This window comes from Zingiber officinale, chromosome 7A, assembly GCF_018446385.1.
Source record: "Zingiber officinale cultivar Zhangliang chromosome 7A, Zo_v1.1, whole genome shotgun sequence".
In the NCBI taxonomy this organism is placed as follows: Eukaryota; Viridiplantae; Streptophyta; class Magnoliopsida; order Zingiberales; family Zingiberaceae; genus Zingiber; species Zingiber officinale.
Genome location: NC_055998.1, coordinates 99,938,428 through 100,010,516, shown reverse-complemented (window position 1 = coordinate 100,010,516; position 72,089 = coordinate 99,938,428). Strand labels below are relative to the sequence as shown.

The 72,089-nt window shown below is 40.5% G+C and overlaps 1 protein-coding gene and 1 non-coding gene across 2 annotated transcripts; one reads left to right on the top strand and one right to left on the bottom strand.

Moving 5' to 3' along the window:
• Positions 1–16,450: 16,450 nt before the first annotated feature.
• Positions 16,451–21,050, bottom strand: LOC122001904 (coatomer subunit zeta-2-like). Its single transcript, XM_042556887.1, has 6 exons — positions 20,938–21,050; positions 20,367–20,526; positions 18,681–18,828; positions 18,499–18,576; positions 16,943–17,027; positions 16,451–16,870 (listed from the first exon to the last, which is right to left on the bottom strand). Exons 1-6 carry the CDS (start codon positions 20,938–20,940, stop codon positions 16,811–16,813), a joined length of 534 nt encoding a protein of 177 aa, XP_042412821.1. The 5' UTR covers positions 20,941–21,050; the 3' UTR covers positions 16,451–16,810.
• An 18,186-nt stretch (positions 21,051–39,236) lies between these two features.
• LOC122003133 lies at positions 39,237–39,342 on the top strand. Its single transcript, XR_006117805.1, has one exon. It is a non-coding gene; the product is annotated as a small nucleolar RNA R71 (small nucleolar RNA).
• The last annotated feature ends 32,747 nt before the right edge of the window (positions 39,343–72,089 follow it).

The following is a 72,089-nucleotide window of genomic DNA, read 5'->3' as shown; positions in this document are numbered from 1 at the left end:
CTGCTTTTCTTATTATTAACTGCAGTATAGAGTATTTGTTTTTGAATGCTTAAGTAAGATAGAAGTTTGTTTCTCTTTTATTCATATTTAAGTATGATTAGAAGGGTTAAAGTAAGATATCAAGCCTTTACCTTTCATAATTAGATGGCAAGAAGGGGCGTCCCGTGCTACTCACTGAGAACCAGCCCAAGAGAACGAAGTGCCTAGAGCAACCGAGCCCAACCTTTCAAGTGGTTGCTCACTCCGAGGCAAATGCGGCGTGAAGTGATTGTCAATCGATGGCAAACCGACAGCGCCTCCCCTCCTCCGCTTGTCCTGCGAGACCCGGTGGTCGAGACTCCACGACCTACTCGTGGAACATCACAGGCACCCCGAGACCGAGCTTATCTTATCGGTGGTGGTTGAAACAGAGCTTCTCGGGCACGATCGAGCCTCGGATGCCTGGCTTGGTTTAAAACACTAGAGAGCACTATGGAGCTTCTTGGCTGGCCAGAAGTGTGCGCCTCTTTCTACCTGTCTGGAGATGCTCGTATGTGGTGGGAGAGGATAAAGACCAAGAGAGCAGCTGATCAGATGAGCTGGGCTGATTTTCAATCCGAGTTTTATGAAGAGTTCTTTCACCTGCAGATCACCAACAAGCACTACGAGGAGTTTATAGAGTTCAAGCAAGGTGACCTGTCAGTGGAGGAAGCAGCCAAGAAGTTCAACAGGTTAGCTCGTCTCTGTCCCGAGCTAGTGAGTGCAGAGAAGGAGCGAGTCAGGCTGATGCTCAGAATGCCGAGACCACAGATAGCATTGAATGTGAGCAGTGGAGCTCATCGGCCCCAGATGGCGAAGAATTGATCAATAGAGCATTAATTGCTGAACATTACATGAACAACATCAAGGCACATGAGCACAACATAAGCCGGTGAAGGCGAGGACAAGAGCGAGGAAGCCGAAGTCACGGTCAAGTAAGCGTAACTGGAAAGGCAAAGGTAAAAGGCAGTGGAACACGGGAGGTGGCGAAGGGAGGACCAAGGCAAACAAGCGGACCAAGTTCCCTCCTCCCAAATGCGGAGAACACACCGGAGCACGCCTTTTGGGTAAGACGGATGTTACTCAGTGGTCGGGAAGGACACATGGCTAAAGAGTGTCCTAATAAATTCAAAGCACCTCACCACACCATTGCAATATGGAGGCCAGCTGCACGTTGCACCACATGGGAGCGATTAGAGGACCCTACATCAGTCAAGGAAGGTTAGAAGCCCCACGGTCCCAGCCTTTGATGGTGCGAGTATTCTCCTCACCAAAGAAGAAGGCACTAGTGCCTCCACGTCGTGCAGTCAAGTAGTTATTTTCCGACATAGCTCTTATATTTGACACGGGCGACCCATTCTTTGTATACCTTTTGCGAGTTTACAGGTGCCTACGAAAGTATGAACTCCAAGTTCTCGACAACCCTACCGGGAAGTCATGGAATCAATCGATGGCTTGGTGTCTTGGTTAGAATTGCGTACCGAGAGCTATATGTAAATCTAATAGTCCTCGCCATGCGAGTTTCGATATCATTTTGGTATGGATTTCTCGGCAAGTCATGCCTCATGGATCGCCGCAAAGAAAGTAATTTTAGTCCGAGAAGGTGAGCCAACTTTTGAGTTCACAGGAGTGCCGAAGAAGAAGACTCCTCCCTAACAGCCACCGGATGTTAGCTAAAGGGTGTGCAGGTTTTCTTGCATACATAGTGAAGGCAGAAGAGGAGAAGAGACTCAAGCAGGAGGAGGTCCGGGTAGTATGCGAGTATCCAGAAGTATTTCCAGAAGAGCTACCTGGACTACCTCCCAACAGAGAGGTGGAATTTGAGATTGAATTAGTTCCTGGAACCGGTCCAATTTCAAAAGCTCCGTATCGCATGTCTCCAGCAGAGCTGAAGGAGTTACAAGAGCAACTACAGGAGTTACTGGACAAAGGCTTCATTCGCCCTAGTCACTCACCTTGGGGAGCTCCTGTGTTGTTTGTCAAGAAGAAAGATGGGACAATGCGGATGTGCATAGACTACAGAGCTTTGAATCAAGTGACAATCAAGAACAAGTACCCCCTTCCCAGGATCGATGACTTATTTGATCAGTTAAGAGGAGCGACGGTGTTCTCAAAGATAGACTTGCGCTCTGGGTACCATCAGCTGAAGGTGAAAGAAAGAGATATACCCGAAACGACATTCAGAACCAGATATGGACACTACGAGTTTGTAGTTATGCCATTTGGAGTGACCAATGCACCTGCGGTCTTCATGGACCTAATGAACAGAGTGTTCAGAGAATATCTTGACAAATTTGTCATTGTATTCATCGATGACATTCTGGTCTATTCAAGGACCCCAGAGGAGCATGACACGCACTTGAGGATAGTACTGTATGCTAAATTCTCAAAGTGCGAGTTCTGGTTAAATCAAGTGGCGTTTTTAGGTCACATTATTTCCAAAGAAGGTATTCAAGTGGATCCAACCAAAGTGGAAGCGGTCAACAACTGGAGTAGACCCAAGAACGTCAGAGAGATCGAAGCTTCCTTGGTCTAGCAGGGTACTACAGGAAGTTCGTGGAGGATTTTTCCGGGATAGCTTCTCCGCTAATACCCCTCACCGGAAAGAACAAGAGATTCGAATGGTCGGATAAATGTGAGCAGTAGAGCTTCCAAGAGCTAAAGAAGAGACTGATCGGTGCTCCCATTCGACTGCTCCACAGGGCGACAAGAGTTTCGACATCTATAGCTTCCAAGATGGGTTTAGGAGCGGTACTCATGCAAGAAGGAAAGGTCATAGCTTATGCTTCCAGAGACAACTCAAAGACTACGAGAAGAACTACCCTACTCATGATCTCGAAATGGCAATGTAGTTTTTGCACTTAAACTCTGGCGACATTATTTGTATGGAGTCCAGTGCAGAATTCAGATCATCGGAGTCTTAAGTACTTCTTCACTCGGAAGGACTTAAACATGAGGCAGTGGGTGGTGGAATTGGTCAAAGATTACGACGTGAAATTCTCTACCACCCGTGCAAAGCTAACAAGTGGCGGATGCACTCGTGAAGAAAATCTAGTGCATCAGATGTCTTTGTCATCACTAGCCCTGCCACTGCAAGGAGTTGTCGATTTTGGGCTTGAAATTATCGAAGGACGCTCTCTACATTGACCTTAGAGTCTACACTGCTTGTGGAGATACAGAGAAAGCAAAGTGAAGATCCGACATCCGTAAGATCAAGCAAGGGATACGGAAAGAAGACAACTCGAAGTTTAGAGTGACAGATAGCGGAATTCTTTATCAGGGGAGTCGCATTTGCGTGCCCAATGATGAGGAACTGAGAAAGAAGATCTTAGAGGAAGCTCACAGTACACCATATTCCATGCATCCTGGTTCTTCCAAGATGTACCAAGATGTGAGACAGAGATTTTGGTGGTCAGGACTCAAAAGAGATGTAGCTAAGTATGTCAGTACCTGCTTGACATGCCAGAGAGTCAAAGCAGAACACCAGAGACCAGGAGGAGTTCTCCAGCCTCTCCCAATACCAGAATGGAAATGGGAAGACATTTCCATGGACTTCATAACAGGTCTTCCAAGAACCACCAGTGGATATGATGCGATATGGGTAATAGTAGATCGATTGACCAAGTCTGCTCACTTCCTAGCCATCAAGGTGTCCCACTCCATAGAGCAGTTGGCCCAGCTATATGTTAAAGAGGTAGTCAGACTTCATGGAGTTCCTAAATCTATCGTTTCTGATAGAGATGGGCGCTTCACCTCACATTTTTGGGAGTGCGTTCAGAATGCACTAGGCACCAAACTCAAGTTCAGCACAGCTTTCCATCCGCAGACTGATGGACAGACAGAGCGAGTGAATCAGATTTTAGAAGACATGCTCAGAGCTTGTGCGCTAGATTTCAAAGGAAGTTGGTGCAAGTATTTGTGCTTAGCTGAATTCGCTTACAACAATAGCTATCAGGCTACCATTAAGATGGCACCTTATGAAGCACTATATGGCAGGAAATGCAGATCACCCATATGCTGGCAAGAAGCAGGAGAGAGAAAGGAGATAGAAGCAGAGTTGGGCATTCAGACAGAGGTGATAGATGAGACTACTCAAGCAATCCAGAAAATCAGACAGAGAATTGAGACTGCCCAGAGCAGACAGAAGAGTTATGCTGACACACGCCGTAGGCCATTGGAATTCCAAGTAGGAGATTCAGTTTTCCTCAAGGTCGCTCCTATGAAGGGAGTGATGAGATTTGGCAAGAAGGGCAAATTAAGTCCTCGCTATGTAGGACCTTACCCGATCATAGAGAGGATTGGGAAAGTAGCTTACAGGCTGGACTTACCACAAGACATGTCAGCGATACACAATGTGTTTCATGTCTCTATGCTAAAGAAGTGTCTCCATGACCCGAGCCAAGTGATTCAGCCGCAGTCAGTGCAGATCCAAGAGGATCTTAGTTATGAGAGCAGACCTACACAGATAGTGGACAGAGCAGTCAAGAGGTTGAGAAATAAAGAAGTACCACTAGTGAAGGTCGTCTGGCAGAACCAGAGGCACGAGGAAATCACTTGGGAGCGGGAGGACAGTATGAGACAGAAGTATCCAGAGCTATTCTAAGTTCGAGGACGAACTTTTTATAAGGTATGGGGGATTGTAACGACCCAATTTTTCTCATTTCAAGTTCTAAAGGGCCATAAAAGTATTTGGAAATGCCTTTAAAATATTCTAGAGATTTTTAGGAATTTTTAGAGTATTTTTACGTAATTTTTGGAGGTCGTTTAGTATTTTTACAAAACCAAAGAAGTTTAAGCAAAAAGCGTTGGAGAAGAGGTTCGAACCCGCGACCTCGGGTCGGACCAAACCAAGCCAAACCGGCTTGACCAGCTGGGATAAGAGATTTATGTTAATCTCAAATAGAGTTAAATAAGGTTATAGTATAGTTGAGTTATATCCGATTACTTATAAAAGGAAATAAGTTTTGGGATTTTAGAAAACCTAAACATTTTCTCTCCTCCCTCGCGACGGCGTCTCCTCTCCTCGGGCGAAAATCGCAGCTCAAACCTAGGCGATTCCGGCGACCGGCGAGCTCTCTCCTCCACGGATTCTTCACGAAGCCGAACTTCTCTCGTCAAGGGGAGCGCGCGGGCACAAGAAGAAGTCAAAAGTTTCAAGCTTTGGAACCCTAGACCTTCCTCTCCTTCGGTTGTAAGTCCAAGAACCGGCGGTAAGTACTACTCACCTGCGGTAGGAGTTGCTCCGGGCTTCGATTTGATTTCTTTGCTTCCGGTTTTCATAGTGCCGAGTAGAACTTTATGCTAGGGTTTTCCTTCCTTGCTCTGTTTGTCAAGCCGAACGGTTATACCTAATTGCAGTAGAGTTTTGAGTTTTGGGAATGGACATGCTCCAATTGCAGCAGACCGAACATCCCTTGTTTGAGGTCTTGGTTCTCCTTGTGTTTGAATCTGCCGTGAGTGCTATGTGGAAAGAATTGGGGGACTTTGGCTTTCTTTTGGGTATTCTGTCGTGAGCTTCACAGGGAAATCAAGGTTTCGTTTAGGTTAGTTGAGCATGTAGTATGATTCTAGTGCCAAGTAGAATTGTATGCATTCTATCCTTAATTATTGCTAGGGATTTTGGCCGTGCACAGTGGAGTTTCGGTTGATTCCTTGCTGCCCTGTTTAGGATCATACCGAACAGATCATTATAGTTATCCCATGTCGCTGCCATGAGTTCGCTTAAGGATGCATTGTCTTGGCTTGCTGTTGAATGCTTTGAGTTGTATGTTGTACATGAATTTCCTTGCTTTAAGGTCATGTTGTACATAGTTAAAGTAGCATGTTACCTTATTTTGTATAGCATGTTTAAAGGCCTTAAAGGTAGCATCCTTTGTCTATTTTACAGCATGCTTGAGAAGCCCTAAAGTAGTATTCTTTGTCTATGCTTTATAACATGATTAGAATCCCTAAAGTAGCATTTTTGCCCTATTTTACAGCATGTTTAGGAAGTCCAAAATTAGCTTCCTTTTTGCTCTATTTTGTAGCATGATTAGCAAGTTTGAATTAGCTTTCTTTTGCTTTATTTATAGCATGATTAGAATCATTCCATGCTTGATTTTACAGCATGTTTAGAAGTACTAAAACAGCATCCTTTGCCATGTTTTCACCGTATGATTCAAAGGCTTTAAATTGCTTTCTTTAGTTAGCTTGTAGCATGATCAGTAAGCTTTAAGTTATTTGTTTTATTCTGTTATATAGCATGGTTAGTTGAGTATACACCTATACTTATTAAGTATATCTAAAGGACTCCCACAATCTTTAATAAAAGATAATAAGGAAGATAAAAGAATAAGAAAGATAACAAGTAAGTCAAGCAAGAGGCTAGTACCCGACATCCAAGAGCTTGTCGTTAAACAAATCCAGGTGACCATTTCCGAGGTCTTGGCCTTGGTAGACCGAGGTCTGCTCTTTTAGGATTGGTGGCTCGCAACCCCAACCTATTAGGGAACGCGCATGAGTTGGTACTAGGCCCGGGCCCAAGAAAAGAAAACCAAAGTATAGAAGTAAAGTAAAGAAAGAAAGAAGAAGAAAGTAAAAGATAGAAATTAAAAGATTAATTTCTAACACAAGGATACAAGAAATGAAATAAGTTCCAAGCTTAGAATAGATAAGAATGGTTAGTTTCTTGTTATCCTGCTTGATACTGAGTATGATTTGTATTCTGTTCATTTTCTGTATACCATGAGCACATGCAGATAGCTTTATTATTATTTCAGTTTCAGCACTTATGCATTTCATTTATGCTTTTCGAGTTTTGTGAGATAGATTAGTACTTACTAAGCGTTTTCGCTTATAGATACTTTTCTTTTTCCTCCTACTGCAGATAAAGGAAAAGCTAAGATATGAAGGGAGGCGACAGGGTGGTGGTGATGATGGATGTGTGTGGTGACTGAACTATGGAGAGATCCAGAGTTCGCTAGCAAATTTTCAGGACCTACCTGTTTAGAGTTTCAGTTTATGTTTTTAGTTTTCTTCTTAAATGCTATTATGAAGTTGAGATTGTAATGAAGTTTAATTCGTATTTGTAGCTTGATATGTCCTACTGTTGGAGTTATGCTTGGTTACTATTGCTAGAATAGCTTTCTTTTAGTTATAGTGTGTATTATTGCTGCGTGGTTGTGAAAATATATGTTCCAGCCGCCTGTGGCTGAGTATAGATTGTTTGTATTATGGATTTGGTCACCGGTACAGGGGAGACTCTGCCGAAATTTTTCGGTAGGAATTCCTCTGAACCGTGATAAATCTAACTGACTCTAATAATAGCGTCAGTGACACTAGTAAGTAGAGTATAGATAGGTAATGGTCGCCCTTAGAGAGTAGTAGTAAGAAGGGTGGTCGTTACAGAGTGTGCATAGATTTTCGGGATCTCAACAAAGCTTGCCCGAAGGATTTTTATCCTCTGCCTCGGATCGATCAATTGGTGGACTCCACAGCTGGCTGCGAGTTGATATGTATGCTCGACGCTTATCAAGGCTATCATCAAGTGCCGCTCGCCCGAGAAGATCAAGAAAAAGTCAGCTTCGTTACAGCCGACGACACTTATTACTATAATGTGATGCCGTTTGGATTAAAGAACGTGGGAGCCACTTATCAGCGCTTAATGAACAAAGTGTTCAAAGAGCAGATCGGGCGAAATCTGGAAGTATACGTGGACGACATTCTCATCAAGTCCGTACGAGCGACCGATCTCTTTGAAGACATAGAAGAGACTTTCCGAACGCTACGGAAATATGGAGTTAAGCTGAACCCTCAGAAGTGTCTGTTCGGAGCAAAAGGCGGGCGTTTCTTGGGATACATAGTGACCAGCGGGGCATCGAGGCAAATCCTAGCAAAGTGAAAGCATTACAAGATATGCCGCCCCCAAGAAATCTGAGGGATGTGCAGCGCTTGACCGGTCGGATAACTGCTCTGTCCAGATTCATCTCCAAGACCGCAGACCGGAGCCTACCTTTTTTCAAAATCTTGCGCAAGGCCACTGAGTTTCACTGGGATGAAGAATGCGATCGGGCGGTCGAAGAGCTGAAGACGTACTTGAACTCTCTACCTGTGCTAGCCAAGCCGACTGTAGGTGAGCCACTTTGTATCTATTTATCTTCAACTGAGCAAGCAGTCGGCTCAGCACTAGTAAGGGCGAGCGGAGAAGAACCTGTATATTTTCTAAGCCATATTTTAAAAGATGCTGAATCTCGCTACACTGGGCTTGAGAAGCTGGCTTCCGCTCTGGTCCTCGCCGCTCGGCGCCTCCGTCCATATTTCTTGGCTCATACTATCATCGTCTGGACGAATAGCCCATTGGGAAGAGTGTTGTTGAATCCTGAAGCGTCCGGACGGCTCATCAAATGGACAACGGAGTTGAGCGAATTTGACATTCAATATCAGCCCCGTTCGGCGATAAAGGCGCAGTCCTTGGCGGATTTTATCACCGAAGTGCAAAGGCCAGAGCCCGAAGCTATGTGGAAATTATTTGTGGACGGATCGCCCACCGGCTTGGGAGCGGGATTGGCGTGCTATTGCTCTCTCCCCAAGAGGAAAAGATGCACTTATCCGTCCGGCTGGATTATAGAGCTACAAATAACGAAGCAGAGTATGAAGCCCTTATAGCCGGCTTATAGGCAGCCGGGCATATGGGAGCCGGATGGGTGACGCTGCATTCAGACTCTCAGGTGGCCGCTCAGCATCTCTCTGGTACTTTTGAGATCAACAACGCTCGGCTCAAACTCTACACTGAAGCCTTCGAAAAGCTTAAAGCCAATTTCAGAGAAGTTATTATCCAGAAGATACCCCGAGCGGAAAATCAGGCGGTAGATGAGTTAGCCAAACTCGCAAGTTCAATATCACCGGTCGTCATCCAGCAGCCAATTGAACAAGTATCTCTGGTGGCGCACGTCGACCGGATGGAGGGCCTCACATTTCCGAGTGATTGGAGGACACCCATCATGGAGTTTCTCCTCTCGGGTGCTACACCCTCTGACCGGGAGGAAGCCCAGCTACTGAGGAGGAGAGTCGGTCGGTTCACACTCATTGGAGACCAACTATACAAGAAGGCTTTCTCCCGCCCGCTTTTGAAATGCGTGAGCTCGGAAGACGCAGCGTACATCCTCCAAGAAGTGCATCAAGGATCATGCGGAGGGCATCTGGGCGGACGATCACTGGCTAAAAAGATTCTGTTGGCCGGATACTTCTGGCCAACCCTGCAAGTAGACGCTGCTCGGACCGTGTCGACGTGCCTTTCTTGCCAAAAGTATCATAACTTCTCACACCGACCGGCAGAGAAAATGAAGGCAGCTACTGTGTCCTGTCTGTTCGACCAATGGGGAATGGATATTGTGGGTCTGTTTCCTATGGCGACCGGGCAGCGGAAATTTCTACTAGTGGCGGTCGATTATTTTTCCAAGTGGGTGGAGGCCGAGCCGCTAGCCAAAATCACCGAGCAGATGGTCAAGAAGTTTATCTGGCAACATATCATATGCCGGTTCGACATCCCTCGTCGACTTGTTTCCGATAATGGGCGACAGTTCGCGGGAAAGTTGCTCGAAGATTGGTGCAGAAGCTACGGCATCGAGCAACACTTTACGTCTGTGGCGTATCCCCAAAGCAATGGTCAAGCCGAAGTAGCCAACCGGGAAATTCTTCGCATTCTGCGCGCTCGGCTCGACCATTTGGGAGGAAGCTGGGTGGATGAAGTGCCTGGCGCCTTATGGGCCATCCGCACGACCCCAAAGGAAGGAACGGGAGTCACGCATTTCCATCTGGTGTACGGCGGCGAAGCGGTTATTCCTGTCGAAGTCGGCGTCGAGTCGTCCGAATCCAGAACTATGATGATGGCAACGCCGAGCGGAGGAACATGGAGCTGGATTTGGTCGATGAGGAGCAAGCCAAGGCGTCCGTCCGGCTGATGGCGTACCGACAACGGATGAAGAAAAACTACAACCGGCGCATAATCCCCAGAGCATTCCAGGTTGGCGATCTTGTCTGGAAGAAAGTAAAGCCGGTCGGCAACGTTGGCAAGCTGGAAGCTCCTTGGGCGGGCCCCTTCAAAGTCATCGAAAAGCTCCGCTCGGGTGCTTATTATTTGGAGGATGAAGATGGGCGGCAGTTGGATCGACCATGGAGCGTGAATTATCTCCAGCCGTACCGAGCTGGGTAAGAGGTGCGCAGATATAATTTTGCATATGCTTTGGTCACCTATATACTCGTAATGCAGGCAGCAAAAATGATAAAGGATGACAAATAACTTCGCCGAACGGCAGTGTTAAAGTTAGCCTTAAAGGTCGTCGAGCTCCGACGTTAAAAATCGAGAGACAAACCAGCGTCTATAAACCCGCCGGCCGGAAGACCGTCGAGCTCCGACGTTAAAAATCGAGAGACGAACCGGCGTCTATAAACCCGCCGGCCGAAAGACCGTCGAGCTCCGACGTTAAAAATCGAGAGACGAACCGGCGTCTATAAACCCGCCGGCCGGAAGACCGTCGAGCTCCGACGTTAAAAATCGAGAGACGAACCTATAAACTCGCAGGCCGAAAGACCGTCGAGCTCCGACGTTAAAAATCGAGAGACGAACCGGCGTCTATAAACCCGCTGGCCGGAAGACCGTCGAGCTCCGACGTTAAAAATCGAGAGACGAACCGGCGTCTATAAACCCATCGGCCGGAAGACCGTCAAGCTCCGACGTTAAAAATCGAGAGACGAACCGGTGTCTATAAACCCGCCGGCCGGAAGACCGTCGAGCTCCGACGTTAAAAATCGAGAGATGAACCGGCGTCTATAAACCCGCCGTCCGGAAGACCGTCGAGCTCCGACGTTAAAAATCGAGAGACGAATCGGCGTCTATAAACCCGTCGGCCGGAAGACCGTCGAGCTCCGACGTTAAAAATCGAGAGACAAACTGGCATCTATAAACCCGCCGGCCGGAAGACCGTCGAGCTCCGACGTTAAAAATCGAGCGATGAATTGCCGTTTATAAACCCTCCGGACGGATAGCGGTTCGCATGCTACGACCCGGTCATAAGCGCCGACCCATAACCGGTCCTACTATTAAGGAAAGAATAAGGCCATCGTACGGCCGAGCGGCTCCCTTATAAAGAATACTTGAGAGTGAAAAAATTATTATGATCGAAACAAAGGCTAAGGATGAATATTGGTCTAGCAAGCAAATAACAAGCAAAAACATAGTTCATTTACGTCGAATGGCGGCCAGACAAAAGTAGTAATCACAAGAATGTTCGCCCGAATAACGGGCATACAAAAAGCGGTTCAAATACTCCTCATTCATCGAAATTAAAAAGGGCGTCAGGTATAGAGCCCATCATGACAGCTAGATCTTCTGGGCACGGACAGCTCGGCTGGCAGGTGGTCCTTAGTCTTGAAATAATCGACCGCCACCTTGATAGCCTCTTCAAAAGTTAGAGACAGCTTGTCGCTGAACTTTTCACCAAATTCGTCCGAGCGGACGAAAGCTTTTCGCACTTCAGCCGACCGGCCGGGCTCCCCATCTTGATATTCTTTAAGCGTGGCTCGGGCAGTGTCAAGGGCAGCCTGGAGATCTTTCAAATCCCCTTCAGATTTGGCCTTTTCAGCCGAGCGGCTCTCTCGTTCGGTGGTTAGTAGGCCGTCCAAGTCCTTCACGCGTTGTTCCAACCCCCGGTTTTCCACCTTCATCAAGTCCATATCGTCGATGGCCTTGAGTTTCCGGCTGGTCGTGAGCCTTATTTCCTTATCGCGCCACTTGACTAGAGCCTCGAGCCGAGCCACTTCACTCGCCAAGTCAGAAGATCTATTCCGTTCGGCTTCCAAGAGCTTCTTGGCTTTCTCCAAAGCAGCCGTGGACTGTCTGCTTTCCCCCGAGGTTTTGAGCTTTTTCAGCTCGTCCTCTAGCTTGGCTAGGCGATTGCTGATGGTGATCTGCTCCACCCAGTTCTGTGAACGAATGTGATCAAGTTAAAAGCTAAACCAAATTAACCAACAAGACAAAGGATATACCCCAGTCGCCTGCTGCAAATTGCTGTCGCCTAGTTGGCTGGGGGTCAAAAGAGCGATGCGGAGCCGGGCGTCCTCCCAGGCTTTGTCGAGAGGACTTGTGAGAGTGATTTGCTATTCGGGCACCATTGGCCGATCAGCAGCCAATAAATATTCCTCCGACGGAAATCGCAGAACAGTTTTTATCACCCGCGGGCCGCTCGGATCATCTTGAGGCGCAACTGCTTTGCCAGACGGCTCGCCAATTGTGGAAGGACGGTCGCCCAATCGTCTAAGGCGACGCAGGGTCCGAGGAGGACTAGTAGGCTGCACCTTGGAGGCAGCCCGGGGAGAGCCGAGCGGCGTAGGGGTGCTCTCTGTGGAAACCGCCCCGGAGATCACGGGAGCATCATCACCCCGCTCGGAACGCTGCTCATCGGATGGGGTCGGCTGAGAGGCTTGCTCTTGCTATCTGCGTTTCCGAGTCGCTAGAGGAGCCTCATCCGCCGAGCGGCCCTCTACCTCGGCTTGAGCAGAGGATGCGATATCGCCCCCAGCCTCGTTGAGAGAGGCAGAAGCGGTTAGGGCTTCAAGGGCAATTTGAGTCCCCTCCTCCCCTCCAAGTGCCGAGCCAGCCGAGACCAACCCCCGTTCGACGACCTCCTTATCCTTCGCCGCCTCAATCTCAGCAGCTCTCAACTTAAGCCGCTCGGTAGCCTTGGCACGCCACATGATTTCAGCTGCAGAAACAAAGAATAAATCAGTTAGCACAAAGGAAAGAGGACGATAAGAATGCTTACTCATGCTGCAAGGCAGGTCGGCTTGGACGGGGGACAAGCTAAATATATATAGCACTCCCGGAAGGAGCAACTTATCGATGTGGTAGCGTTGGCCGACCAGCCGGTTGGCTGCATGAAGATAGGCCGGATCGCTCTTAAACTTGCCGAGCTCCGGTTGTGTTGGTACCGCCGTTTGCCATTTGGTACGGAAAGCTGGTAGCGCAGGAAAATGCAAGTAGAAAAAATGTTCCTTCCAGTGCTTGTTGGAGCTCGGCATATTGTTGAAAAGAACAAAACCTATCCTAGATTGGAAAATGAAAGTGGCCCACTCGGATTGTTTCGGATAGTAGAAGTAGTGGAAAACTTTGGGGTCTAGTGGGATGCCGTTCAGTTTAAAAAGAATTACCACCTCGCTCAGCAGCCTAATGGAGTTCGGAACAAGTTGGCCGAGCGAGATGCGAAAATAATTGCACACTTCTACGAGGAACCGGTGCGGAGGAAATCGCAGCCCGACCAAAAATTGGTCTCGAAAAAAAAGAACAGTGCCAGGTGGCGGACCATGAGGCCGGTCGGTGGGGGTGACTAATACTATATTGTGATCAGCCGGTAGTTCATATGTACGAGCGAGACGCAGGGCGTCCTCCTCGTCAAACCGACTCTCCATGGTCGTGTACCAAAGACTAGGAGCGCCGGCGGTCGGCTGCAAAGTGCTAGCCATAGTCGAAAGTAAGGGAGAAATGCAAGGCGGAAAGGAAACAATAGAGCAAGCGATGAAAGATGGCGACAAGAAGGAAAGGACAGCTAATGAAAAGTGCAAAGGAACGACAGAAGGAAGGGTGGCGGAGGCTTACGAGCAAGAGGATGATCGAAGAAAGAGGCTGTGAAGTCGCTGGAGAGCCGAAAGATGAAGTCGCCGGAGTAGAAAGAGCAGCAGGGCCTCGGAGCACTAGGGAGCAGAAATGCGGCGGAGAGAAGAAATCAAAAGCTTTATAGTGTTGGCCCCGAATGACCTCAGCCGTCAGATCCAGGTCGCAAAAAACGAAGCTGTTATCGGGCCGTGCATTTCAAACGGCGGTTGTCCCATCGGAGGTAATGCCATCGTCGTACGCTGACAACAGCGAGAACGCCACGTGTCAGCGGGACATAGGGCGCATTTAATGAATGCCCCTTACCGCGCGCAGCGCGCGTGCTTGACGTTAATGGAGGAGATTCGGCATGAATTCCGAGGAGATACTGAAGGCGTCAGCATGATAGCGCCGAACGGGCATGAAGAAGAAGGTAAGCCGAGCGGATGAACCTTCCCGGGCCTAGCATAGTGGTCGTCACTCAGTCAGACCGGCAGTCCAGTCAGTCGGACTTGACGCCTCTTTCGACTGGACTTAAAGGAGAGGTAAGTGATCCGGTGATAAGGCTGGGGGGCCCTAATGAGGGCAAGGTCAACGACACGTGGAGGTCAACAGTCAAAGGGAGGTCAACCCCATGGGCTCGATGAGCGGGCGAGACAGGTCGAGCACTAGGCAATGATCTTCATCCGAGGGAACAACCATCTGGCCGTGAGCCCAAATTTCCAATGAAGGGAAAAAGATCATATGGCCGAGCGGATAGTCCGCTCGGCCGCATGGCAAATCAAGAGTAAAGGCCGAGCGGTTGCCCGCTCGGCCAGGGTGTCAGGCTATGAGAGTCGAGCGGGCGACGACTCTGAACCATCCCGGACGGACGACCACCGAAGCCTGACCAAAGGCGAAGGGTCTGGCCGAGCGGTTTGAAGGCTGATTCGGGAAGAGGAAGGCAAAAAGTATGGGACAGCGGGTACGTCATCTTAGTAACCCCTATTACTGACAACAGGCATGTTTGAGGACCAGGTCATACTCAGTATCGTACGACAAAGGGTTCTGCTGTCCCATCAAAGAGACGCTCAGACTGTAACAGTATGGCGTCAGACATGCTCTTCTGACAAGCCCATGCTGCGGTATGGTATAAGACACGTGTGCACCGTTTGTGTGCACCAAGCTCCCGTAGCTCTATATAAGAGCCCTTGTACTTCACCGGAGGTATAAAATCTCTGATCTTGAAAGCCACCTTCTTGTTCTTTCGTCTACCCAACTTGAGCGTCGGAGGGTCGTCGCCGGGAACCCCTTCCCGGCTCGACTTCTGTGCAGATTTGCCGGAGCATCTTGCGATCAACCGGAGATCTACGTCAGCAGCTTAGAGAGTACCATGTGCCTAGTGTTCGTTGATTCAATTTTCGGACAGGATCATTGACATTTCACTTTGACGTATTCAATACTCAATTTAATGTGAACTTTCATTTGCATCTGCAATGCCAAAGACATGCAACCTACACTTGCATACTTGATTTACCATTTAAGTAACTACACTATAATCCTAAGTTAAACCTTTTTAAAAATGTCAAAATTACAGAGCATAATTACATTAACAAACTTTCCTTTTTATATATAAGTTAGGTCTTATCAAAACAATTTTCATGTTTAGCAATGTACTTCATAATTTCAATCCAACTTCTTTCACTTCTCCCAAATTTCGATTAACTTCTTTCACCTAAGTGAGATGCTCAGATTATTCGAGGACAAAAAACTTAGATAGAGGAGCTTGATGGACTCAAGGGTGGGAAGCTCCATTGAGGAAGAGCTGAAGTTCTGAAAATACGAGAATGTTCTATTTTTATAGCTGAGGTGTTCAGGTATTTCTATATTTTATTCACCTGGAGATGATAAACCTAGTCCCATAAAATTTTTTCACTACCCATCCAATAAATCCGAAAAGTATAGATAGACCACGGAGATGAGACCACCACTTGAGGATAAAATGTTGTGTTAATACAATTTAGATTCTAGGAAACTTATGCTATCTAAGGTAGCTTCTATTGGTTCCATGATACTCCCAAGCGTGTCCCTAGGACATAGCCGAGTTATTCATCATGTGGTAGATTTGTAAAAATGAATAGGATCAATTTCTAGCGGAGTAGCCGGAAAAGATCCTCCAACATGATGTCTTTCGTCATTTACTTCTCCTCTCCTCAAATGATTGTGGGACACTCGAGATCAACATATGACGTTTGCAGAAAACATGATACTCCCAAATGACTGTATTCAATTGTTATTTTAATATATTTGATAGCAAGTTAGGTTTATTTGTGAAACGGATGGATACATCAAGTATGTACAAATTTAATAAAGTGCACAAAGAGCTCACGACTGCAAGCACATGTCATGTCATTGAGAGGAAATTCAATAGAAATTCAAATTAGCAAGCACATGACCAGACACTGCAAAGTGATAAAATCTCCTATCAGAGTTTCGATCTTCCGACCATTACCGTCATTATCCCATATACTCACCAACTAAGTGAGCTCTGAGGCCCGATGTGATCATATTATGATAGTATACTTCATGTAATCGAATTGAATGAATTGTGCTTGATGAATAAGTAGTTTAACAAGATGAACTCAAAGGTAAACAACAAATGATAGCTTGGATCATCGAAGAGATCCTAAATTTCTTATGAGGTGGGCTCTAAGACAAATAGCTTAAAACATTTGCTAGTTGGACAATAGGTTATTAATGAAGAATAGTATGGAGCATCTAAGGGAATAAAAATTTCTATACGAGTGGCTGGCAATAGGTGGACTCTGTAAGTGAATAGCCAAGGATAACACATTTCTCTTCAAATATTTCTGAAGGTAACAATTTATCAACAACCAATTTTCAACAGTTATTTTTCTCTTAAAACATTTCTCCTTTGCAACTCAATTCAAATAACAAGACATCTTAACAAAAAAAAAAAAAAAACCATTTCAGTTTTCTAAATGTCATCAGGATAAGCCAGTGCTGAATTCAAACAATACTTAGGTCCCCAATACTTTTCTTCGATACGTAGAAACTAATTACCCCTCAACGACCAAAGTTTCATCTGGATTTAAAATGAAAGACGCCCAACTCATAATAATCGGGTCCAGTATTTCTTGGCCAAAGAATAATGATTATCCCTGAAAGAGATTAACTGAGAAGAGATCTTGCTAAGTGCTCACGAGCAGTCGCCAGGGCTTGAGATATAGTCTGTAAATGAAGAGTAAGCAAAGATCAGGAGATGTCCAAATATGAAGCACTAGTTAGGAGGTTTATCCTCACCTGCTCGGACAAGGAAGTGGATCCATCAAGGCTATTTGCTGTTACCTTTGAAGCAATAACACTCGCTTCAGTTTCCAGTATGATCCTACACCATAGCAAAGATTAGTGATATCATAATTTCATGGTATTATGTGTGACGCAGCTAAAGAAAAATCATTCAATGTGATTTGATCTTGTAGTTTAAACCACAATATTGGCAAATATGACTAGGGAGCCTTCATAACAATGCCTGTAATTGCACTCTTCTTTGCAGTTTGAGTCCGATGAACATGTTCAGTACATTCTTGCAAGTATCGTTGACAAAATTTCGACAACCATTTTATGTACTCATAGTATGCTATTAACCAAAGGCATTTCCTTTCCAACTTCAGTTTCTTTATAGCATAGTTATCATAGTGATATTATATCATACTTATTAGCCAAGAAAATAGGCAAAAGTACACAATGAAAAAATAGAGAAACGTAAATGGTTCAACCTACAGAATCTCCACAGGAAGAATCAAAGCCCACATATAATATGACAGCAAAAGTATTCATAGACAATTAGATGCCCAATTATTGTCAAAAGAAAAAAAAAAAAATTCTCAATGCTCCCTAAATTCCTCTCTCCACATCAACATAAAACCTTACCTTAGATGTTCTTCCAAACACAAAAAAGTTGTATTGGAGACGAAAATTATCCTCTACAAGCTCTCATTTTCTGTGGTTTGTACACACACCTTGAGATGTCTTCACAACATTGAAATTCTTGTTAAGATGAAAAAACTCAGTCCCTCATGTAAATCAAAGAGTAATGTTGTATAAACAAATCCTAATAATATTAAGTTCTTCATAGCTAAACACATTTTTCCTTTTCAATTTAGCTTCTTTATAACACCAACTAGAAAGTCGAACAATACAATTGTGCTAAACAAATAAAATAAGTCAGCATTGCATGTTATGTAATTTTGAAGTTTAAATAACAAGTTTGGTGTTGAAAATTTGGCTGCTGGTGGGTCAAAACAATAGCTCGAGTTGAATCTTTATATAAACCTTGACGAATGGAACCTAAGAAACAACCCAACCAAAAAGTGTGGACTAGTCTATATATGAATTAGGCTGGGCTATGTAGAATCACTACAAATTCAATACAAAGTTCACACAATCCAACAAATCTCTACAATATAGAGAAACAATTTTCATATTCCATGTAGATGAAGCTTTGGGCACCAAATTTGTGCACACTACATGTAGACTACCTTATTTTTGAGTCAGGTCGTCTACAAGCTCTTCCTTGGCAATGCATTATAGAAGAACAGACAATGCCATTCTATCCTAGAAAAAAATTAAATGAATCTAGATTTCACATTATTAATGGGGTGAATTATGCTTTAGGGAAAGTGAGTATACACTTTAGGATTATTGATTGATATGAGTTGATAAGCCATCAGTTCAAACCATCAGTGACCAGATTTTAAGCATCCAGGAGTGGAATATATAGAAAAATGGCAGATACATGAAAAAGCCATGTGCTTCAAGTCAAGTTAGACAAAGAGAGCAAAGGAGAGAGATGCTACCCTCCATCAACAATTTCATCAAGGCAAAGAAGGATCAGATCCAAGTTTTCAAGCGCAGACATTTTATCAACGTTGTTCCTGTTAGCACACAAAGATATTACACTAAATAAGCATAAAGAAGTGGAAGACCACATGACTTTATAGTTCTTATTCCTTTGATGAACGATTTGCAGCAGGAAAACCTGAGAAGAAGGCCAACTGCATCAAAGAATCCCTGGAGTACCGTTGCTATAATGAGTTCATTCTCATCATCTCCTCCGGTAACAAAAAAGTGAAGATCCTGAATCACTTTATAGATGACAATGTATCCATCAAGAATTGTTATCTCAGCTGTCAACCAAAATAACTTGCATTAGTAATAATAGAAGTACTAATACATGATAAAATAAGAGAAAATTCAGCATACAGGCAGATCTAACTTTCTGCATTTGATGATGCCAAAGAAAACAGCCTACCAAAAATTGTTTCCTCCAATTAAGGGTAAATGACCAAATTTGTATACATATGTGAACTCTTTGAGTATCATTGCAATATTATTTCAATTAAGTTTTGTTGCAAATGTGATTTTCTTATTGAATTGAGGTAACAGAGGTGCCTAGTTGACATTTTAAATTGAAATTTAATTTTCGTTATCTTTATATTTGTTTTACGTTTTTCCATTTATCTCTTCTATTTTCCTCCTTCCCTCTTCTCTCTCTCCCCATCTCCTTCCTTACATTGTTGCTATGATGCTTCAACAAGAAGAGTGACAAAGAGGGAAATGAACAATGGAGAGGAGGAAGAAGAAGAGGAAATGGAGAAGAAATGAGAGAGTAAAGGGAGAAAGCAAGTTGTTGGAGAAGAAGGAAGAAGGGAGAGAATCCGTTTAGACTAGTTACTTCATTTTCTATTTGCATTAGCAGGATCCTATGGAAAATAGTTAGGTTTTCATATAGATGAAACAATACATTGATTATTCCAAAAGTGGCGTTGTGTATATATAATATTCCACTTTTCAATTGTTAGGTTATTTTGTCTACATGAGATTATTGTCCCCTTCACTTTATCAATTTTGTCCAAATTTCTATGTAATTCGACAATTCGATTTTGGTTGTGCCAAGCATAACACTGAAATCTTGATCCTACTATTATCTATTGCATTTGTCATTTTCAGAATAGGAAAAATTCTAGCTTAGGTTGAAGTTTGAAAAGTATCAATTCCACTCAATCTTAATCATAGCCTTATTCTACTAGAATTGAGCTTACTATTGAAGTTTCAAAATAAGATTCATGTAGCTGATTCCCAAATAGTTGGGGTAAACATGACTTGATAATAATGATGATGTAGTCCATGATAAACATGGCACTTCCACTTATAGAACCATAACTAAACCATGAGTTGAACGCTTTCTCTTAAAACAAACATCAGAAGAATCATCATCCCTACTTCCAGCGGTTGGGAAACACCAAAGTGGCAGGATTTGGCACCAACCACATCAGTAGCAAACTTGATTTTTGTAACTGAAAATACAGCATCCTTTAAGATAAGGCCTCCCTGAACCATAATATTATATAAACCCAAGAAACAAAAGCCAGTATCCACCCTTTCACTAAATTAGTGCAATAATAAGTATAATATGATCAATGTTATATGGTAAACTATCGATGGAAAACAATAAACCCTCATAAGAGGCATGAGTTCTTACACCTTTTACGTTGGTCATCAGAGTTTAAAATCACATGCAAGTCAATGAAATTTGTAAAAGAAAAAGGTAACAGACTTTTAGAGGGTTATTGAAGTATGTTTGATTCTAGAGGAAATTAGGGTCCAATGAATTTACAAGTCAAAACAACCTGAGAAAGTAGAACAAAATGATGGCACATGTTACCTTCAGTCCGGGAATTTGTTTTCAGTGTCTTGGTGAATACAGATTTCTCAAAAGCTAATTTAGCAGCAAGCGTAGGCCATTCATCTGTATAATACTTGACAGCTACTCGTTTTCCCTCAGAATCAAGAAGAAGGATATTTTTGATGGATGGACAAGATTCCTATTCATGAAACCCACAGAGACTGTTAGGACTCATATTAATCTAAAGAGAATAAATACAAAAGTGAACTCAAGAATTTGAATTGCATTGGGAATACAGCTCGAGAAAAACATCATAAAAAATCAATATTCAGGATCGCCCCCCTAAGTCATATACGTGTAGGGGGTTTTTCACCATAAGTTCCTTATGTAAATTCTCGTCCTACTCTGCTTCAGCATCTATTCCATTTCTACTCGACGAAAGGCACAGCATGGCCGCTACAGACGCAACCATATCACCGCCAGACAGATCTAGGTTTGCAGATCTCGTGATACATTGACGATGAGATCATCCGAATGCCCCAGTACAGTAGATCAGAGATCAAGGAATGCGATTTCGATCAGAGCTAGAGAGAAGAACAAAGAGACGTACCATTTCGAGATCTCTTGATGAGGGAAGACTGAAGGCGAGAAGACGAGAGCAGCTGCTGGATCCAGGCACCCTCCAAGAACAACTAACGATGAGTGGAGAAAGAGATTGGAGACTTAAAATTCAGGGAAATAAGGAAACCGGATCCGGGTCCAGGTCGATCCATATTCTAAAGGTCCGATCCAAATCAACCATATGGGAAAATGCAGATGTTTCTGGGAAAATTGAATAATGGTGAATTATCGGAGGTGACTCACTGTAAAAATCTATTTTGGAATTATCTAATGACTAGATGTTACGTAGAATAGGAGCAGGTCAGGAATGGTGCGATGGTAAATAACATGATGATATATTAATGTAATGAGAATTCGATTTTTTTTTATAGGGTATATCAACCGTTCACGGTGGCACTTTTAACGTTGAGCGTTAGGTTAGGATTCATCTGGACTTTTTAAGTTTAACTAATGATCGATTTTGGGATTAAATCGTCTATTTTCAAGATTAATAGGGTTATAAAAATGAAATATATGAATTAACAGTAAAATAAATATTAAAAAATAGATATTTTTCAAAATGTTTCATTATTCACTTGGATTTACATTCATGATATATTAATCTTCTCTAATATTAAATACAAACATTATATTCATTTTCATATTATTTTTAATGTATTCGAAAAACATGCTTTTAATATTTCTAGTAAGAAAATAAAAATAGTCACTACTCATATTAATTTTCTAGGTACTGAAATAGGTCAAGACAGATAGCACTTCAACCATATATTTCAACTAAAATCATGACTTTTCCTAATAAAATGGAATATGCTAAAACTCAAAAAGTCTTTCTAGGTCGCTTTAGTTATGCATGTCCTTATCTGAAAGATATAGGTAAAATCAATGACTCGTTATACAAGAAGACATTTTTAATAGGATAAAAATATTTCAATCAGTAAAACATAACACTTGTTCAACAAATTAAACAGTTAGTTAAAATTATTCCTATGTTAACACTGTCATTTGATCCTAACTACTTAGTCATTGCAATAGACGAATGTGAGACAAGATGAGGAGATATTTTAGTTAGAAAAATTTCAAATATGATCCCAAAACTATTAAAACTTTATGCAGATATGCCTCTTAAAAATTTCAAGAAAAAGAACATTTAATTTCTCTAGACTATGAAATATTAGCTGTCATTTATTGTCTGAAAATATTTTGATTATTTATCTACAATAAACAAGAAATTACTATTAGAATAGATTGTGAAGCTATAATCAAATATAGCCAACAAACAAAAGGTTTACTAAAATGATTAAGTACTAAGTGATAGTTAAAATTCACAAATACTATCATCAATAAGGAATTACATGTTAACTAGAAACATATAAAAGGAATCAATAATTCTTTAATAGATACCATCTCTCGATTATTACATTAAATTCATGTTGCTAACTTTGCTATTTTGATAGGAATATGGATAGACCAAAAAAAGTACATACTTTTGCTACCAAAACTATGCATTTTGATACCCAAGACTTACAACAATTTACACAATAAGAAGACCAGCTCCACTTCTCTTCCAGAGACAAACTAGACCATATTTAAAATTGTATTATTTACAACATTTGGAATATTCCTACAATATCTGACAGCTCGAGATATAAAATTACTATGATTAATGCACTATCAAACTACTTTCTTACTACAATACAAAAGCCAGTAGATAAGAAGTTTTTCTTGTTACGTGGTTTTCTCCGGATCTCAAGCAAGGGTATATTCCACTTGGGAAGAAACAAACTTAGTCATCCAAGTCTTAGAACATCTATAATTCAAGGGATTTTATTCTTTTGAAGAAGTCTTGGATGCTGCACATACACAACTTGGTCCTCATTTATTTATGAGTATTTTACTTAAAACATGAACACTTACAGAAACAAGGTCTACCAGCCCAAGTCCTGACAATAAAAAAACTTATGCCTAAATACTTGGCTCTGAAGCACCCGTTAGACCTTCTTCCGCCTCTGGCCAAACTTCTCATAGGCCAAACTACTTAACATTGGCCCAATTAAAAGAATAGGCTACAACAACAACCTCTCAAAGAGCTTCAGAATCCCGATTATTGGATTTCCCCAACACTATACCAAATGACATTACTACTTATGTGAGAAGTTTAGCTGAAAAGTCAACTTTATAAACATTTATGGAAATATGTGAGGCACCTAAAGCTTTTCATAAAAGTCCTCCTGAAGGCATGACCATAGTCTATGAAGTAGAGTTCAACCCAAACCTCAAATGCCAAAAGATCGCCTCAGCATGTACAGACTCTGCCAAATATGGCTATAAGTGTGAGCTCCTCTATTCTTTCCAAAAGGCTAATTTGGATTATGAAGCTTATACCACCACTTCTTATAAAGGCAAGCTTATTACTCCATTTACTCTAATGGAATATAGCCTCTTGTACAACTTTGGGTCCATGATCCTGATTCAATAAAAGAATTTTTGAAGAAATTGGGAACAGTCATTTCTCTTGCTTCCAAGAGATTTAGGAAAAGAAATACATAAAACCTAGACAGATATGAAAGTAGCACCACAATATGATAATATTGGAGCACGTATTCAACATATTATTTCCATAAAGAAAAATGTACCTACATCTATATACAAAAATAATTTAAAAATTAATAATATGAATTTTGTAGTCAGATTTATACTCCTCAACAATATGGTCTTTCCCAACCTAGAACACGAACAAACCATAGAAACACTCCATCAAGAACACTCAGACAATCTATAACAAAACCAAAAATAGTAAAAGCTAGAATAACACACTATGCTAGAAAAAGTAGAGAAAAGAAATCATACCTAAATAAGGAAAAACATGTGAGAAAAATCAAACCAAAGACAACTTATGCTAATACCATTACTTATTTTGCTTGTAATGAACCTAGACAATTATCTTCTGTCTATCCAAATAAAAAAATCTATATGCAAGAGAAGCCAAATTAGTTTTGACACGACCATGTGGTTTCACACAGTGTGAGCTTGATTTGCCCCTGGTGGGGGGCACGACTGTGTGGGTTCACACGGCTGGCGCCTTCTCCTCCTCTAGACATGTGGCACAACCATGTGGATTTCACTCAATCAGACTCTTTTTCTTCGTTTGTTCTCTAAATTATCTACAAGAGTTGTTTTAGCTCCAAATCATGTTCTGTCAATCAAAAAAATACAAAGAGTAGATCTCTGAATAAAAAGAGTGGAAATTTGATATTATAATAAAATAGGGTGCAATAAATATAGATTATGCTCATGAAATACAAGTAGATGTACACTAAAATATGCATAAAAGTGTATATAATTTACGCATATCACCTCTCAGACTTAAACATTTGCTTATCCTCAAGTAAAACTCGCAATTTAGATTTATGTGTGTAGATGACATGTAATAATCCCTAGTGAATCAATATAAATGTATTATACATTTGATTGATGAGCATGATAAAAAATTATTTGAGTGTGGCCTAAGTAGAAGTTCTTCATGCTTAGTGTGATCAGTGTCTTAACTTTCTCAAGTATCAATCTCTAAGCCTAGTCAATTTTTCAGTTAACTGTGTACCTCATACTTCCGGTGATAGACACTTATCTGTCGCAAGCAAGGTTCGCCCCCCATAAAAAATGTTATGCACCATCTATATAAGGTCTCAAAGGAATAATCAGTATCAAGAGAAATATAACATTCATTTTCTCAATAACCTAACTTAGTCTTAAAGGGGTGAATTGTTGGATCGAAAGCGTTAGGGGGGGGGGGGGGGGGGGAATAGCGCTCATGGCTATTTCGTTCATTTCTAAAAACTATCGAGTAAATACGCAACGAAAAAGTAATAAACACAGAAGCAACGCTAACACTGTTTCTTTTACTTGGTTCGAAGCCTATGACGACTCCTACTCCAAGGCTCGCGATCGTTGATCGCTTTCGTTGGGCAATCACTATAGATCCAAAATTTTTTACAAGAATGTAAGTACAAGTACAGACTAAAGAATGATTATACCGATAATACAAAATGAAGAAAGTAGTCGTCGATTGTCTGAACAACTGAGCATTGTTGAGGCGTTCAGAGTAGTGCACAGGAGCACAAGTTGTTCTGTTTTGAGTTATCTTCGAAGTGCTACCCGTGGCTCCTTTTTATAACCTCTTTAGATCTGATCCAGATCCTCAAAGATCGGGATCAGGTTTGACTTGAAGCGGATCGGTCGACCGATCCCTATGTTCGGTCGACTGATCAGATGATCTCCTCCTCATCCGATCTGATCACCTCGCTTTGATCAAGTCAACTCATATCCATGGTTCAGTCGATCGATCCTTGGGTTCGATCGACCGATCCATCTATCGAACCTAGTCTGCAATCTGGAAATCTGATCCGGTTATACTGGGGTTCGGTCAACCGATCTGGTTGTTCGGTCGACCGATCAAGGCTAAGTCCAACCTTACAGAATCGTTAGTTCCTTGCAAAATAGAGTTAGACAAGTAGCAAATAATATCAAACAAAATAAGTTGACAGCCTTCGGACTCGGTTCTGAATTCGAATTTCTTCCGGAAACCTTAGGTCGAATCGACACCTACAGTTCCCTCACCGAGAAACGCGTCCTCACCTACTCCACACGGGAGAGTTTACCTATTGTCAGTTGATCCTCCAGATCAACTGGACTTTTGGTCAGTGCCTGAAGCTTCTGGTCTTCATGTTGGACGTCCGCTCTACGACTCGTCCAGTCTTCCACCTGGTTTGCGACACCAGGACTTTCAACCTAGAGTCCCTGACTCTAGGATTTTTACCCGAAGACTTTGACCCTCCAAGACTTTTCGCCTAGGATTACTACCCCCTAGGACCTAGGGTTACCACCCCCTAGGTTTTCCCTTTACTTAACCGCAGCTAGGACTTTTCTTTACCTAGGGTTACCACCCCTAGGACTTAGGGTTACCATCCCCTAGGGTTTTCCACCTGCCTAACCCTAGGTAGGACTTTTGCCTAAGTATACTTAGGACTTTCCTGCAAAGCTCATTCAAACATATCAGATAATAAAACAACACTACAACAAAAATGTTAAAATACAACACCCCTATGACAACGATTTTAAGAGAAAGCGTTGCGTATTTGCTCAAAGACAATGATTTTTGCCAAAACCGTTGTCGTTGAACTCCCTATTAAATATAAAAGACAACGGTTTTGTGAAAACTGTTGTCATTGAGTGACTTCTTTTTAAAACGACAACACTTTTTACAACGGTTTTATAAATCGTTGTCTTTATCCGTGTTTTTAGGGGTTACAACAACAGTTTTGATAAAACGTTGTGTTTGACTTTGGTCTTTTTTCCCCTCGCGCACAATTTTTGCTTTCCCTCTCTCTGAATATCTTTTCGGCGCCGTGTCTTCCCCTTCGCGTTCAACCCTAGCCATTTTTCTTTCCCTCTCCTCATACAATCTCTTCACGCCGTCCTGTCGACCGACCGTCCGTGGATCTTCCTCCACGACGATGTCCTCTTTTTTTCCCCATTCTGCTTTTTTGTTAGACTTGACTTGTTTCTGTTGTCTTTGAACTTCTGTTACTAAATTTTTTCTGATCCAACTCAGAGGCTTGAAGAATTCGAGCGCTAGCAAAAGATCTCCACTACCAAGGATGAGTGGAAATCTTGACCTGCTTGATGTCGTTAATCCGGCAATCATCGAGAGCTTTCGTAGCCACCACATCCACAGCATGTCGGTCGGCCACCAGGTTCATCCCGATGTGTCGTTTACGTCCCATGTCGATGGAGGTCACGCGGTAGGAGGCACTGGAGTTGATTGCCGCCGTAGATGCGTGGACATTGCAGCAGTACGAGGAGGCGGACTATAGCAGCAGCAGCCACAGGATAGAGGAGGAAGGCGTAGGAGCAGTGGAGAACGGGGAAATGGAGGCAGATGGACTGTCTGGTCCGAGTCATCTGGGTGATACTCAGCCTCTAATAACAGTACAGCCATGCGAGAATCAGCTTACCCTCTCGTTCCAAGGCGAAGTGTATGTTTTCGATTCTGTTTCTCCCAAAAAGGTTGGTTTTGTCACCGTCTAGTATTCAGTTTACTCACTGTAGTCCTAAACTTTGAATCTTACTAGTTTTTTCTTCTTTTGTATGATATTTTAGGTTCAAGCCATGCTATTGTTACTGGGAGGTCGTGAGATGTAGGCCGGATCAAATCCTTTTCCATCATCTTCTATCCCAACTAAGGTTTGCTTAAACATTACCACATGCCAATTTGCTTTCATGCATTAATGAGTTCAGTGGCTTTTGATATGTGTTAGCGTGGAGATATGACTCATAGAATTGCATCCTTAATGAGGTTCTGAGAAAAGCGAAAAGAGCGTAACTTTGAGAAGAAGATACGTTACACTGTTCGCAAGGAAGTAGCGTCAAGGTAGGATGGGTGCATCATCTAAAATCATTCCTATAGTGAATGCTTTGTATACACTATTATTTCAATATTAATTTTGGCATGCTTGCAGTTACCTGGTTATTTCAAAAAGATTAGGAAGGGAACGCAGATAAAAATGCCTAATTATATTCCTATTTATGATTTTATTATCCATTTCTACAAGCTGCAAAGGCTGATATATCGCTTTGATTTGGGTATGGAGATCAGTTAATCAGATTTGTTCTAATAAGTGTTTCTTTTTTTGGTATTTTAGGTTACTGGAGAGAAAAGTGGAGAATTTACTGCTCGGCTTCTGGAATTCATCATGTATGCAGTGTCAAAGTTAATAAGCTAATAGTCACTCTTGATTTATAGTTTGGGGGATGATAAGAAATGAGACTTTGCTGTGTAATCTACTGCTTTTGCTATAGCAGAATTCGGAGTTCTTATAATCATGTGATTAGACAAACGTAAGTGATGATATAACTTTACTCCAAATGGATAGGATTCCTGAGTTCAAGATGCTATCCACTCAAAGTTCTTCTCTGCATAAGGTTTCAAGCGTGCACGCAAGTAGCTCAAGGAATGAACAATGTGTGGATGCTGTTTGGGGATCTCAAAATGCTGATGCACTTGTTCTAAAGGAATCTGAAATACAAGGCACATTGGTTGATCAAAATGAATCAACCCCTGAGGTTGATAGCTTCAGGAGTGTTGACTCCTTTGAAGGAGGAAGAAGTTCTTTCAATGGAGCAAGTCATCCCCTAGAGCCAATGGATACTGATCTGGTGAAATTAGTCTATGTGGCAATTGACCAAGAGAAATCTGATGCAGGATGTTTAATGAAAGGAATCTCTACAAAAGGTCCATTTATAATAGCTATTTTTGGTTATATTTTTGTTTATGATTTTTCTTCTTGTCTCTCCATGAAGTTCCAAAGTTCTCACTGTGCTTATACTACTACTATTGCACTGAAAGTGATACATGGTATAGAAAGATGGTAAGTGCTAATTTGCTAGTTGTCATCAATTTGCTCAAGACATAGCAATGCAGGAATGGCCGCCTCCCCACTCACTATAGAAGTAAGTTGTGAGGCATTTTATTAGTGCTAGGAGTGGGAGGTGAGCCAACATGAGTTTTATTAGTCAATATGCAACAAGATAGAAGGACTTATCAGCTTCCTAATCATGGAAGCTATTTGGTATACTTAAACTTAGAGCTAGTCTGGTGTGTAGTTTGGTTAACCTTTGGCTAGGAGTTGGAATATTCTAGAGTTAACAAAAAGTGTACAAGCCAATTTCCAGTATTTTGTTGGAAAAGTTTCTAGGAATTGATATGTTCCATTCCTTTAGTTGTATCACCTAGAAGAATCATCAAGGCAGGAGTAGGCAGAAAGTTAATTTAGATACTAACCTCACTATGCAAGTTATCGGGACTGCAACAAATGGTGAATGCCTCTTCTTACTGTACACAATGCATTAGTAGCTGATTTTGTTTACATGCTTTGCAGTACCATTCGTGCTCTATTCGGCATGAAGATCTATGCATTTTGTTGCTTGAAATAACGGGTGAGCATCGATAACTCAGATTGCAGATTTGATAATTCAGTGATACTGATTTGATCAAACTGTCTTTTGGTTAAGACCTTTATAAAGATGCATAGAAACTATTCTCATAGAATATTTTAAGGGTTATTTTCGATATATTGTTCTTGATGATGCTTGTTTTTCTTTTTTTGTAGGTTGTTGTATCGGCATCCAGAGCATAGGAAATCAATACTTCCATTTGCTTCCATTTGCTCAGTTAGTTGTCTCTCTTCCATTTACTTTGTTTCTTAATTGAAGAGATAATTGTTATAACAATACTTCTAACAGATAATATTACTTGTTTCCTTGTGTAATTCTAATGGTCGGGTTCTCTAATTGTTTGTTTCCTTGAACCTTCCATAGATTGCTATTTTTTCTCTACAACATAGAGAATTTGTATTAAAGTTCGCATATATATATTTTGAATATTAATAGTGAACTTAATTGATTTTAATTTTTAACTAGAGAGTAAGTGATGAACAAAAGAATAGAAGAAGGCAGAACGTATACCCTCATCGGCTGTTCCGTAAAGGATATCCATCGGTATATATATATTTAATTGTGGATACTTAATATTATTGCCTCTCTTTGTTATCATCTTTTGCTTTGATATATCAATACCTAATATACATCCATGTGTTATCTTGCTGATTGAACATTTTGTGAATTTAGTTATAGGTATTGTCGTGGTGTCCTTATAATTTTGTTTTTGTTTTGTCTATTAAACTTTTCCTCCGGGAAATAAGCTCATCGTTTAGTGATTAAATTTAGCTGAGTTAGTAGATGGAGTTTATATCACTACAAAAAAAAATAGTTTTACCGACGAAATTATCCGCCGGCCTTCCGTCGGTATAATAGGTTACCGACGGAAATATAGTTGTCGGTAACCGATTTGTCGGAAAGGTCATTACCGACGAAAATAGGACCTTCCGTCGGTAATAATATTCCGACGGACCATAATTCCGTCAGAAACATTGTCGGAACAGTGATTTTGGCCAGGGAATAAACTACCGACGAAAACACCTGTTCCGTCGGTAAATACCGACGAAAACACCTATTCCGTCGGTAATTACCGACGGAAACACCTATTTCCGTCGTAATATATCGATCTACCGACAGAAATAAGTGTTTCCGTCGGTAGATTTTTTCGATATTTACCGACGGATTCTAATTTCCGTTGGTATTCCGTCGGTAAATTAAAAAAAATCCAGGTTCTATCTGTTTTGGCAATTTCCATATATACAAATTCCAAATATACAAACCATCATATATATAATTCATTACAATCAATCCACACAAACATATATAATCCACACATAAATTAAAACATCACATTTACACAGTCCACAGTTAAACAATCATAACATTCTAACACTTCATTGATACAACTTCATACAAACATATAATCCACACTTACATCATATATATATATATACAATCACATATAAACAATCACTTTTACACAATCGACACTTAAACAATCACAATATCATAACAATTTATTTGTATTATTAGAAACAACTATAATCATCTAAAACAAACTAAACTGAACAATATACTATAGTGCATATATAAATCCTATCAAAACGATACATACCATAGTGCAAAGTTACAGAATACATACCATAGTGCAGAGTACGCAAAATAATACAAGAATGAAAGATAATGCTAGAAATCCTGTCAAAAGACAAATATCAAATGATCATGTTGATATATAAATAAACATTTTTGCATATATATATATATATATATATCAAATTTTATTTATAATAAAATGATACCTGAACAAAAAATGAACATATGATCATATGAAGAGCCAGTATGTAAATAGAACCGAACATGACTCCTAAAACATATATTAATAAAACATTTATAAATTAAATAAACATATTATACCAAATATAAAAATAGAATAAATATATTACCACGGTCTATCTATGATAAATAAAAAACTAATAAAGTGTAATTGAACATATCTCAGAAAATGCTAATCATCACCGGTTGATGGATCTTGAGTCTCCTGTGACTCAGAACCATGTGACCCCTGGGTGAAATTAGCCACGATCTGACGCATCTGGGCCATGAGATCATCATTACTCTTGTCACGTTCGGCTCTCCTCTTCTCCTCATCAGCTCTCCTCTTCTCCTCATCAGCTCTCCACTGATCCATATCGGCCATCCTCTGATCCATTGATTTCAATTGAGTGCGCAGTTCTTGATTTTCACATCTTAAGGACTGCATCTCACTAGATGAAGAGGAACTAGCATGGCCGACCGGATTTCTTAAACAATCAAATGCAACTTTTGCTTGAGAGCCTAGGCCGTAGAGGGTAGAGTTTTTTGTCCTTCCACCTACAACATCATAATAAATCTCATTTAGAGCGTCGGTGGATAGAGACTGTGAATCTCCCCCCTCTACTGATGGCTAAGATGCCTGAGCCACCCTTTCTGTCATTTGTTGCTGTAAATAAATAAATAATATCCAATTTAATCAATATTGCTGACTACTAATTAAGATAGAAATGAACAAATGTAATAAAGTTAATAATCTTACATGGAGAGTCTGAGATCGAGAATCAACAAATGATCCATCCTTCTTCTTATGGGTCTTGAGAAATACCTCCATACATGTGGGTTGTCGGGCAAGCTCGTGTTCCTACATACAAAAAATTTTTGGATAAAATTATACAAGTTTGCTAATAAATACATAATTTGTTACAATTTATAACTTTAAATTTTACTCACCAGATCCATGGTATGCTCTACAATAGATCTGGATCCTGACGTATGCAGAGCGGTTCCGGTGCTAGGGCCACCTGGTTTTGTATTTCTATTTGCTTTTGTCTTTTCAGCATTTGTCTGCCATCTTTCTGCAGCCCAGGTGGCCGTCCATGTACTCCATATCGCCTCAGAAACATACGTAGGTTTAACACCCTTCTTTCTCATGTAATACATATGGTCTCTGTATAGTTTGGCACAGTATGTATTCCATGTAGATTTAAATTCTTCTTCATGCCCGTCCTCCCAGGTATACATTTTCTGCAATTATAAGTTAATCATTTAAGTTAAGTGATAACTATATTAACTATAATACCAAATATATTAAATTTACTTACCACAAATTCATTATAGTAAAATAACTTCATCTCCTGGTCTACATGCCTCCATGTAGTACCAAACGCGCTAACTCGTTCTTTGAATTTTCCCGTGATATTTGTGGCAACTCAGTGGCCATCTAGAGTGAACCTGCACAAAATAATATTAAGTTAAGAGAAATCAATTATATATTAACTTGAATTAATATAAGGAAAAATACGTACGAGTCCCTGACGACTTTAAGGACCTTGTAGCCACGTGGTGCTACAGGCTACTGCTCTGCCATAATGATATCTGTAAAACAACATTGCAACACATAACAATAAGGTGATGAAAACATGATAATAAAATTACAAATTAATACGAAAGCATAACTTACTTGATGATTACTAATTTTAATACTTAATCATCATTACCATCTGACTAATCAACTCTGTACAGTTTCTATGTCCTCTTCGCTAGATGAGCTTAGTTCAACTTCATACTCACTATTGGACATCTCTCCATCATCAATCTCTTCGTAAGTGACATTAACATCTACAAGTAATTGAGAAGTAGATTGGAGTTGTAAATCAACTAAATCTCTCTCCACTTCATCATTCTGAAATGCATCATGATTTTGAGGAGTGACTGTGTTCGGCATCTCTATGGTTGAGCGAGACTTGATTCAACAAACAGACAACCATTTACTAGATCTTCTTCTCTTCGTAGGGTATTCAAGATAGAAAACCTGACCCGCTTGTATCCCAAAAATGAAAGGCTCAAATTTGTTGAATATTTTGTTTGCATTAACCTTAACTAAATTATAATTTGGATGAATTCTAGTACCTATTCTTAGTGTCGGATCATACCATGAACACTTGAACAACACACACCTCTTTGTTGGTAATGTAGGATATTCAATCTCTATGATCTCCTCAAGTCTACCATAGTAATCAAACTCAGTATTGTTGTTGTCCATAGATCCTTTGACGCAAACACCAGAATTATAAGTTAATCTCTATGAATCTCTTTGTGCCACGTGAAATTTAAGGTCATTAACATAGTAACCAGAGTACACCTTAATTTTATGGAGTGGGCCTGATGCAATATTCATTATCCTATCATCTTGCACATTTGATATTCTACGGTCTTTCACCTATAAATTATAGTCCACATATAAATTAGGACACCTATTAATAGGATTGAAGGAAAAAATTTTATAAATTTTATAACTTACATATATTTGAAACCATAGCGCAAATTCGGTCTCTAACTTTTCAGCTACATCACTTGTAGCAATTGATGGATTTTGTATATATAGTTGTTGTTCGTATAAGCTGGGAAAGAATGTAATTATATAAATATTGGGATATCAAGAAAGATATTTAAGAATGAATAATTATTTACTTAGAGTAGTTAACTTACTTTATGTATGGCTTAACCTCTTCACAGTTTAATAGTATGTATGTTCTTGCAGCATGGTATTCATCTTCGGTTAACCATCTAAAACGTGATGCACCCATTGACTTACCAGGAAATTTGAAAATAGAAAGTATCGATGGGTCTATCGTCTGAACATCATCAGAATTTCTAGGATATTTGCGGTGTCTTGTTTGCACACTATCAGCAAAATAATATGAACAGAAAGAAGATGCTTCTTCAACCAGATAAGCATTACAGATTGAACCCACAACTCTTGCTTTGTTATGAACATTATTTTTTAATTTCCTCAAAAATCGTTCAAATGGATACATCTATCTGTACTGCACAGACCCTCCTATTTGTGCCTCGTATGGTAAATGCACTGTAGATGTTCCATTGAATAAAAAAAACTAGGTGGAAATATGCACTCCAGCTTACATAATATAAGAGGAATGTCTGTTTTTGCCACTGCCATCCTTGCACGACCATGTAGATCTACACGACTTGTGCTGCCTCTAGCTCTGGAACTCATGCACGGCTGTGTCTGGGACACGGCCAAGGCTTGTTTGACTTTTGAAAAAAATTCACAGCCATGTCTGGGACACGACTATATACTACTTTGGCTCTGGAAGGTTTGCACGGCCGTGTCTGGGACACGGCCATGTACTGATTTGGCTCTACAAGGCTTGCACGACCGTGTCTGGGACACGACCATGTACTGCTTTGGCTCTGTAAGGCTTGCACGAGTGAGCATCACCACACGACCTAGGTCAATCTACCAGACATGGTCGTGTGTCACTCTAAGATGGTGTCTTCCTCCTTTCGTTAGCATGCAGATTTGACCTCGATCACAAATTCTTCTCCAAATACGACTCATGCGTACAGAAAATGCACAAAAGCATATCTCCGAACAAAAAGAGTAAATATGCTAAAAGTAAAGCTGGAAGTATGAAAATGCATAGATAAAGCATGCGCAAAATATGTGAACGCGCGTCAAAACATGCTAAACAAGTTTATACAATCTACGTACATCACACCCCCAGACTTAAACTTTTGCTTGTCCTCAAGAAAAATCCTGCAATCTTAATTCATATACTCTACAATGCATTCATAATCCCTAATGTACTTTCCTAACTCTATCAAAAAGTTTCATTAACAAGCATGATCATGGAAACAAGTCAAGTATGACTCAAGCATAAGTCTCTTGTGCACAGCGCAAAAAGTGACCCAAACTTTTCCAGTTTCAATTTATGTCCTAGTCAAGTCGTCAACCAGATGAGTTCCTAATATTTTCGGTGATAGACACTTACCTGCCACACACTTGGTTCATATTTCTCAATCAACCCAAGGTCTCAAAGGCGTACTCAATCTCAAGAGAAGCTAAGCAGTCATTTCCCCAGTAACCTAACTCGGTCTTAAAGGGGTGACTTGCTAGATTCCACTCACGACAACTATTTTTTATATCCCTTATTCACCTTTTTCTGATTTTTTTATATATAAGAATTTACATTGTGCAAAACTTATTTACAAATGTACTTTTAGCGTAAATGTTGGGATATTTTGATTTTTCCAAATGATCTTACATGATTTGAGCATCATCCAGTAACCAAAATGAAGTTTGAGAAATCACCATGGAAACCAAGTACTAAACAAACAAGATAAATCATGGCTATTTCAATGATATCAACTATCCAAGCTCAAGTATAGTGAAGGTAAGATCCTTAAGGTCAAGCCAAATTTCAAACTTATCTCCATATGATACTTAGCTTATTTCATGCTACTCAAGATAGAGAAAAGAAATACACTAAGCATACTACTAGCATCATTTAAAACATCATGAATCAAGATAATAAACGTGCTGATATTTTTACTAAAAGACAAAAAAGTATATAAGTGAAGTTTGATGTTCTCAAGATGTATGCCACAAGGTTTTCAAAAGACAATCAAATGAAAGTCGAAAACAAGCAATCAAAGCAAAACAAAATAAACTGCAGAACAAAACAGAAAAAAAAATGCAAAATTTTTTAGGTTTTCAAACCACCCCACCCCCCAGACTTAAACTTTTCATCGAACTTTTCATCGTCCCGATGAAATCAATATGGTGGAGTAGGTGGTAATTCAGGAAATTCAAGTAGGGGAAAGGGAAAGGCCTTAATAAACCATCTTACTTCATCTCTAAAAAACTTATGATATTCAAACAATTTATTTATATCATCCCGTAAAAATTTCATAAAGCCTCTAAAATCTTCATTAAATTCCATTTGAGCTTTATAAGAATTCATAATTCTAGAAATCTTTTCACATAATTCTCTCTCACTTTTAAAACATTCTTGTAATTTTTTAAATTGTTCATCTTCCATGTGTTCTTTACTTGTAATAAAATTGCTAGTCGAGTCTAAATCGTATGAATATTGTCCAAAATAGAATGAAGTTCTTTGAAATTAAAACTATGAACATCACGACTAACCAAAGGAACATTTCTTGAAACAAAAGTTGACAATATTTTAGAATGTTGACTTGCTAATTTTAACCGCCAATTTTCCTTATTATGAATGGTAGTGAGATTATGATTGGGCAATCTTAAAGGAAAATTGTTCTTAATAAGAAGACTATATCCATGTTCTTCACGCCTTATCATCTTTGTTGTTAAACATGAATTCAAGTCTAATCTACAAGAATTATCAATCATTTATAATTCACTTAAATCACACTCTAACACCAAAGCTATTTGAGTTAACAATCCTCCTAAAACAATAGGTGTAGTAGAATCTGATTTTCCCAATTTTACCAAATGCTTAAGAAAGAAATAACAAGAATTAATTGCAACATTTTCAACCATTGCCGATAAACAATATAAGTCCACAAGTCTTACTAACCCCTCTTTATCCTCTCTCCCAAATATACTATTTTCATAACTAAATAAGCATATCTAAAAATGGGATTAATAATATGAGAAGCTCTATAATTGTGAGGGTTAAAATGTGATTGTTCAGAAATTTGTTGCCAAAAATATGAATTCACAAATTTAGGTAAGATCAAACACACACCATCCTTTGGTAATTCATAACAAATATTAAAATCACTTAACGTTCATTCATAATCTTCATTAAGTAATCAAAAGTTTAGTTTCTCCCCACCTTGAACATTATCAACTGTTATATAACTCAAAAATTCGAAAACAATTCTAGGGTAAGTAGGGTATTTCATATTTATTAACCCACTCCAACCTATTCTTCCAAATAACCAATCTATATCATCCTTAAACCCCAATGTATCCAAAGTTGTATCATCCACAAATTTAGTACTCAAAAGAGAGCGTTTACATAAAGAAGAATATCTAAGTTGTTGTTCATTGCTAGAAAAAATGATACCAAAGTTGTTAGAGATACCTTTGAAGCAAGAGTTTCTTTCTTTCGTTGCGACCATCTTTTCCTTCCCTTTTCTTGTGGGTGAAATCTCCTTGATCACATTTGCCATGGTAGAAGAGATTGAGCCTTTAAAGGAAGAATGAGAGGAATAGATTAGAAGAGGTAGTTTAAAACCCTAAAGATAGGGAAATGAGAAAGGAAGAGGAAGAAGAAAGGGGTGTGCGGCGGACACGACTGTGTGTTTCCCACACCACCGTGCCCTAACCCCTTTTAAGGGTATGGACTGGGTCGTGTTTTACCACACGACCAACTTTACTTCTTATTCGCACGGCCGTGTCTGGGACACGGCCATGACCATCTTCGTCTCGGGTGAATTTGCACGGTCGTGCCAATTGGCACGGCCACAGCCATCTCCTCCTCGGATGAATTTGCACGACCGTGTGTGAGACACGGCCGCATCCTTTTCCTTCTCAGGAAATCTCATACGACAGTGTTGGATGACACGGGCAATGCAGATTTTGCCTCCGGGTCGTTACACGGTCGTGTGTGGGACACGCCCAAGACTCTTTCCTCCTCTGGAATCACTGCACGACCGTGTATGGTACACGACCGAACAATTTGTCTTCTCGGGAGACCTTACACAGTCGTGTCTTGTAGACACGGCCCTAGCATCCCCCTTCTCTGCAAGATATACCTGGCCATGTATGACACATGACCAAGCTCTATTTTGCTCCCAAAGAATAATTTCACTCCTTCCTTGCTTCTCCAACACTTCCATGCCCATGAAGAAGTCATGGCCAGCTCATGGAAGCAAAATTTTAACCTAAAATCAAAAGTAAAAACAAGTTTAAAAGTACTAACAATAAAATGAAAACTAAAACTGAAAATATTAAAAGAACCCTTGGGTTGCCTCCCAAGAAGCGCTTGTTTAGGGTCTTTAGCTCGACCACCTCATAAGATTCATCTAAATCTCGCTCTTGGAGGGGTAAGATATTTCAACACCCTCCTACCGAGAGCTCTTATTATGGAGGGAGCTTCTAATATAGGAATTACAAAATGAAGTATTGCTCTCTCCATCTTCGTCTTCTTTGAAGTTCTCTCAGGTGGTCGAAGACGGTTCAGTGTGAGCTTCCAATTATTAGCCCAAGTGAAATCTACACATGCAAAGAAAATACAAATCTCCCACAAACATATTAGATAAGATAGAGCCATAACCATATTAAGATAAGTAGAATAAGAAATAAAAACTGAATCAAATCTAGCAAAGTCAATAATAGATACCTCTATAAAATTTTCCAAAAGATCACAAGAAATACTAACCTTACTTTGCTGAGAGATACCTGAAATTTCTAAACATGTAGATATGACTTCCTCTAAATCAAATGATGGTTCTAGCTCTGGCTCAGGTGTTGATGATATCAATGATGGTGATTCTTGAGACTCTGCTAGCTCTACAAAAGTTCCTACACATTGTTCCATAACATGATCAACTCTTACAACCTCTAAGGGTTTTATGAACAAAGGTGGTAATCCTTGAGATACTACTTCCACAGCACAGCTCCCTACATATTCTTCCATATCATCATCATCAACACATACATAAAAAAATAAACCAACATCTATATCCTCAATAGGAGAATCAATAACAAGAGGATCAATAACTTCACTTGCAATTTTAAATTGATCTACCACATCACATTCATCATCTGAAAATTTAATGTCACTATAACACCCTATAAAATTTGAAGGCAGATTTGAAAATTTATTTACCACTGCATTATCAATAAAATCCTCATCTGAAGAGTCCTCATCGTCATATACATTCAAAAATCTGCACTCAACCATATTAGTGTCACAGGATTTACCGAAATCTTTATTTTCATTGACCCCCACTAACCTTTATGGAAAAGGAACCCTTAGTGAAAGTCCTAGGAAAGATTGAACTTCCTTTTTCTCAAATTCCCTTTGAGCTTTTGGAGGAGGTCCAACTTGCTTATCTAGTGTTGGTGTGATCAATAACCCAACATCGTCACACCTTTCACTAGATCTTGTCTGCGAAAGAGGGAGATCTCCTTTAAACCATTTTGAAACAATACTTTCAATCTTTGCCCCCAAATGTTTGAACTCCCCGTTCTGTGAATTGTGATTCTCAAGACTCATAGATGGTTGAGTTACAATTTATTTGGCAGGCTCTATAGCATTTATGGCTTGCACTTCATGAATGTTTGAGGGAAATTTCATCCAACTTATGTTCGACCATTCATGGAGGTTCAATATCACTTGATCAATTAACATATATGCTTTATCTACACTTTTGTCCATAAAAGATCCTCCAGCTGATGAATCCAATAAACTCTTGTCTGAGAAAGAAATTTCCCCATAGAATATGTGCATAATCAACCATTTTTCAAAACCATGATGAGGTCACTGTCTTTGAAGACTCTTGAATCTATCCCATGCTTCAAACAATGATTCTCCATATGCCTGAGCAAAATTTGTTATGCAATTCCTCATATACATGTTCTACTTTGAGGGAAAAAATAATTCAGAAATTGCTTCTCAAATTGCTCCCAACTTGTGATACTTTGAGGATGGAGAGAATATAACCAAGTCCTTGCTTTATCCTTGATACTGAAAGGAAATGTCATTAATCGAATTGCATCTGCTGACACTCCTTCACATTTCACCATATCACAAATCTCTAAAAATGTTTCAAGATGCAGATAAGGACTTTTTGATATTTCTCCTCTAATTTTGTGACCTTGTATCATGGAAATTAACTTTGGGTCTAGTTGGAAACTTTCTGCTTCAATTTGAGGTTGCACAATGGGAGATAAAAATCTTGCAGAAAAGGGTGTAGAAAAATTTCTCATGGGCCTACTTGACATGTTAGTGCTCATGGATATTCAAAAAAAAATTATTAGAAATTGAAGAATCAAAGACAAGAAATAAAATGAAAAAAATGAAAAGCAAGAAAGAAAATGCAGAATTTAAATTGCAAGAAAGAAAGTGCATAATGAAAACAAGAAAGAAAAGACAAAAGGAAAAAAGAAAAATGTTTAGAATAATTCATATGCTAATCAACTAATGTGTTTATAAGTTCTTGTTATTCTTGATGCCTTTACGAAGTTTGATCTTCTCATACACAAGAACCATATTGCAAGATATGTTTACAAAAGAAAATTTTAAATCAAAAGAAAAATAGAGAAAAGCTAGACTAGAATGCTAGAAATCAAGAATGCAGAATTAGAATTAGAATTGCAACAAAATAAATTGTCAAGAAGTAGAAAGATATGTAAGAAAAACATAATTATAAAGATTAGTTACAACTATGCTAATGAAAAGAAAAGTTATGTTTAGTCTAACTCAATTGATAATCTCTAATGTTATAAGCGTAGTCCCCAGCAATAGTGCCAAGAGCTTGTTAACGTTCCGCAAGTGTATGGATACGTTGTCAATAATAAAGAAAGATATCGTATGCACAGGGACTAGTTATAGTCACCAAAGATATCTCAACACGAATTAGCTAAACAACTAATCAATTGATTTATACAAGCTAAGCATAGAAGTAAAAGCGTAGAAACAAGAATAAGGGCTATGATAAAAGGATGTTCTAGGAGTTTTGGTTTCTTTGTAATATTATTCAATGTAAATGATCTACCAAATCTTATTCCTTAATTGTTCATCATTTGTAGAAGATTATTGATTCTCTCTTGCAATAGACAACCGGCCTAGGACTAAAGTCTATATCTAATGTGATCAATAAGGAATGATTCCTATGATGTCCTTACACGGGTTTGCCTGTCACGTACGTCCCTCGGATAATCAATATAGAAATTCATTACTTCTCAACCATATCAAGATATAAAAGAGTAATGCATACAATCTATCCTATCCCCTTGAATGACCTTATTTCACCTTCAAGATTATCCCTCAATCGTCCTTACACGGGTTTATCTGTCATGTGCGTCCCTCAGATAATCGAATGAGGAATTACCTCTACAAGATCCACAAGATACTCAAACATTCAATCAAGTATGGTAATTAAATCCAATCGCAACAATCCATACAAGATCAAATAGATACAAACAAGACAAAATCATAGAAATAGGAAATTGGCAAATCCACAAGAGTTTACATCAAATCATATTACAAATACTCCCTCCATCCGAGAACAAAGAGATCTAATCCATAAAACAAGAAAAGAAACCCAAAGATAAGAAGATCTTAAGCATTTTGATCCCAAAATCCAAGAAGAGAAAGGGAAGAAAAACTTATCTACGATGAAGAACGATTTTCGGATCCAATCCTAGATCTCGGAGTCAATTCGTTGAAGCTCCACCCTTAGATTGCCGGAAAATCCCTCCAAGAAGGTGAGGAATCACCCAAATCTTGTTCTCTCCCAAAAGGGAGAACTCCCCTTTCAAATGGTGAAAGAAACCCTTATATAGAGCAGAGATTTTGGGTGCCACACAACCCCGAGACTTGGCCGTGTGTGAGACACGACCTAGGTCACTCTCTTCACTGCCCATCTCACATGGTCGTGTGATGCACACGACCGTGACATGTTCTGCCACTACCATCCTTGCACGGTCATGTAGATCTACACGACCTGTGCTGCCTCCAGCTTTGGAACTCATGCACGACCGTGTCTGGGACACGACCACGGCTTGTTTGGCTTATGGGAAAATTGCACGACCGTGTCTGGGACACGACCATGTACTTCTTTGGCTCTAGAAGGTTTGCACGATCGTGTCTGGGATACAACTATGTACTACTTTGGCTCTGCAAGGCTTGCACGGGTGAGCATCACCACACGACCTAGGTTAATCTACCAGACATGGTCGTGTGGCACTCCAAGATGGTGTCTTCCTCCTTTCGTTAGCTTGCAGATTTGGCCTTAATCACAAATTCTTCTCTAAATACGATTCCTACGTACAGAAAATGCACAAAAGCATATCTCTGAACAAAAAGAGTAAATATACTAAAAGTAAAGCTGGAAGTAAAAAATGCATAGATAAAGCATGCGCAAAATATGTGAATGTGCGTCAAAAATAAGTGTATACAATCTACGCACATCAGTTAGACGAAATATGTGTGAGGTCAATTCATGTAAATATAGAGTTTTGTTCATTATGTAGAGGAGATACTTTAGTTTGTTTAACTAAAAATCCTGTAACAGAGGGTATCCCCTACTTTTTAAGGTATCACCCTTGAAATGAGAGGCAATTCCCTATAAGAAAAGCTAATTAAAGTTTGGAGGGTTTCTCCTAAATTAATATTAGGAAGTGACTTGTGTAATCTAGCGATTGTATGACCGGGGGAGGGGGCTTGTGATAGAGGGTTTCCCTTTAATCGGACTTTTTAAGTTACCTCTTCTACTTAATATCATTAATCTACCGTTAGAAAGTAAATCGGATAACTCTAGCGATTATATGACCGGGGGGCCTTAGAGTAGCCCTTTAACTAGACTTTCTAGAGTTGCTTCTTTACTTAATAGCATTAGAACTTAGGTAAACTCGTTGGTGCAATCTTCGATGGGTTGATCCGAACTTTAGTTAGAAATTCTATAAAGTGTAAGCATGGGGATAAGGAAATGAACAATGTATAGGGACATTAACCAATATTATAGTGAAACTGAACTCCTAGAATCAATCATTCCCCCAATCACTCCTCTCTCTTTCCTAACTCTCTCTCTCTCATTCTCTTTTGCTTTCAACCTTTTCCAACCAACTTCCAATTGTCTAAATAATTCACCGTACAATTTCAACTAGTATTTAATCAACAGTCCCTGTGGGATTGATATTTTTATTACTTGATGATAATCGTGCACTTGTAGATTATACAACATAAGCTCATCCCCTCTCAAGATTATTTGTCCTTCTCTCTCTCTTGTTTTCTCAACTATCTCTCTCCTTCTCAATCTTAGCTCTCAAGATTTTTCTCATCCTTCTACCATCTAGATAATTTACCGTGCAAAGTTAACTAATACTTAATCAATTGTCCTTATGGGGTCAATATTTTTATCACTAACAATGTAACCGTGCACTTGCGATAGCGTAACAATGTTCCTCTTTGCCCCTTCACAAACTTCACCATTAGAGGGGCAACACCAACAATATTGACCCCCAACTTATGCTAGTTGATCTCCATGTCTCATCTCTCAGAGGATACTCTACAACCACCACTTAAAGAGGAGGAAAGAATGAAGGGGCCAAATTAGGTGAAAAGAGACACCATCATTCATGTTCATGAATCTAGCTCATGTACAAGTCAATATTTTTGTTTGATAATTAATATCAGAACAATCCATCATTACTTAAAAAATCTTAGATATTAATTTCTCATTCACTCAAGAAATTAGTATACAATAATCTACTCATGAAATACTATTGGAAAATAAAGATTAATTACTCACCAACCTACGTTCCTTAAACTAATTTTCTAACAAATCTCCCTTTTCTCTTGTTGTAGGAAAAGATGATTATGCTTATTCTCATAGGTTGGAGCAGTTAGTTCATGTATGTGTATTGTTGCCAACAGACCTGGGGTCGATTTCTAATCAGTGCAGAATGCTCTGTTAGTTATTTTAATCCCTCTTTGCATGTACTACTATCGTTAGGTGAAATCTTCAATGATTCACTTTCATTTTAAATAGTAGGGGATCACTCTAAAAGGAGCTGGAGATGACAATTTCACCTGTTTTTTTTTTTTTTTTTTGCTGTTAATAAGTGATTATACGTATTTTCAATATCTCCTGTAGTCCGTTTTTAAATTACATGAAGGAAAATAAATGACGGATTAAGAGATGAGAGTTTTTTTATTTTTTTAAAGAATACGTGCTTACCGAGAATTAATCATTGGAGGAGAGGATTACGAGTGAAGAAGAACATGGTTATAGCGACAAATGTAGCTTCCGGGAAGGTGGAAAAGATTCCAGGCCACAACGGTGTCCATGTTTGACCTTTGTTGGCATGCAAAAAGCAAGCCTCGACTAGTTCAGTTCCTGATAGAGAAAGACAAGATTGGACCTTCCTTGGAAACAGCGACAAAGGTAGCTTCCCGGAAGGTGGAAAAGATGACGAGGCCACATCGGTGTCCATGTGTGGTATTTGTTGGCATGCCAAAAGGAAATCTTGATTACTTCATCATTCTCAAGCTGAACATGCGCACCCAGAAGAACCTTTGACTGCTAATTCCACACCTTACCACTCTTATCGTTGACCAACATCAAGAAATGATCTGTTAATCTCTCAATAGCAACTGCTTGTGCATTCCAAGGTAAACTCTCTACTTTTAATCATATAACTTTACTATCATTCAAAATACTTCGCCACTCTCAAATGAAGGATTCACTTAGAAAACATAAGAAATAAGATGTTAGACTACTATTTTAACCTCAATTAAATATATTATCAAATATTAAAAATAAAAAAAATAGTATGAAATCGACCTCCGATCAAGATTGACAAGGTTGACTAATCTTAAATTGACTCGAGTTGAAGTTTTAATATTATATTAAGTATATCAAGATTTACCGAATACTTTACAAAGTTCAAATAGGTCATGATCGACCTGACATTGGCGGTCACAAGTCCAATATGGAGTTGGCACGAGACGCAAAGTTCAAGTGGGTCACAATTGACCGGACATTTATTGATCGAAAGTTCGGGGTGAAGTCTTGGCAAGTCATTAAAGTTGATCGAATGTTAGACAATGAGAAAGTCCTAAGAGGTTAAGATTAAATAGATATTAGGCAACGAGAAAGTCCTGACAGGTCAAGGTTGACTGGATGCTAAGCAATGGAAAGTCTCGGCATGTTAATGTTGACTGGATGTCGAGCAAAAGAAGTTCTAGTAGGTTGAGGTTAACTGAATACCAAATAAGATGAGAATTCAGCTTTCGTAAACTACAACATGAGTATTAGTCATTGATAAAGTGTATCAATCGATTAATGGTCGCAAAACCTCAAAACCTTAAAAAAAAATATGGTTGTTACAGTACTGCTACAGTAGCCATGAACGTAACAACATTTTGCTACCATAACAATCAACTAATAAACACTACAGCAACATACAGAAGTTTCAAAATCAATCGACTGCTCAATTTGATTTATAACACCAGTTGATTGATGTTTGATATTAGTCGACTGATATCTATTAGAAACCAAACAAAAGCAAGTTGAAGTAGATCAATTCAACTGTGCACTACAACAAAAACCCTCATAGAAATCAGTGGAACAATAACGGTTTTAAGCAAAAAACCGATGTCTTTGAGTATTTTACATCGGTTTTTCCAAACACCGGTGTCTATGAGCGCAGATTTTAGCTCATAGACATCGGTTTTTTAGGCGATGTCTATGAGCGCACTTTTTTCGTTAATAGACACCGATTTTAACAGCGGCTTTTAAACCCTGGTGTTAATGAACCAAAATAAAATATTTTAATTTTCCCACCAGCCAAAATTTGCAACACTGTGAAGTTCCCTCCAAACCTAAATCTATATCGCGCCCCTTCTCCGCGCGACCATCTCTCTCGCCTAAACCTAAACCTAAACCTCCGACCATCCGACCATCTCTCTCAGCCTAAACCTAAACCTCCGACCATCTCTCTCAACCTCATCTCCCTCTTCCCCTTTCCTAGATCGATGCCCCTTCCTCTCCCGATCAGGATCAAGACACGACGCCCTTGCTTCTCCGTCCAACCACACCGCATCTCCTCCAACTCCTCCATTTGGTTGAGAAGAGGAGGCCTTCTTCGCATTCCAGTAGTTTTTCCTTCATCCATCTCCGGTCCAGCATTCACTGCCACTGCTCGAGTCCTTCTTCACATTCCGGTAATTTTTCCTTTATACATCGTCGCTACTGAATTTCTTCCTCATCTTCGACAGTTTCATCTTCTTGATCTCTTGTTTGCAAGTATTAATTGATTGATGCATGCAATGTGTTTGATGAATTTCCTCAAACACTACCTTGAGTTGATTTTATCATTTTTGTTTGATAGATTGAGGAGTTGTTAGTTCCTGTTGCTAAGTTAGTTTTATGTAATCCTTGAACTATCAAGTTTCTTTTATGTCTATGCTAATTCTTTTCACTGATATGTCATGGTTTCTGGTTTAGAAATTTATTGGTATAATGATGAAGTAGTTGGTTTCTGGTTTATGAAATTTATTTGTATCATTTTCTTGGTAAGCGTAGTTGGTTTCTTGGAGGACCTGCATAGTTAATTTATTTGTATAATGATGGATTAAGAATTTTGGCTCATTGTTGTAATTGTCTTGATATTTTTGATTGATTTTAGATTCATTAGTACAACAAAATGGACAAGGCATGGATGGCAAAGGATAGATTATCACATGAGTTTGAACTTGGACTAGAATCTTTCTTGCAATTTGTGCTGCAACATGCTACTAATCCTACTAGTATACCTTGTCCTTGTACGAAATGTGGCAATCTATGGAACAATAATATTAACAGCATAAGGGCACATGTGTACTGTAATGGTATAGACTTAACATACAAAAAATGGATATGGCATGGGGAAGAATCTGTATTAGGAGATTTAAAGAAAGAGAATGATGCAGCTGGAGAAAGTGAAAACTATTTTGCTGATAAACCTATAGATATGGTACACGCTGCATATGAAAGTTCAGAGAATCCAGCTCAATTTATAAAATTACTTGAGGATGCTGAGAAACCCCTATATGTTGGGTGTACTAAATTTACAAAGTTATTTACAATTGTGCAATTATATAACTTGAAAGCGAAATACAGCTGGAGTGATAATAGTTTTACTGAACTACTTGTCTTGTTTGGAGAAATGCTTCCCGTTGACAATGAATTACCTTTATCTTTATATGATGCGAAGAAAAACTTATGTGCAATGGGGATGACTTATAAGAAAATATATGCTTGCCCTAATGATTGTGTCTTATACTGGAAGGAGTATGAGGATTTTACCGATTGTCCTACTTGTGGGTTGTCAAGGTGGAAGTTGGCCAAGAATTCTAGGATAATTGAAGGAGTCCCTGCAAAAATTTTATGGTACTTTCCTCCTATTCCTAGATTCAAAGAATGTTTCGGAGCAAGGAAATATCTAAGGAGTTAATTTGGCATGCTAATAAAAGAGTATGTGATGCCTATATGCGACATCCCGCTGATGCACCTTGTTGGAGACTTGTGGATCATAATTGGCCAAATTTTGCTTCTGAGACAAGAAATCTAAGGTTGGCCATAGCAACTGATGGGATCAATCCTCAAAGTTTGATGAGTTCTACATATAGTTGTTGGCCAGTTATAATGATCACCTATAACCTTCCTCCATGGTTGTGTATGAAGAGAAAATATATGATGCTCACGTTGTTGATTTCTGGTCCTAAACAGCCGGAAATGACATTGATGTGTACTTGGCGCCTTTGATTGACGATTTAAAAGAATTATGGGAAGTTGGTGTTGAAGCATATGATGCACACTGAGAAGAAAGATTCTTGCTTAGAGCTGTCCTATTGTGGACAATTAATGATTTTCTGGCATATGGAAACCTGGCAGGATGCACTGTAAAAGGATATCAAGCATGCCCTATATGTGGTGAGAAAACTTGTGCAAAAAGGTTGAATCATAGTAAAAAAATGTCATTTGCAGGTCATAGATGGTTTCTTCGTAGAGATCATCCTTATCGAAGGTAGAAGAAGGCATTTGATGGGACACAAGACTTTACTATGGCCCCAAAACCACTAAGCGGTGATGAAGTTTTAAAAAAAGTAGAAGGAATTACATGCCGATGGGGAAAAATTAGAGCAAATCTTCAATCAAAGGAAAATGATGGTAAGTCCTACTGGAAAAAGAAATCGATATTCTTTGAACTTGAGTATTGGAAAGATCTGCATGTTCGACATGTTCTTGATGTGATGCACAAGAGAAAACGTTTGCGAAAGTTTGATTGGTACATTACTTGATATGCCAGGAAAGACAAAAGATGGAATTGCAGCAAGAAACGACCTAGTGGATATGAAAATTAGGGGAGAATTAGCACCACAAAAAGGGGAGAAAAGGACATTTTTGCCCCAGCATGTTATACATTAAGCAAGGATGAGAAAAGAAGACTTTGTAATTCATTGTTCGGAATTAAGGTTCCCACGGGTTACTCCTCCAACATCAAAAACCTTGTCTCAATGAAGGACCCAAAACTGGTTGGTCTTAAATCACATGACTGTCACACCTTAATGCAACATTTGCTTCCAATTGCCATCCGTGGTGTTCTACCCAAGCATGTCAGAAATGCTATCACAAGGTTTTGTTTCTTATTCAATGTGTTATGTGACAAAGTAATAGATGCCTCAAAGTTGGATAATGTACAAATAGAAATTGTGACGACGTTGTGTCTATTTGAAAAGTATTTTCCACCTTCATTTTTTGATATAATGGTTCACTTAACAATTCATCTCGTGCATGAGGTCAAGTTGTGTGGACCAATTTGGTAGAGATGGATGTTTCCATTTGAAAGATATATGAAAACATTGAAAGGTTATGTGCGGAATATAAATCGACCAGAAGGATGCATGGCTGAATGTTATATTGCTGAATAAGCTGTAGAGTTTTGCTTAGAATTTCTATCTAATATGAACACGATAGGGATTCCATCAAAGCATCGTGAAACAATACTCACTAAGTCCTTGTCAGGTGCCAAGGTGCACTTCTGTTGTCACGATGAGTGGGAACAAGCACATCATTATGTATTGGAAAATGAAGCTGAGGTTGATCCTTACATTGTGTAAGTCCTCTAGTTCAGTAATAATCTCCTGAAATTGTTTAAAAATATATCTGATTAATCTCTTCAAAATTTTTTGATTAGGGAACATATGACACACTTGAAGCAAAAATTTCCTATTAAAGGTGCAAAGTGGTTACAAGATAAGCACCACAGAAGTTTTATTTCTTGGTTCCATGAACATGTAAGTACCATAAATATTAGCATGTTTATTATTGAACACAAGAACTTTAAGAATTTTAATAATTAAACCCCCTTATGATGAATTGTAGGTTACAAATACAACATCATCTTCCTCCAATCAATTATCAGAAAAAGTGAAGCTGTTGGCAAATGGACCTAGCAAGCAAGTGATAAAATACTCTAGTTATATGATCGATGGGGTCACTTATTACACGAAAGAATGTGATAATGTTACAGTTATTCAAAACTCGAGTGTAAGCTTGCTCGCACAAACAATGCAAGTTGCAAGTTCAAAGGATAAGAATCCAATTATAACAGACATGATGTATTATAGTGTGATACAAGAAATATGGGAGCTCAATTACCATGATTTTCAAGTTCCAATGTTTAAGTGTGATTGGGTAGAGAATAACACTGGTATTAGAGTAGATGATAATGGTTTCACCTTGGTAAATCTTAAGAGAATGGGATTCAAATCCGACCCATTTATCTTGGGCACTCAAGCAAAGCAAGTATTTTATGTAGAAGACCCTCAAGATCCCACATGGTCTATTGTACTTTCAACTACAAATAGAGAGTATTTTGAATACATCACTGATGATAAGTTGGGAGATCCTTCAATCCACTACCAATGCTTCACAAAAGGGATGCCATCAATGGATATTGACGAAACTGATGACAATGAACCATCCTGTATTCGTGGAGATTGTGATGGGATTTGGGTTGACAATGAGAATTTTTAGTTTGATAACTTTATTTATGGTTTATATATGTAACTATTTACTTTATTTTGGTAACTTTGGTTTATTGTTTGGTAGTAGTTTTTTTTTTAAAATATACGAATGTTTACTTTGTTGTGATTTTGAATGATATGCTTTGCTCTATTTCAAATTCTCACTGTTATGATTAGGTTTTCGACACTATGAACACTAGAAAAAAGGCCCATTTAGCACGTGATGATGATAAGTATTCACACACAAATGCAAAAGACAAAGAACAAGATCAAAAAGAGGGTGCTGAGGATAGCCAGGACATAGGATCAGACGGGACGACCCAAACAACAGGATCAAAAAGAGGTCGTACACAAATGAATAAGCTTGTTGTTCAAAGGGTTCAGGGAGTCAAAGAAAGTGTCAAATTTAATGAGTATGGACAGCCAGTTGGCCAAAAGGCTTCTGAATTGCAAAGTTTTATTGGTGTGCTTGCTCGGGAAAAAGTTAATATTAATTACCACTCTTGGAAGCAAGTGCCGAATGAAGTTAAGAACATGATATGGGAATCCGTCAATGTAAGTAACATGATACTTTCTTATGTGATGCATTTTTTTCTTTTCTTTTATTTATATACTTAAGATATTTGTTTGTGTAGTTGACATACCAACTGGACCCAAAATGGAGGAATGGGTGTTTGATCTCTGCAAACACCAAGTGGCGTCAATATAAAACTCACCTCACCAGGACATTCATCCAGCCAAATAGAAATAATCCGAAGCTTCTCAATAAGGTACCTCAAGGGCATTGCATTTCACGTGAAGATTGGAGTAGTTTTGTGATTAATCGGATGTCTAAAGACTTTATAGTAAGTTGTTTAAGGTGGTCTTTTTAAATTCTAGTTGATATATGTGGTTATAATTCATCTATCACTATGTACAGGAAAAGTGAACTACAAAGTCAAAGAAGCAAGGCAAACTTATACCCTCATCGTCTTTCTCGAAAAGGATATACGGGTTTGTCTGAAGAAATAGTAAGTATTTAGTTAACATTAAATTCCTACTTATGGTTGTCATAGTTGGTGTTGAGTACATTGACTTCATGTGGTTTTTTGCTTACAGTCCAGTGTTTTATGTGATGACGATGAGATAAACAGAGCCATCCTCTAGAAGAGAGGGCGGCTCAACAAAGCTGGGGAATTTGTTGGTGATGAGTTGAAGCAAACAGTGAATAAGATTGTAAGCAAAAGTATACATAAATTGCTTATTTTGTACATATATGATATATGTATATATTTAAAGTTATTGTATTTGGATGCATGAAAGGATGATTATATTGTCCAAAAGAAGGATGGTAAGATGCCCTTTACCAAACCATTTGAAGATATTCTCACGAAGGCCTTGAATTCTAACGAACATGGTGGGCGTGTGAGAGGCATAGGAGCAAATGTCACTCCATCATCCTTCTTCAAGGTTGCTAGAGGGAAGATGCAAATTGATAAGGTTGCCTATAAAAGGCAACAGAAAGAGTTTAAGGAGGCAAAAGCTATGCTTTTTGACCAAGGTGATAGAATAGAAAAATTGGAAGCAATGGTGTTGAAACTATCTGGTCGAGAATTTGAGAGTGAGGAGAAGGGTAGCTGCTCAGTTAAACCACAATGCCTCCTCGATATAAAACCTGAAGTTGAACATCATAGGCGCTTCTCAAATGAAGGCCTAGAAGAACATGATGATGATGATGTGAAAGTTATTGAGAAGGATTCAGCTTTACAGGTTAAATATATATTTCACGTTGATATTATTATCCCATCGTCAGTATCTAATGAATCTTGTAAAGCACTATATGTTGAAGATTCATGAATTGTTTGTCTTATAGGGAAAATCAGTGATGTTGTTATTGCAGCCTAACGACAAGACTGTTGCATATGGGACAATTGTCTCTGTTAATGGACCTGTAACTTTATTGATGATGTTCCATTACCCGTGAATTGCATGAGGATTGCCATTGATAAAGCAATTGATCAATCAGCACCACTGCCTGTTGCAATCCCGTCTGCATGTCAGAGTATTGGGGATGCTGTAGGTGGCCATGTGGCTTGGCCTGTGCACTTAATCAGCATGCGGGATGAGGTAAATGTGATAAAGTGTTGTCTAAATTTTGTGTACATTTAAAGTATGTCACATATCTAATATATATATGGTTGCATCTACATATGTAGAAGACCAGGAAGAAAAAAGTTGACAACAGACAAGAGAAGTCTAAGTTACAATCGTCCAATGTGCCAAGACCCTTACACATCTTATATAGTTATTTTCAGCATCTTGATGAAACAGAGAATGTGATTTTGGAATTAGTTCCTGATGTATTTGGCATGGAGCGCACAATCCATATTAATTGCGATGACATATTTCCCTTTTGTGAATTGAAGCCAATCACAGACACTTGCATAGTTGTGTATATGTGGTAAGCTTTCAATTGAATTAGACTTTATTTATGTGTTTCATTAATTTAGATTTCATCATTTTTTGGGATATTTTCCAATTGTAGGCATCTATATAGAAAGATGCAGGAAAAGATGTTGCTGCAAGATTTCAGATTGGTGGATCCAGTGCCTGTGGAGTATGTACCATCAAGAAATCCGAATTGAGATTTCATCCAAGAACAGTTGAATAAAAGGGCTTGTTACTTAAGCAGTAGGCTAATTGGTACCTCATCTGGTCAATTGGTTGTTGTGCCATGCAACGTTGGGTGAGTAAGAATAACATTATATATCACTCTCACTTGCATATTTTGAGAACTTGCAAGATGTATATATACACTAATTATATTTCTTTGTGTAGTTTTCACTGGATTTTGACTATCATCAATGTTGAGAAGGAGATTATTTTTTTGTTGGATCCTCTTAGTCACCGCATTCGTGATCAAGATTGGAAATATGTTGTCAACATGTAAGTTTTTTGGCTTCTTTTCTTACCTTTGTTGAAACATGTATGTATTTTGATGTGGCAATACAATTCCCACGGGTTATATGCATGAAGGGCCTTGAAAATGTATAATGCGGAGGCTGGAAGGAAAGGGAAAAAAACAACCAACATGGGTAGTTGTCAAGGAATGCCCTTTTGATTAGCAACTGTTTCACTATCCTTGAAGGAGTTATTCCAATATTTCTTTTCTAACATACGCTCCTCAACAACCGGATGCAGAGTAATGTGGTTTTTATATCATGCGATATATGAAATATATAATTGAAAATTTTGGAGTTGACCACAAGGATTCACTTCCAGCAATGGTAACAATATCTTCCATTTTGCATATAAGCCCTAAAGATAATTTGTTGCATTTTCCAACACTGTTTCAGTATCATAATTGATACAAACTCATTGATTTTGATTGATTATAAACGTCTCTTAGCTTTTGTGATCTTGCTGCTGCTATGCTTTTCATAATTCAGGGTCACTGATTTGTTATATGATGCTCTTGGTCCTTCCCTGATTTTTGAATTCAACCATTATCATGCCTAGTAATTTGTTGTATGATGCTGTCGGTTCTTATCAATCTCTACACTTTAATTAGAAGGAACAAATTATCTATGTTATATTCTAAGCAACATATACTAAGTGTCATATATGAAAGTTTTAGATTTTACAATAATTTTTTTGTGCTAAATTGCATATGTATATGTGTATCGCGCAATTATCCTTCAATGAATTAAGCATTATGAACAATAGTCTTCCACAGCAGCCTTTAAAAACTCAGTATTCTATTTTATTTGATACATGTACATATTTGTTTTAGTTATTTGACATATGGTGGATTATTGGGTCCTGATCATGAATTAACTTTGTATAAAGTATTTTAGATTATCTTTGTTGCAAGTATCAATTAGAAAGGGACTTTCTTTGGTTTAGATATTTTGCATTCCAAATTTAGTTTATTGGTAGTTCTCAACCCAAAATCAAACTGAAAAGCTTTCAAAATACTTGATTTGAAGTGTTAGAAGGATAGAGATCAAAAAAACTAGATTGGCCTCGTTAGAGCTAGAGTAGATATTTGGAAAAAAATAAATAAATCAAAATTACATCTTTACTAATATATTATTTATGTGTTTTTACAGTTTACAAATCTCAAGTACTACAGAGTTGAAATTGATGAAGTGCGGTTCGAGTGGGCTGAATGCATGCTAGATTACATTTGAAGTGCGGTTCTACCTTGATGTGTTGTTAAAAGAATGTTCTACCTTGATTTTGATATCTATTAGCTAGCTTTTGATGTAAAAAGAATGTTTGGGTATTTTATGGATACTGTTGTAAGAAGATTATTTATATAATTTGTGAATATTTGTGTATTTTATGAATACTGTTGAATGAATAATATTTGTGTAATTTATGAATATTTGTGTATTTTTTTTATTACTGTCGGTTTTTCATTATTTCGGAAATCAAATTTGTGCTGTTAAAAAATACCCATATTACATCGGTTTTCCACCGCTGCAAAACCGGTGTTATTAACTAATATTACATCGGTCATATACCGCTGCCAAAACTGGTGTTATTAACATACAATATTACATCGGTTTTACACCGTTGATGAAACGGTGCCGTTAAGTGATACTACACCGGTTAATAACCGATTCGAAGACCGGTATCGTTAAGTGATACTACACCGGTTTTAACCCGATGTCTAAAATGGCAGACCTTTTACATCGGCTTCATAGACATCGGTCGAAAATGTAATAGACACTGGTGGAAAACCGATGTCTATGAGGGTTTTTGTTGTAGTGGTGGGATTCGACTATTCATGATCAGTCGATTATAGCATTTATGAGTCGACTGATGATGATCAAACATGCGAAAAAAAAGAGTTGTTCTGCAAGATAATCTGATTCGATAGGGAAATCGATTAATAAGTAAGATTAGTTAACCATCAAACAAAAATCAACCCCGACTTAAAGGCTATAAAAGAAGGATTTTGAAGAGATCTTCGTAGCTAGTTCTTGAGAATTTGGAGAACTGTTGCTACATTTCCCACCTCTAAAAGGCAATCCAAAATGAAAAAAGAGCAAAAGAAATTAAGATTTTTATTGTAAAGTTATTTTTACTTTCATTTGTATTTGCATTCATGTTTCTTGTTGTTGGTGGTGTAATATTTTTTGGGTCAGATTAACTAGGTTGACTAAGCTTGAGTTGGCTCAAGTTTGAGTTTTGATGTTTGGATTTCGATGTTTGACAATACATAGAGATTGCAGATGCAATCATCCAATTGGGAAGATTGTTGATACAATTCCCCTTTGGTCAAGGACTGCCCAATTTGATGTGAAGAAGAATCAAGTAGGTCAAATTTGACCGGATAATTGACTGGGAAAGTCCTAACTGGAGGTAAGGGAAGGGAAAATCCTGGTGAGTGAAGCCAGATGACCTAGTGAGTGAAGCTAGACAGTTAAAAAATCCTTGTGAGTGAAGCCAGGTGAAAGACCTAGTGAGTGAAGCTAGGCAGTTGGAAAATTCTGGTGAGTGAAGCCAGGTGAATGACCTAGTGAGTGAAGCTAGGCAGGTGAAAGTCCAGATGAATGAAGTCGGGCAGTGGGAAAATCCTGGCGAGTGAAGCCAGGTTAAAACCCTAGTGAGTGAAGCTAGGCAGATGGAAAGCCCTAGTGAGTGAAGCTAGGTGAAAATCCTGGTGAGTGTGTCACGCCCCGGAGGAGTCTCTGTCCGAAGAAATTTCGGCAGCATCTCCCCTGTACGGCGGACAATCTGAAACTTTCTACATCGCCCTCTGGGTCACATATACCTCGGCCAACACATCCGGAAGAATAACAATAATATAAACAATCACCCACGCAGTTAATAATTTAACAAACTGTAACAGTGATAATATGACTCAAAAACAACTCTACTCAACTACACCCATAAAGCACAAAATCGATGTCCTACTCCACTACACTCATAAAGCTCAAATCCGACGATAAAATCAACTTACCTCTTTTGCCGTCTAGGCAGGCGCGTTGTAAAACAAATCCAATAAAACTCATAGGCAATAAGAATTCATACAAGATCCAAATGTATCAATACAAACAAGTCTAAATATAGTCTAAAACAAGAAAACCACAAGATCATCACGCATCCTCGTGGACTGCAGGGGACTAGAGACTAGAACTCTCTTAACAGCATCAACCTGAAAATAGTAAATATCCACAGGGTGAGTCAACTCCTCAGTGGGTAACAACTGATATACATAGTAAGGAAATAACATCTAGCACTAATCATGCATACAGTCTCCTGACGTAATAAAGGTAAATGCAAACTGAAATAAACAGGAGAATACTGTACTAACTAGGACCTGGTACAAGGATAAACAGTCCGAGAGGTATACAAATCCTGTATGCATGTCAAGCATGGGCATCCAACCAATATGCAGCAAATAAATGCAGCAAACACAATCACAAGAAATAAATGCATCAAAGCGTATGATGCCTATGACATGTCCTGGTCACCCCTACTCTCCAGTCAGCCGTCTCACTTATGATGGTGAGACCGAGTGGGTAGGGCTGTGACAACCGTGCACTCTATCATCACTACTCCTGATGAGTGACCGAGTGGACGGGATGCTATCGGAGTACACCTATCCTCCTACCTCAAATCATAAATAGGGGAGCTCAATGCTCTCATCTCCCGGTACACGATGATGGGGAGGGATCCCTGTCCTACTACAATGCTGCATCACACTAACCCATGAATGGACTAACAGAGCCCTTGACAGAGCACCTGCTGCAACACACCCTGCCTGAATATACCACTAACCCATGAGTAGTCGTGTGTGCAGATACATGTAACTAGCGATGTGCTCAACAATAATGGAGCCGACAATCGCACAGCATGCAATCATGCGAATGGTGCATGACACTAAGCATGCCAAAATACTGAGTAGCATAGGAATAATCCATATACATGTAAAATGTGTACCATCGGGAAGTGTATCAAATCAAAGTACACGGTCCAAATAAAGTATCAAAAACCCTAGGTCCTGAACATGATAAATAACATGGTCGTGTCACTACCTCTATAAATAGGCATAATCAGGTTAAAAACTAGCATGATGTGCAAAACAAATAAACAAGCAAGCATATAACAGGTTAGGTAGTTATCAACAGAAATAGAAAACAAAACACAATCATTGTCATGTGTTATAAACATTACTATGCATATCAATTGACATAAAGTCAAAGTACCCGCCTCCAATGAAATGGTCCAATCCGGTAATCGAGATACTCGTCTCGCGTCAAAACCCTAAGTCACGAACAAATAAATATATTTTATTTAGCTACAATTTACATAAATAGCTAAATAAATTCTTAAGAACTATTTAGGGAAAAACCCTAAACCAACCTACTAACCATATAATCCAAATTCACTACAAAATGTATCACGATCCTACACTTTACCTCAAATCACAGCCGCTGATTGTTGCCGATCGTTAACTGCTGAAATGAGAGCTGCCGGAATAGGAGCAACTGCTGGAAACAAAACAAACAAACCAAATCAACAATTTTCCTTCCAAACCATGTTCCCAAAACATAACCATTACCTCTACGGTGGCAGTTCCTTGTGTCTAACTGAGACACCCCTCACCAACTTGTAACCTAGATTAGCAGCAAGGAAAAGATCATGTTCAAGAGTGGAGATTACTGCCAAATAATAACCTAATTCTAACCAAGTTACCTTCTTCCTCTCTACTGGTCAGAGGCGATCAAGAATCCAGCGACAGTACTAGGGCACGGTTGCTTGCAGTGGATCGACAGTGGCACGATAGCGACGCTAGGGCACAAGGTCGGCAGTAGTGCTCGGGTGTCACTGAAAAGAATGTGTCGACGGAAGATCTAGGGCATGGGGCGGCTCGGGAAGGATGTGAAGGTGAGGCCGGCGGCGTCGGTAGGCACAGTGGTGGTGGCAGCTGGCGCTAGGGTAGAAGCAGTCTCGGTCGGCAACGTCGGCTCGAGCTCTCGAGCAGAGAAGCAAGGGGCGCTGCCCGGTGAACGACGCTAGGGCTGGGATCCGGATCGAAGAGGCGGCAGCTCTTGATGCGATTTGGGGATCTCCACTGCGACGAGGGGCGACGGCAGAGGAGGGCTTCGGGCAGTGGCGAGAAGTGACTGTCGAGGGAGGAAAGAAGAAGGGAAGAAGAAGGAGGAGAGGAAACCGCCTCGGCGGTTAGGGCAGGCGTCGGGCGCGAGAGATGAGGCTCGGGGAAGAGCTTCGGTAGGCGAAGAAAAGAAACGAAGAAAAAATAAAGAAAATAAAAGAAAAAGGAAATATAAATATAAACATTTCCTTGCTTAAATAGGGTAGCCTAAACAGGCTTTCCCGACCCCGTTTTCATCCCCGTTATCTCGTCCGTACGAGCTCTGAAAAATTTCCAAAAATTTTTCAAAAATTCCGAAAAATTCCCTTATCATTATTCTCTATTTTTTTCCAGTATTTTATATTCTCCCCCACTAATAAAAATTTGTTCCCCAAATTTCGTTATCTACCATCAACAAGTACTAACAACAGATAGAAAGTACAAAATGTTTAACGGAAAATTAAATCACATACCTCAAGTGAAAAGATGGGGGTATCGAGCTCAGATCAAAAAAATAGATTAAAACATTGTCAACAAGGACAATGGAAACCGATCCAAACAACCTAGGAATACCGAAATCATCAAGTCCATGAAAACATCTAGGGCTTTGTAAGCCTAAAGGGTAAGACCTAGAACTCATAATGCCCATACAACAGGCATACTCAACCATAAGATCCCCAACAACAAGTCTGAAATCTAATCACCAACAATATAAATCACCAAAAAATAAATCCTCCAGTGTGAGAGCAATGCTCCATTACAGGAAATACCAGATATGTGGGAGCAACGCTCTACCACAAGAAATCCTCAATATGTGGGAGCAACGCTCCACCACAACCATTCATAAATACCGCTAGAGCATTGGTAAGCTCAAATGACATTACCAAAACTTATAATGGTCAGAATGTGACCACCCTCGTCTGGCAATCAACTATGCCATGATATGCGGACAAATAATCTATGCCAAGAATAATATCAAAGTCGACCATTTCCAATACTAACAGATCTACTGTAAGTATCATGTTGTCAAAATCTAACGGGCAACTCTGACCTCCTGAGTGACGTCCAAGGTATCACTGGACGGTAGAGAGACGGTTAGTCGCAGCGATCTGAAAGTGGATAATCTACCAATCTCCCGCATAAAAGTATGAGATATAAAAGAATGCGAGCTACCAGTATCTATCAGCATATCAGCAGATAATGCATAAATAGAAATCGTATTGAGGAAAACGGATCCGTCGGCACGCTGCACATCCTCTCTGGTGACCGCATGAATACACCCAGTCTCTGGCGGAGGAAGAAGGTGGTAACGCTGCCTGCGACTGCTGCGTCTGAGCAGGAGCCTGCCACTGAGGTGGTACTGGATACTGCGCCAGAGAAGTCTGAGAGGACGGCGACTGATACTGTACCGATGGCTCGGACTACGTCTGATACTAGGCCTGTGGCTGGGGCTGCAGCTGATACTGCCCCTGAGTCAAATAATGATGTCTCGGAACGGAGCTCTGGGGTACTATGGGAGTACTGGGGTACTCCTGTCTGAGCATGCCAAAGGCAACAACTGCAGGGGGAGCAATCCACTGCTGGACATGCGAAAGTTGGGCTCTTCGCCCTCCTCGATAAGTTCCGGACTGACTGATCTGTCATCCATGACCAGACCCTTCGGAAGTCATATGTTGAGTCTTCTGCGGACAATCTCGGCTCTCGTGCCCAGGCAATTTGCAATAAAAGAAAACTGACAGTCGTAGAGTACAGGTTGTGGTGATGTGATCTCTGGACCCACATCTGAAACAGCGAATGTCGCTGGCGGGTTGTTTTCAGTTCTGCTGCTGTGTAGCCGGTGGCTGCTGGATCTATCCAGATGTCTGACCCATCTGCTTCCTTTTCCTGTCCGGAAACGCTCTCTGTAGAGCTGACTCAACCATGAGGGCTCTGTCCAACGTCTCTAAATAAGATGCACTACCCAAACCGGCAAGCTTTACTTGCAAATGTCCATCCAGCCCCTGAACAAACTGCTGCATACGTGTACTGTCCTCAGCAACTAGCTCTGGACAAAATCTGGCCAATCGGTTAAACTCTGCATTATACTCTTTCACCGACCGGTTGTTCTGACGCAGGCTCATGAAATCCTGCCGATGAGTCATCTAATATGCTCGTGGAAAGAAGCGGCTCTCAAAAGTCTCCCTGAACCTGGCCCAAGTGATATTCCGCTCACCGATGATGGAACGCTGTGTAACCCACCAGGTGTTAGCCTCCTCCCATAAATGAAAAGGAGTCAGCTCTACTTTCTCCCACTCGGAGCAAGCCATATAGAAGAAGGTCTGCTCCATAGTCTCTATCCATGATAGGGCCATACTTGGATCGAGGTCTCCTTGAAAGAGTGTGAATCGACTCTTCATCGACTCTGCTAATACTGGAATCCTAGCTCGTGCCGCGACAAGGTCAATGAGGTTTGTCGAAACGGCTGCAGGAACTGTCGGAACCACTGGAGCTGGTGCTACAGGTGGTACCGCTGAATAGACCGGAGGAGGTACTCCCAGTGCTGCTGTATAAACTGGAGCATAAGCCGTCGGTGGCTCTGTAGGGTGAATATAGGTGACCGCGGCTGGATGTACGGTAGGTAATGGTACCGGATGTGGAGCAGCCGACATCGATGGTGCAGGTGATGCTGGGTACACCGTAGGTACTGGGGGCACAGGTGTCGCTGGTGTCGGGTACACTGTAGGTCCAGGTGGCGGTGGTGCCGAGTACGCCATAGGCTGGGCCGGAGCAGGTGCGGGGTATGCCGGTAGTACCCCTGATGGTACCGGAAATACAGTAGGAATAGGTACACTCGGCACAGCCGAGGTAGGTACCTCTATAAGAGCCATTGGGGTCTGAGAGCCCGACGCGCCCGCAATATGCTGGGTCTGTCCCTGACTGACAGACTCAACACCAGTAGGCATCTCTAGCGAATCCAGAGATCCCAAGGTCCTCATACGTGGCCGTCCAGCACCACGTCTCGCAGCAATACGTGTATATCTCCTCATATCTGTTAAATTATATCACAGATATCACTACCAGTATAACAATCATAAAATAACATCATACCTATTTGCCGTCTGGAGATGTTCCATCGCTGTCCAGTCCCCAATTTGACCTCAAAATTCTGAACGAGAAAATCATCGGAAATCCATATAAATCCGAAATGGAAGTCTGAAACATAACCATAACCAAAATCCGTACAAACCGAAATAGATATCCAAATATCTAGAACACCAAAAGCTGGTATCATAACCCGCTCTGATATCAATAAATTGGTATCAGTTAAATCTCGAAAATCCGTAACACGAAAATCAAACAAGTATCGCCAACTTGACTCTGATACCAAATAAATTGGTATCAGGTTATCCCAAATATCCAAAATATAAAAACAAAGATCGTAAAACTGTGCTTTGATACCAAATAAATTGGTATCAGATAAATCTCGAAAATCCAGAACACATCGCAAGTATCGTATACCTGCTCTGATAACACTAAATTGTCACGTCCCGGAGGAGTCTCTGTCCGAAGAAATTTCGACAGCATCTCCCCTGTACGGCGGACAATCTGAAACATTCTACATCGCCCTCTGGGCCACATATACCTCGGCCAACACGGCCGGAACAATAACAATAATATAAACAATCACCCACGCAGTTAATAATTTAACAAACTGTAACAGTGATAATATGACTCAAAAACAACTCTACTCAACTACACCCATAAAGCACAAAACCGAAGTCCTACTCCACTACACTCATAAAGCTCAAATCCGACGATAAAATCAACTTACTTCTTCTGCCGTCTAGGCAAAGGTGTAGTAAAACAAATCCAATAAAACTCATAGGCAATAAGAATTCATACAAGATCCAAATGTATCAACACAAACAAGTCCAAACATAGTCTAAAACAAGAAAACCACAAGATCATCACGTGTCCTCGTGGACTGTACGGGACTAGCGACTGGAACTCTCCTGACAGTATCAACCTGAAAATAGTAAATATCCACGAGGTGAGTCAACTCCTCAGCGGGTAACAACTGATATACATAGTAAGGAAATAACATCTAGCACTAATCATGCGTACAGTCTCCTGACATAATAAAGGTAAATTCAAACTGAAATAAACAGGAGAATACTGTACTAACCAGGGCCTGGTACAAGGATAAATAGTCCGAGAGGTATAGAAATCCTGTATGCATGTCAAGCATGGGCATCCAACCAATATGCAGCAAATAAATACAGCAAACACAATTACAAGAAATAAATGCATCAATGCGTATGATACCTATGACATGTCCTGGTCACCCCTACTCTCCAGTCAGCCGTCTCACATATGATGGTGAGACCGAGTGGGTAGGGCTGTGACAACCGTGCACTCTATCATCACTACTCCTGATAAGTGACCGAGTGGACGGGATGCTGTCGGAGTACACCTATCCTCCTACCCCAAATCATAAATGGGGGAGCTCAATGCTCTCATCTCCCAATACACGATGACGGGGAGGGATCCCTGTCCTACTACAATGCTGCGTCACACTAACCCATGAGTGGACCAACGGAGGCTTTGACAGAGCACCTGCTACAACACACCCTGCCTGAATATACCATTAACCCATGAATGGTCGTGTGTGCAGATACAAGTAACTGGTGATGTGCTCATCAATAATGGAGCCGACAATCGCACAGCATGCAATCATGCGAATGGTGCATGACACTAAGCATGGCAAAATACTGAGTAGCATAGGAATAATCCATATACATGTAAAATGTGTACCATCGGAAAGTGTATCAAATCAAAGTATACAGTCCAGATAAAGTATCAAAAACCCTAGGTCCTGAACATGATAAATAGCATGGTTGTGTCACTACCTCTATAAATAGGCATAATCAGGTAAACACTAGCATGATGTGCAAAACAAATAAACAAGCAAGCATATAACAGGTCAGTTAGTGATCAACTGAAACAGATAACAAAACACAATCATTGCCATGTGTTATAAACATTACTATGCATATCAAATGACATAAAGTCAAAGTACCCGCCTCCAATGAAATGGTCCAATCCGGTAATCGAGATACTCATCTCACGTCAAAACCCTAAGTCACGAACAAATAAATATATTTTATTTAGCTACAATTTACATAAATAGCTAAATAAATTCTTAAGAACTATTTAGGGCAAAACCCTAAACCAACCTACTAACCATATAATCCAAATTCACTACAAAATGTATCACGATCCTACACTTTACCTCAAATCACAGCCGCTGATTGTTGCCGATCATTTACTACTGAAATGAGGGTTGCCGGAATAGGAGCAACTGCTGGAAACAAAACAAACAAACCAAATCCACAATTTTCCTTCCAAACCATGTTCCCAAAACATAACCATTACCTCTACGGTGGCAGTTCCTTGTGTCTAACTGAGACACCCCTCACCAACTCGTAACATAGATTAGCAGCAAGGAAAAGATCAAGTTCACGAGTGGAGATTACTGCCAAATAATAACCTAATTCCAACCAAGTTACCTTCTTCCTCTCTACTGGTCAGAGGCGATCAAGAATCCGGCGACAGTACTAGGGCACGGTTGCTGGCAGTGGATCGATAGTGGCACGACAGTGACGCTAGGGCACAAGGTCGGCAGCAGTGCTCGGGTGTCACTAAAAAGAATGCGTCGACAGAAGATCTAGGGCATGGGGCAGCTCGGGAAGGATGTGTAGGTGAGGCCGACGTTAGGGCATAGGCGATGGCGGCCGAAGCTGGGGTTTGAAAGTGCGGCATCGGCAGACACAGTGGTGGTGGCAACCGGCGCTAGGGCAAAAGCAGTCTCGGTCGACAACGTAGGCTCGAGCTCTCGGGCAGAGAAGCAAGGGGCGTTGCCCGGTGATCGGCGCAAGGGCTAGGATCCGGATCGAAGAGGCGGCGGCTCTTGATGCGATTTGTGGATCTCCACTGCGACGAGGGGCGACGGCAGAGGAGGGCTTCGGGCAGTGGCGAGAAGTGACTGTCGAGGGAGGAAAGAAGAAGGGAAGAAGAAAGAGGAGAGGAAACCGCTTCGGCGGTTAGGGCAGGCGTCGGTCGCAAGAGATGAGGCTCGGGGAAGAGCTTCGGCAGGCGAATAAAAGAAACGAAGAAAAAATAAAGAAAATAAAAGAAAAAGGAAATATAAATATAAACATTTCCTCGCTTAAATAGGGTAGCCTAAACAGGCTTTCCCGGGCCCCGTTTTCATCTCAGTTATCTCGTCCGTACGAATTCCGAAAAATTCCCGAAAAATTTTCAAAAATTCTGGAAAATTCCCTTATCATTATTCTCTATTTTTTTCCGGTATTTTACATTCTCCCCCACTAATAAAAATTTGGTCCCCAAATTTCATTACCTACCATCAGCAAGTACTAACAACAGATAGAAAGTACAAAATGTTTAACGGTAAATTAAATCACATACCTCAAGTGAAAAGATGGGGATATCGAGCTCGGATCAAAAAAATAGATTACAACATTGTCAACAAGGACAACGGAAACCGATCCAAACAACCTACGAATACCGAAATCATCGAGTCCATGAAAACATCTAGGGCTTTGTAAGCCTAAAGGGTAAGACCTAGAACCCATAATGCTCGTACAACTGGCATACTCAACCATAAGATCCCCGACAACAAGTCTGAAATCTAATCACCAACAATATAAATCACCAAAGAATAAATCCTCCAGTGTGAGAGCAACGCTCCATCACAGGAAATACCAGATATGTGGGAGCAACGCTCTACCACAAGAAATATTCAATTTGTGGGAGCAACGCTCCACCACAACCATCCATAAATACCGCTAAAGCATTGGTAAGCTCAAATGTCATTACCAAAACTCACAATGGTCGGAATGTGACCACCCTCGTCTGGCAATCAACTATGGCATGATATGCGGACAAACAATCTATGCCAAGAATAATATCAAAGTCGACATTTCCAATACTAACAGATCTACCGTAAGTATCATGTTGCCAAAATCTAACGGGCAACTCTGACCTCCTGAATGACGTCCAAGGTATCACCGGACGGTAGAGAGACGGTCAGTCGCTGCGATCTGAAAGTGGATAATCTACCAATCTCCCACATAAAAGTACGAGATATAAAAGAATGTGAGCTACCAGTATCTATCAGCATATCAGCAGATAATGCATAAATAGAAATTGTACCGTGGAAAACGTATCCGTCGGCACGCTGTGCATCCTCTCTGGTGACTGCATGAATACACCCAGTCTCTGGCGGAGGAAGAGGTGGTAACGCTGCCTTTGACTGCTGCGTCTAAGCAGGAGCCTGCCACTGATGTGGTACTGGATACTGCGCCAGAGAAGTCTGAGAGGACGGTGACTGATACTATACCGATGGATGGGACTGCGTCTGATACTGGGCCTCTGGCAGGGGCTGCAGCTGATACTTCCCCTGAGTCAGATAATGAGGTCCCGGAACGGAGCTCTGGGGTTCTATGGGAGTACTGGGGTACTCCTGTCCGAGCATGCCAAATGCAACAACTGCAGGGGGAGCAATCCGCTGCTGGCCATGCGAAAGTTGGGCTCTTCGCCCTCCTCGATAAGTTCCGGACTGACTGATCTGTCCTCCATGACCAGACCCTCCGGAAGTCATATGCTGAGTCTTCTGCGGACAATCTCGGCTCTCGTGCCCAGATAGTTTGCAATAAAAGCAAACTGACTGTCCCAGAGTATAGGCTGTGGTGATGTGATCTCTGGACCCACATCTGAAATAGCGAATGTCGTTGGCGGGTTGTTTCCAGTTCTGCTGCTGTGTAGCCGGTGGTTGCTGGATCTGTCCAGATGTCTAACCGGCTACTTCCTTTTCCTGTCCGAAAACACTCTCTGCAGAGCTGACTCAACCATGAGGGCTCTGTCCAACGTCTCTAAATAAGATGCACTACCCAAACCGGCAAGCTTTACTTGCAAATGTCCATCCAGCCCCTGAATAAACTGCTGCATACGTGTACTGTCCTCAGCAACTAGCTCTGGACAAAATCTAGCCAATTGGTTAAACTCTACATTATACTCTGTCACCGACCGGTTGTTCTGACGCAGGATTATGAAATCCTGCCGACAAGTCATCTGATATGCTCGTGGAAAGAAGCGGCTCTCAAAAGCCTCCCTGAACCTGGCCCAAGTGATGTTCCGCTCGCCTATGATGGAATGCTGTGTAACCCACCAGGTGTTAGGCTCCTCCCGTAAATGAAAAGCAGCCAGCTCTGCTTTCTCCCACTCGGAGCAAGCCATATAAAAGATGGTATGCTCCATAGTCTCTATCCATGATAGGGCCATACTCGGATTTAGGTCTCCTCGAAAGAGTGTGAATCGACTCTTCATCGACTCTGTTAATACTGGAATCCTAGCTCGTGACGCGACAAGGTCAATGAGGTGTGTCGGAACGACTGCAGAAACTGTCGGAACCACTGGAGCTGGTGCTACAGGTGGTACCGCTGAATAGACCAGAGGAGGTATTCCCGGTGCTACTGTATAAACTGGAGCATAAGCCGTCGGTGGCTCTGTAGGGTGAATATAGGTGGCCGCAGCTGGATGTACGGTAGGTAATGGTACCGGATGTGGAGCAGCCGACATCGCTGGTGCAGGTGCTGCTGGGTACACTGTAGGTCCAGGTGGCAGTGGTGTCGAGTACGCCGTAGGCTGGGCCGGAGCAGATGCGGGGTATGCCGGTAGTACCCCTGATGGTATTGGAAATACAGTAGAATAGGTACACTCGGCACAGCCGAGGGAGGTACCTCTATAGGAGCCATCGGGGTCTGAGAGCCCGACGCGCCCGCAGTATGCTAAGTCTGTCACTGACTGACAGGCTCAACACCAGTAGGCATCTCTGGCAAATCCAGAGATCCCAAGGTCCTCGTACGTGGCCGTCCAGCACCACGTCTTGCAGCAATACGTGTAGATCTCCTCATATCTGTTAAATTATATCACAGATATCACTACCAGTATAACAATAATAAAATAACATCATACCTATTTGCCGTCTGGAAATGTTCCGTCGCTGTCCAGTACCCAATTTGACCACAAAATTCCGAACGTGAAAATCACCGGAAATTCATATAAATCTGAAACGGAAGTCCGAAACATAACCATAACCGAAATCCATACAAACCGAAATAGATATTCAAATATCCAGAACACCAAAAGTAGGTATCATAACCCGCTCTGATACCAATAAATTGGTATCAGTTAAATCTCGAAAATCCGTAACACGAAAATCAAACAAGTATCGCCAACTTGACTCTGATACCAAATAAATTGGTATCAGGTTATCCCAAATATCCAAAATACGAAAACAAAGATCGTAAAACTGTGCTCTGATACCAAATAAATTGGTATCAGATAAATCTTGAAAATCCAGAACACATAGCAAGTATCGTATACCTGCACTGATACCACAAAATTGTCACGCCCTGGAGGTGTCTCTGTCCGAAGAAATTTCGGCAGCATCTCCCTTGTACGGCGGACAATCTGAAACTTTCTACATCGCCCTCTGGGACACATATACCTCGGCCAACATGGCCAGAACAATAACAATAATATAAACAATCACTCATGCAGTTAATAATTTAACAAACTGTAACAGTGATAATATGAATCAAAAACAACCCTACTCAACTACACCCATAAAGCACAAAACCGATGTCCTACTCCACTACACTCATAAAGCTCAAATCCGACGATAAAATCAACTTACCTCTTCTGTCGTCTCCTGACGTAATAAAGGTAAATGCAAACTGAAATAAACAGGAGAATACTGTACTAACCAGGACCTGGTACAAGGATAAACAATCCGAGAGGTATAGAAATCATGTATGCATGTCAAGCATGGGCATCCAACCAATATGCAGCAAATAAATGCAACAAACACAATCACAAGAAATAAATGCAACAATGCGTATGATGCCTATGATATGTCCTGGTCACCCCTACTCTCCAGTCAGCCGTCTCACATATGATGGTGAGACAGAGTGGGTAGGGCTGTGACAACCGTGCACTCAATCATCACTACTCCTGATGAGTGACCGAGTGGACGGGATGCTGTCGGAGTACACCTATCCTCCTACCCCAAATCATAAATGGGGGAGCTCAATGCTCTCATCTCCAGGTACACGATGACGGGGAGGGATCCCTGTCCTGCTTCAACGGTGCGTCACACTAACCCATGAGTGGACCAACAGAGCCCTTCATAGAGCACCTGCTGCAACACACCCTGCATGAATATACCACTAACCCATGAGTGGTCATGTGTGCAGATACATGTAACTGGCGATGTGCTCAACAATAATGGAACCGACAATCGCACAGCATGCAATCATGCGAATGGTGCATGACACTAAGCATGCCAAAATACTGAGTAGCATAGGAATAATCCATATACATGTAAAATGTGTACCATCGGGAAGTGTATCAAATCAAAGTACACGGTCCAGATAAAGTATCAAAAACCCTAGGTCCTGAACATGATAAATAGCATGGTTGTGTCACTACCTCTATAAATAGGCATAATCAGGTAAACACTAGCATAATGTGCAAAACAAATAAACAAGCAAGCATATAACAGGTCAGGTAGTGATCAACCGAAACAGATAACAAAACACAATCATTGCCATGTGTTATAAACATTACTATGCATATCAAATGACATAAAGTCAAAGTACCCGCCTCCAATGAAATGGTCCAATCCGGTAATCGAGATACTCGTCTCGCGTCAAAACCCTAAGTCACGAACAAATAAATATATTTTATTTAGCTACAATTTACATAAATAGCTAAATAAATTCTTAAGAACTATTCAGGGCAAAACCCTAAACCAACCTACTAACCATATAATCCAAATTCACTACAAAATGTATCACGATCCTACACTTTACCTCAAATCACAGCCGCTAATTGTTGCCGATCGTTTACTACTGAAATGAGGGCTGCCGGAATAGGAGCAACTGCTGGAAATAAAACAAACAAACCAAATCAACAATTTTCCTTCCAAACCATGTTCCCAAAACATAACCATTACCTCTACGGTGGCAGTTCATTGTGTCTAACTGAGACACCCCTCACCAACTCGTAACCTAGATTAGCAGCAAGGAAAAGATCAAGTTCAAGAGTGGAGATTACTGCCAAATAATAACCTAATTCCAACCAAGTTACCTTCTTCCTCTCTACTGGTCAGAGGCGATCAAGAATCCGGCGACAGTACTAGGGCACGGTTGCTCGCAGTGGATCGACAGTGGCACGACAGCGACGCTAGGGCACAAGGTCGGCGGCAGTGCTTGGGTGTCACCGAAAAGAATGCGTCGACGGAAGATCTAGGGCATAGGGCGGCTCGGGAAGGATGTGAAGGTGAGGCCGGCGTTAGGGCACAGGCGACGGCGGCCGGCGCTAGGGTTTGAAAGTGCGACATCGGCAGGCACAGTGGTGGTGGCAGCCGGCGCTAGGGCAGAAGCAGTCTCGGTCGACAGCGTCGGCTCGAGCTCTCGGGCAGAGAAGCAAGGGGAGCTGCCCGGTGATCGGCGCTAGGGCTGGGTTCCGGATCGAAGAGGCGACGACTCTTGATGTGATTTGGGGATCTCCACTGCAACGAGGGGCGACGGCAGAGGAGGGCTTCAGGCAGTGGCGAGAAGTGACTGTCGGGGAGGAAAGAAGAAGGGAAGAAGAAGGAGGAGAGGAAACCGCCTCGGCGGTTAGGGCAGGCGTCGGGTGCGAGAGATGAGGCTTGGGGAAGAGCTTCGGCAGGCGAAGAAAAGAAACGAAGAAAAAATAAAGAAAATAAAAGAAAAAGGAAATATAAATATAAACATTTCCTTGCTTAAATAGGGTAGCCTAAACAGGCTTTCCCGACCCCGTTTTCATCCCCGTTATTTCGTCCGTACGAGCTCCGAAAAATTTCTAAAAATTCCAAAAAAATTCCCTTATCATTATTCTCTATTTTTTTCCCGGTATTTTACAGAGTGAAACCAGGCAGATGGAAAGCCCTAGCGAGTAAAGCTAGGTAGAAGGAAAGACATGGTGAGTGAAGCCAGACACGTGGAGGTCCAGGTGGTTCTAGGTTGACCGGACACCTGGTGTTGGGAAGCCCAAGTAGGTCAAAGGATTGACTAGATACTTGGCACAAGGAAATCCAGATGGGTCAAGGTTGATTGGACATTTGGTGGAAGTCCAACTAGGTCATGGAGGACCGGACACTTGGCACGAGACGGTAAGTTTAACTGGGTCAAGGTTAACCGGACACTTGGCACGAGAAGAAAGTCCAAGTGGGTCAAAGGGTTGACCGGACACTTAGCGAAGAAGTCTCGGCAGGTCAAGGTTGACCTGATGTTAGGCATGAGGAGTTCCAACAGATCATGGTTGACTGAATGTTGGAATTGGGGACCCTAGACTTAAGTTAAACAAGTCAAAGGGAAGTCAATCGATCGATTGAACTGTAGTTCAATCGATCAGCCGATCAATTGAAAGTGTGCTGCGAAGAAGGCTGACCCAATCGATTGACCGATCGATTGGAAAGTGAAATCGCGAGCACAGAATGCTCCCCAATCGATTGGTCGATCAATTGGGCTCCCCAATCAATTGGTCAATCGATTGGGGCAAGTTTTCTCGCGCAGACGCGAGAACACAGAAGAAGGATGAATCGATCAGCTGATCGATTCAACCTCTCCAATCGATTAGTCGATCGATTGGGATGTGACCTTTGTGAAGGTAGCGAGCGATGGATGGCTGGGATGGCGCGGATTTGACATGGCAATCGATTGGGAGCCTTAGAAGCGCGAAGTATATAGCCGTTGGCGAGCTTCTTCTCCGCAACGATTCTTCCCCAATCTTACCGCGATTCTCTCCGACACTCACCGCCAGACTTCGAGCTTGGAAGAAACGTGTTGTTGCACTTTCCAAAGGGTCCAGAGGCAATCTACATCAACAAGATCAAGAAAGGGAAGGTTTTTATTTATACACTTGTGTATCTTCTTCTTGTTTGAGTGTATCTTATTGTGTGAGTCTTGTACGAGGTTTCTCCGCCTTTGATAGTTACCGAGAAGGAGTGTTTTTTTAGTGGAGAGTGTGCGTGTGTGTGAATCCTTAGATTAGTCACCTCTTCTTGAGGTGGATACCAAGTAAATCTTAGCGTTAGCATTGTGAGTGTGCTTTGTGTGTATTTCCACTGCATATCATCATCATCAAAGCAAGTCAATGAAGAGCGACGAGCTATTCCCCCCCCCCCCCCCCCCCACCCAACAAATCGACCCTAACAATTGTATTGTTGTAAAAACAAGTTACAAGAGACTTCTCCGGTTCGGAAGGTATCCGATAAAGTGAAGATTTAGTGGTGGTAGATCACTAAGACTAGACCTTGGATTAATCAACCTAAAAGGTTGATACCAAATAAAATCAAGGTATCGTACATATAGCATCAAGTTTAATTAAACATTTAACAACTTTTTACCGAACCTAGTAGATAAGTTTTCAAAATACTCAAATCACGTATCATAGTTTCGAAATTATTAAATCATGTACTCACTTCCCATTTTACTCTCATCCTCAAATCAATTTGACTGAAATTTTTTTCAGTTGAATCAATTTCTTTTTATGTTTGAAAAAATTCATCAGTAGTTTCAGCCAAAATCGACTGATAGAGCTAGAGACCTTGAAATAATATAAAATCAGTTTCTATGTATTCGTCTAGTTCTCCTGATTATAAAAATATTATCAAACATTAATTTTACCTAATATATTAAGAGCAGTGATTTTTTAAAATATGAATGTGTTTGAAAAACTAATTCATGTTTAAAAAATTACTGCTCTCAATATATTTAATCAAATTGATGTTTAATATCATTTTTACAATCAGGAGAATTTGATGAACATATAGAAATTGATTTCATGTCATTTCGAGGTCTCTATGTCCATCAGCCGATTTGGCCAAAATTGGCTGATGGGCTTAGAGACCTCGAAATGATATGAAACCAGTTCATATGTGTTCGCCTAATTCTCTTGATTGTATAAATGTTATCAACATCAATTTGACCCAATATATTAAGAGTAGTGATTTTTAAATACGAATGTATCTAAAAAATTAATTCATGTTCAAAAAATCATTGTTCTCAATATATTAAGTCAAATTGATGTTTGAGAGAATTGATATAATCATAAGAACTAAAAGAACTCATAGGATCTAGTTTCACTTCATTCCAAGCTTTCTAGGTCCATCAATCAATTATGGCTAAATGAACCTATATTGATTTTATTTAGGTTCATTCGGCCATAGTTTAAAAAAAAAATCACTACTCTTAATATATTAGGTCAAATTGATATTTGATAGTATTTTTATAATCAGAAGAACTAGACAAACATAGAGAAATTGGTTTCATGTCATTTCAAAGTCTCTAGGTACATCAGCCGGTTTCCATTGAAATTAGTTGATGGACGTAGAAATCT

Bases quoted from the DNA above. Each gene is read 5' to 3' on its own strand.
- LOC122001904 (XM_042556887.1), bottom strand. The intron at 18,829-20,366 runs GTAACATGTGCC...TTTGGTTGACAG, and splicing joins AACAAATTCCCGGACTGAAG to CTGAGATAACAATTCTTGAT. The intron at 17,028-18,498 runs GTAGCATCTCTC...GCTATGGTGTAG, and splicing joins GATGAAATTGTTGATGGAGG to GATCATACTGGAAACTGAAG.